Source organism: Pleuronectes platessa, chromosome 15 (genome assembly GCF_947347685.1).
Source record: "Pleuronectes platessa chromosome 15, fPlePla1.1, whole genome shotgun sequence".
Taxonomy (NCBI): Eukaryota; Metazoa; Chordata; class Actinopteri; order Pleuronectiformes; family Pleuronectidae; genus Pleuronectes; species Pleuronectes platessa.
Genome location: NC_070640.1, coordinates 3109839 through 3181317, shown reverse-complemented (window position 1 = coordinate 3181317; position 71479 = coordinate 3109839). Strand labels below are relative to the sequence as shown.

General features: G+C 41.7%; 4 protein-coding genes across 5 annotated transcripts in view; 3 read left to right on the top strand and 1 right to left on the bottom strand.

The window, feature by feature from the left end:
- The window catches only part of vps37d (VPS37D subunit of ESCRT-I), a 24268-nt gene extending 10323 nt beyond the window's left edge, over positions 1-13945 (bottom strand). Inside the window, exons 1-2 of the mRNA XM_053442226.1 lie at positions 13777-13945; positions 8026-8197 (exon numbers count right to left, since the gene is read on the bottom strand). Coding sequence (XP_053298201.1) covers positions 8026-8197; positions 13777-13899 — 295 coding nt within the window. The 5' untranslated portion in view covers positions 13900-13945. The remainder of the gene's footprint in view (positions 1-8025; positions 8198-13776) is intronic.
- A 10497-nt stretch (positions 13946-24442) lies between these two features.
- Positions 24443-41826, top strand: rabep1 (rabaptin, RAB GTPase binding effector protein 1). Of its 2 annotated transcripts, XM_053441510.1 has the most exons (18): positions 24443-24587; positions 27252-27380; positions 27480-27683; positions 27821-27981; positions 29428-29547; positions 30695-30830; positions 31092-31270; positions 31463-31573; positions 32622-33083; positions 33540-33644; positions 33934-34050; positions 34570-34668; positions 36095-36235; positions 37764-37953; positions 39564-39619; positions 39938-40036; positions 40558-40674; positions 40915-41826. In XM_053441510.1, the coding sequence occupies exons 1-18, from the start codon at positions 24542-24544 to the stop codon at positions 41014-41016; spliced, it is 2574 nt and encodes an 857-aa protein (XP_053297485.1). In that variant the 5' UTR covers positions 24443-24541; the 3' UTR covers positions 41017-41826. The 2 variants fall into 2 exon arrangements, with proteins under 2 accessions (XP_053297485.1, XP_053297486.1); XM_053441511.1 differs by lacking the exon at positions 36095-36235.
- A 3010-nt stretch (positions 41827-44836) lies between these two features.
- mpzl1l (myelin protein zero-like 1 like) lies at positions 44837-58744 on the top strand. Its single transcript, XM_053441016.1, has 6 exons — positions 44837-44995; positions 47336-47517; positions 49881-50091; positions 51581-51710; positions 53233-53338; positions 54251-58744. The coding sequence occupies exons 1-6, from the start codon at positions 44923-44925 to the stop codon at positions 54344-54346; spliced, it is 798 nt and encodes a 265-aa protein (XP_053296991.1). The 5' UTR covers positions 44837-44922; the 3' UTR covers positions 54347-58744.
- A 2261-nt stretch (positions 58745-61005) lies between these two features.
- On the top strand, positions 61006-68378 carry lrrc32 (leucine rich repeat containing 32). The gene is made up of 3 exons (XM_053441333.1): positions 61006-61241; positions 62661-62754; positions 65045-68378. The coding sequence occupies exons 1-3, from the start codon at positions 61198-61200 to the stop codon at positions 66914-66916; spliced, it is 2010 nt and encodes a 669-aa protein (XP_053297308.1). The 5' UTR covers positions 61006-61197; the 3' UTR covers positions 66917-68378.
- Positions 68379-71479: the final 3101 nt, after the last annotated feature.

Here is a 71479-nt window from a genome sequence, read left to right as displayed (position 1 = left end):
GGTGGCTGGTGGCAGAATACTTCATAACACCCCCCCCCCCCCTTCCATGCTCGCAGAAGGTACATGGTTCAAACCAAGAAGTCAAAGTACACGTCCAATTATTTCCTCTTAAAGTCGGTTTCCGATGTTTGAGGAAACGCTTATCAAACCAATGCATGTTCGAGTATTCATGTAGTTAACTGATGCCATAAAAAAAAGGGCCTATTTTATTTACGGTCTATGTTTTTTCCAGCTCTCTCACTGTTCACAGCTTCCTGTTGTGGCTCAATACGACACTGAGATCGGTGAAATAAGTCGATGCTCGGCCCGGACGTCTAAACAACGAGTTAACCTGCAGCTAACTTCCTCCCGGGTCATCGGGTGCTAGACATCAATGAGCCCGATGGATTGAGCGCCAGCTGGAAGCATACCCCCCCCCGCTATGAAGCTGCTATCTCCACCGCGCCGGATAGTTGTGAGAATTCAAGTGAATAAATGCACTTTAACATGCTGGGCAAGCAATCTGCTGCTGATTAAACACAAATAGGTCATGGTATTACAGATGGGGCCTTGCAGGGCACGGATGTAGCCGAGGCTTGAAAATTAGCCAGCGACTCAGCAGTGAGTTACACCCCTGCAGCACCCCCCCCCCCCCCCCCCGCCTCTTGTTTGCCGTCTCTGCCACAATTCTAGAGCACGGTGAAACCCTGAGAGGCTCGGTGCTGAATCCAACTCAAGTGGGATAACGGCTTCGCGGCTCCTCCTGAAGCGCCGCGAGCCGAGGGCAACACTCTGCTGGTTTTAACTTCGTGCCACGCTGCCATGCTCCTGTACCGAGAGGGGGGGGGGGGGGAATAACACAACTGACATCAAACTGACAACAGAAGCTGTTTCTTCCACCATCTGCTCCTTCCATTCACTCAGTGCAGAGCTGCGGTGAGTCCCGTCGATCAAACGCTATGATCAGCATCCATGACATCTTATTTTCCTTCGACTTTCCTGCTGATGCTCTTTCCTCAGCTTGTTCTGTCATGGACAAGGCTGCTCATGGGATTAACGCTGGCTCTGAGACACACGACTAAAGCCAGGACCAGTGAGTGGAAGACCTCCTCGGAAAAAAAGCTGTTTATTAAATCTATTTCAAGGATTTTCTTTCCCCCTGTCCTCTTCCCATTTGGAAAGAACCGGTCCCCAATGTGTCTTAATCCGTGTCACTCCTAACTCTATCGGTGGTCAGGGGAGGGCACGCCATCCCATAATTCTCTGCAGTGGAGTTGCTTGTACAAACCAGAAGGAGTATGAAGGGTGTAGTGACAAACCAGAGCTTCCTAGGGATGCAACAATCTGATCCAGGGTATCAGACATGACTGAGCCACATTAATGAGACTTCCTGGGGACGGGTGCCAGCAGCTGGACTTGAATTTTTTTTTAAAACAGGCATTGACCTTGGTTTGATCTCCAATGACAAACTGGGTTTAGTGTTATGATCTGCAGAGGGACAGTGTGAAGTGTCACTGCATCTTCAGAACAAACACCAGAGGAACAGGAACAGTCAGAATCCAGTGAACTGATCCTCTCCCATCATTGATACTGGCATTTCCCTGTGGGATTAATACATTAATAAAACTGCATCTCCATCTTCTCAGCTTCAGACCAAACTCCAACACTCTCCCTCTCTCTCTCTCCCCCCCCCCACAGGCTCAAAACAAACCTCTTCAGAAAACAGCTTCACACTCCCGGGGCTTGCAATTAATTCAATCTCGTTTCTTAAAAAAAACAAAACGTGACTAAGAGCATTAGCCACGCTCTCGGCTCTGTGAAGACGAGCAGCGGTGATTCAATGACGATGCTAACGCGCTGATGTTGAGCGTGCAATGTACACCGTGCACCCTTTTTGTTTAGAGTGTACGATTATTTCAAAGCACAGAGAATGTGCTAATTGGAACTGAAGAAAGTACAAGTGAGGCTTGTGGGGATGTTGTTAAGTTGTTTGATAAACAACCAAATAAACAAATTTTAACGTCCAAGTGGAGTTATTGGGGAAATTCAGAGGATCGTGAAAGTTGGTAGGATTTGTTGCCCTGGGAATATCTACACCTGTAGTAGATTTCAATTGAACTAAGTGATGGACCAGTACTACCATCCAAATATAGTTACTCCACCATGGCTATAATAAAACAACCCTCGACAGCTGTTTGAAACATACTTTACTTTTTATTCTGGGCAGGTTGCACCTCTAATTTTAGTTTTTATTGGGCTCTTGTTGCTCTTGAGTTACATAATATTGACTGTACATGGTTCATTGATGCAAAGCCAGGTTGCACAGTCAGTTGTGTTCAAGTACTAGAGCTTTGGTCCAAGACTAGAACATCTAAATGTGTCTTTTGTCTTTTGTCTATAGTTTTAATGATAAAAAGAACAAATTGAAGATTGGAATGCTGTGGTTTGGTGTCATATCCTAGAGGTGTGGGGGTATGTTTGATTCGATGTAGCTTCACCACCCCCCCCCACCCCCCCAAGGGTCAATTTAGCTTGAGGGCCCAAACGCTCCCGTGCACAACTGAGCTGAAACGTGTCTGTAACATTCACATCGTCTCTGCTGCAGTCGATGGAAACTCTCACCCTGTGGTTTGTCTGTCGGCTTCACCCAACTGAGAGAAACACACTCAGCCTCTTTCACACCACTTCTTTTACACTGGATCCTTAAAATATGTATCAGACACTGTGCCCCCTCTTTTTCTAACACCTCATAAATGTTTAAATCTCAAGTTTGTATCACGCGCTCAAACTTGAGGGAACGTTCAGACCTTTCACACCCATCGAGTGTCATGTTGACATGGAGCTAAAGGGCGGGATCCTTTTCACTCAAGTCTCAATATGGAAAGTCCCAAATAAACTGAAGGCACTTTGTTCTCTCGCTACAGAGGAGATGGACAGAAAGGATCCCAGAGGAAGTGAACATAAAGGCCTTCGCTCTCCTACGATGACGGCAAACAAAACCCCACAAATCCCTGTTTGATGGCCGCACCCAACATCACATATAAAAGCATGGAAGTAAAACACAGTGAATACGTCCTGAAGCCGCTGACCCCTGTTCCTGCTGAACTCGTGGGCGTCAGGAGAAATCAACTGCTCGGTCCGAAAAACGAAGGTTGGACTCGATCTCTTCTGTTTCAGAATTTGAATTTCTGCTCTTTCACGCTCATTTGGAAATGAATCGTGGATTACCACGCGGATTACAGGAGATTAAAGAGGAGCCGGAGCAGACAAAAGGTGCGGCGGCCTTGTCGCGGGGAGCAGACGGCAGCAGTCAAACAGATGAAAACAACAGTTGCTCAATAACATCAAACAACGCAGCACGACAGATCTGTGATGGTTTAACTAAACTGAAGCCAGGAGCCAAACGAGAGGCGGCTCTGCTTCGTGATAAACGGTGGAACAGCAGATTCCACATTGAAAAAGGCTCTGAACTCAAACATCTGCAGCATTAGTAACAGGGAACAGGTTGGCTGCAGAGACACATTTTGTGTTAAGCTGATATACTTGCACAGAGCATATTTACCTTAATGCACAGGGTCGGTTCTGAACGCATTCCGTGTTTAAAGCTGTAAACTCATTTGATCAGCTGTGGCTCAAAAGAGCTTTGTTAGTAGTTTGTCTTAAGGTCGAAAACAAAGTGAAGTTTGAAGACGTGTCACTGTCTTCGCTCATTGATGCCGAGCTTTAGTGTTTTTTTGCAGACGATGCACGATAAGAATTATGCAGTAAAGGTGAATTCATTACTTATTTAAAGCACTTAATTAATGCATCATGGTGAAAGTCCAAGGCTAAGAAGCTGGGTTGTCACCTGACGTCAACCATCTTTATATAAAGTCCATGTTCATGTCCTTGTTTTGTACTAATCACTGGATTGTAACATAATATTAATTTAAACATATACTCTGATATAACAGCACCTTGTTCGAGGCCAGGAAACACTTCACCGTGGACAGGACTGGTTTTTAATGAAACGTGTAATGTGAAGTATGAAATGCTGCTGCTGGCCTTGGAAGCTACACGGCATTAAATGATGGTTAGAGCAGATAAAACCATGTTTAATGCATTAATCACACTCCTGCCTTCATACTTGTGGATTGAGGGAAAACAAACCTTCATTTATCCTCCTGATAAACCGACCATCTCTCGCTCGTCCTGCAGCCTCATGCGTGCCTGCTTCTAAATCCTGAATTTAGAAGGTAGACTGTGTGTAGCTGCTGCTGCTGCTGAGCTGTTACTGGACAACCGTCAACTGTTCAGTCGATGCACTTCGGCCCCATCTCGCCTACGTCTGCTTCTGCAGAGTAACAGCCTGCGTTTCAACACCCACTGAGGAATCTACAGTGGCCACACGGGCACAGAGATACAGTTAACTCCCCACTCATCATGTGAGCAGTGATGTGAACGCTCGAACGTGCACATAACTCAAAACTACAGCTGTCACTCCACAATAACAGTCTTTTTTTTTAATGTCGAATCATATAAACATTAAGTGTGAAATCTACAGAGGCTCGTGCTCTTTGAATTCCTCGTCAGCTGATAAACGCTGTGTATTGATGTTTTAAATAGAACCAGAGCCGTGCTGAAAATATCTCAGTGATCTGGTGATGTCAACGTTTGGTCCATTCTCCGTTAAAGTGAGACAAGTATGAACAAAGGCCACGAGATTGAATACAAAAATAATAAACACTGCGCATTTAAATGATTTTGAGTGTCTCAAATACATCAGCAAAACGATATATGTGTTGGTATATTTTGAGTTTAATAATATAAATAAGGACAAAATAATAAAGTGAAGTACAATTAAAAAGCGTAACGTCGACACAGAAGCATGAATTGGACTTTATTCCTCCGAGCTCTGGGAAGTCTCTCGTTCCACATTAGCTCTTTTCCTGTTTTTGAAACCCAAATTAAAGTTGCACCTTTTTCAGGGCTGAATAATTTCCATTTCTTTGTTTTACAAATAGTTTTCCTTTCATGTTAAAACTTAGGGACTTAAGAATTGGGTATGAAATATGTATTTCTTGTCATCATCATCTACGTGGGCCGCGTCTTCTTATACTAGACATCGAGAGGTTAGAAGACAGTGTGTGTCTGGTGATGGCGTTTAGTCACTTCTGCTAACTTCTTAGTATAACATGTAAAACTTAGTCTTTCAGTTTGAAAGGAGAAAATGAATGAACTGTTTCATTTTGTAAATTTCCACTGTGATATCATTATGAAATCACTACCAGCAAAATGAACATCCTTGTCATTCTACATTATATTACAAGAGGTGAAGAAGGCAAGTAAACCTGACAGCACCTCGTGTGGCAGGATCAGGCACTGACGCACCTTTCTCACCTGTTCACACTGAACTGACGAGTCCAGAGGTCCACGACAAACAAGACGTGACCGCGCCACAAGCACTACATCTGTGCTACACACTGTGTGTAGGCAGTTTGGTGCGTGATGTGTTGAATGTGTATGTTGTGGAAAGCTCTTACAATAGAACACTAAAGGAATGTTTAAAGTTAAACGTTGTGTAGACGATGGCTTGACATATGATCCAGCCCGAGTCACAACAGTCCTGTGTAAACTGTGACATGAATAATCACCGTCCACATGGAGCTGCCACAGTTTGTGTGTCTGTGGACGCTCAGGAGGATTAACTGCCTCTGGATATTCCTCAATGAATTAGAGATTACATCCATGAGACGGATGGACTGGGAAGGAAAAGCCCCGGCGCACTGATCTGAGTCTTGTTTGACTTCGCTGAGGAGTTATTATCTCTGTCTGGAGAGAAGTGAAGATGTGGAAGACGACTGAACCGTGAGTGGATTCGGCTTCATTTTGTCGGTCTCTGCCGGGAAGCACACACTCGCAGCTGTCTGCGCAAATCAGCCCCGATGTCTTGTCAACACAAACAGTGCAGATGAATTAGTGAGCAGACTTTCTCTGTCTGTTCTCTTTGGGCTCTTAGTCCCCATTCAAGTGGAAGTCTGTGCAGCTCCTGACAATCCGTGCATGAGCTGAACAGGCAGCGTTTATATAAAAAAATCTCAATAATGATGCTTCCTGTACAAGTGGTGCAAGATTTTTTTTTTTATCATTCTTGCTCAATTGTTTTGCATAAACCTTAAAAATAAAGATGGGTCATGTTTTAAGAACTTAACTCTATTTTATCTTCGGGGAAACATCAGTGTTGCTCACTTTTTGAATGAAAGAAAGAGAAGTTAACATTAATTAAAATACATTTTGAAAAGTGTTTTACAACAAATATGTTTTACATTAAGTCTTGTTAATTTTTAATACATCCTTTGTATTGTCAACATCTTTTTAAAGTAATAATAATAAGAAGAAACTACATTTTTTATTAATGAACTATGAGGCCAACAGCTGATATTCCGCATAAATTTATAAAGTTATTCTGTGAAATCAAAGTTTTCATATCGGTGCATGAATGGCATAAGATAAGACTGTAAAAGACCATTTTTTATCAGCCTAAACATAAAACAGCCAGACTCCAGTTTGCAGATTGTGATAAAAAGAGCACGGATAATGATCTCAGGTTTGGGAAATCAGCATTTGTATTCTAGCGTGAAAAAACATTGGTTCTGAGCATCACTATCCTAAAGAGTAAAAGTCAGAGCTAATAGTGCAGCAGCAGGAGGAGGAAGCAGAGAGAAACAGACGCCAACCAAAGCTGTGAGAAACTGTCCAGAGTTGACATTAAGAACCGCTCAAGAGTTCCAGCTCCTCCTGGGAACCACAGCGCTCGGCTCCAGCTTTCCGTGGTCACAGATCCGTCCAGCAAACAGCAGGACGTATTAAACAATTCAGCCGTCGGCCTCGATACACTGCACAGTTTGTCTCTGCTGAGATTAAACCTCCCGAGAAAGAGAAAAAAAAAAAACTCCTTGTCCCCCCCCTCTTTTCCCCCACCCCCCTCACCCCTTTCTTCCTTGTCGCACCAAACGAGAATCAGATGTTTTGCAGAGGAAGAGCGGACCCCCACCCATCCTGCTCTGCTGGGGGGGGGGGGGGGGGGGAACCAGCCTCTTGTGTAAAGCGCGCACATTGACAGGAAGTTTAACATTCCTCCCAACTTCCATCACTGGCCAGGCAGCTGAGGCGGAGAGATCTGGCAACCGGCTTCTTCACGAGGGGGGGGGGGGGGGGGGGGACGCGGCGCACGGCCACTGCTCCATTAAAAAGCTTTCACTGGCAGTTCAGGAATAAGCTGCAGTTGACATTACCTCTGGAAATTAATGCAGAGAGATTTACTTTATCACCTGCCCCCTGGCTTGGCTCTACTGTAAAGAGCGCACGGAATTTACCCGTGAGGCTTAAAAATGTAGAGGCTGAGGACTTAGGAGACATCCTCCGGTGCTGCCCTGGAGCTGCCCTGTCAAAAGCTTGACTCGCCTAAACAAAGACAAGGCCCCCTTCACCCCCGGCAAATTCCTTGACAACTGCTGCAAGCTTCCTGCTGGCATTTGATACGCTCCATTTCGTTCCCATGACCAGACTCCAGTCACGCTGAGGCTCTCGCTGAGCCGTTGAAGGCTCGTCTCTCGCTGACACTCCGACGCTCTGATGTGAATCTTCCCCCGACTGTGAACTAGTGACAGAGTGTGTGTCTGTGATTTCAGTGGCTCAGACTGTGCAGCAGACAAGGCTGCAAGTCTCACTGCAATTACAAGGGAGGACGATGAGGAGCCACTGTGGGACGTCACGTTGGTTCAACGAGAAGAAGAAGTTAGGAAGCAAACTTTCTGTGGTTTCTACTTCAGTTTGTTTTCATTGCAGTTGGACGTAAAAGCTCGTTAAAGCTTGTGTGGTCTTCAGAGTAAAGTAAATTTAAGGTCAGATCGATGTCTTACCAACCCAGTCCTGGAATTCGAACCAGTGACCTTGTCAAAACCACAACAGAAATCACCCACTGTGGTCTTACCTATATGAAACCAGAACCAGCCCCCCCCCCCCCCGCCCCCTTCTCTCCCCTCTTTGTCTTTTGGGTGCACTCACCGAGCTGACTCTGTTTTTCCCAGCACGTGGTTGCCAGGCTGGACAGTTCCCGGTATTTCTCGGCCAGCTGGAGTTTGCCGTTGTTGAGCCGGGGTCGCCGGGCGAGGCTCTCCTCCGCCAGGCTGCGGTTGGAGGTCAGCAGCGTCTCCCTGTCCACCTGAAGATCCTGGAACTGAACAGAGACCGTCCGATTAAAACGATGAACATCAACGGATTCGTACATTTATCATCATGCAAAATCACAGTGACCACATGGAGCTCAATTGTGAACAGGAAAAAAGGGGGAATTCCTGTAAATATATGGATTTACCAGCAAGAAAAATAATCTTTAGAGAATTAATCAGCAGCAAATCTGAAAATGACGAGGACTAGGGTCATTTAAAGGGGGGGATATTATAATATTAATCGTAACATTACAAGAATAAATGATGACTTTTCTTCTTAAATTACTTTATATATATATTTTTGTAATATTACTTTTTTTTCAATCACAACTTGTTTCTTGTATCAAATATATCCAACATTTGCTTATTCATCTTCTCAAATATGAGGATTTGATGTTATTCTCACAGGAGCTTTAATATTACTGTGGCGTATTTGACATTATGGCCTGAAATTTATCTCCCAATAATAGAGTGAATGATAAACTTGATAGATCAATAATGAAAATGAAGGTAGTTTGAAGTTAAGTTCACTGGATTTCTATTTTTGGGGTGTAAATATGTTTTAGCGAACATTTCTTCTACATCATAAGCATGTGTAGCCCTAAAAAAATGCTTTATTTCCTATTTATTAAATGCAATTATTAGTCGGTAATGTCAACATGCTTGCAGCTCCCCTTGTGCAGACCAGCCACACTCAGAAACACTACAACACTCGATTGTACAGCCGACACCATGTTCTGCCGTCCTGGTGCATTTAACTGAATCTGCTCATGGTGTTAAAAATGCAGAGAGAGCATTTATGCGAGAGACCCTGTGAACACTTAGTTTCCTTTCAGCTGCAGGAAAGTCGTGATGGTGCCTTGCGATATAAATTGTTGAAAGACACAGTCCCAGTGGTTGTCGTGGCCTATTAAACAGAACAGCTACACCCACTGCAGACACACAAGTTCATACAGTCGGTGTCACGATGGAGTCACGGCCGGATGACAGCAGATTTATGTTCGCTTTTGTGAAGCCGGTCTTAATTTTCCAGCTGCGGATGAATACCTGCATACGACCTTAACTATTCTCTGTGTAGTCTCTTCAGTCTTGGACCCTGCAGGCATTAGAGATGACATATTCAAACATGTGTTAACACAGTAGAGCTTTTGTTAGCCAACGGAGGCGGCCTGACTTTCTTAAGTCAACGAAACAATTGCAAATATTTGCAGGAGTGTACATGTGAGAGGGGGCTGCATCCTGCCACCTGTGTTGTCTCACTGCCTAGGTGTTATCATTTCCTGTGTCATTTCCTCGAGCAGCGGTCGCACTTAAAAAGGAGACTAACGATGCTTGTTTAGTGTTTCTTCCATCTGGTGCATTATGTGGTTTTTCTTTTTTTTTGTGAATGTTAAAAGGTCTGCAGACATAAAAAGCCCAAAGTCTGTGGTAGAAGGAAATCCTCAAACACTTTGTCTGTAGGCAATATATCACTCCTTCAAAGTCCAACTGGGAAAGGCCAATAACGCCAATATTTTAGGGGTCCAACTATTTGGAAACTGGCAGTTTGTATCTTAATCAATTGCTTTGCCTGTTATACTTCCTGAAGCCCAGTGTGGTGCATTCAAAACAAACACATATTCAGTTTAGTCTCAGAAAATCTGAACCTTTGAGAACCAGTGAATGTTTGACATTTTGGCTTAAAACGTGAATTTTTCATTTTTATGACTATTCAATGAATCTTTAAAACCTTCAGTCACAGCAAGAAAAATACAATGAAAGGCTCTTGTAGAAAAATGGGTTCAGTATAATAACTTTAAATATTAAAATTGACTAAAAGATTTGCGGTTTATGATACAAGGACATAAAGTCTGACACCGTTATGGATTCAATATGTTAAATGCAGGCTTGTGTTCAGGGGGGGGGGGGGGGAGGGGGACGACTGTCACCAGACCATAAGCTATAAATTATTGAAAAACTGCCACTCCCTCTCTAAGTGTTGCCAAACAATAGAGTCACGGCACATAACTGTAAAGAGACGGTTCAGCGTCTCAAACACCGACACAGGGACACTCTGTGAGGAGCTGTTTGAAGACTCCATCAGTCCCCACATTCCTGCTGCTCTGCTCAGCCCGGATACATTTCTTGCTCAACTGCTTTCATTCAGCAGCGAGCCGCTCTGGGGCCTGGAGGCCGTCTCACTGGGTCCGGAGCTGTTTGCTGCATCTGTCTCGCATTTTACGGGTCGTCAAAAAGGACGTCTGAGTCCCGAGTGCAGAGGAATTTGCAGAATGTGGCCGGCGGTCGAATGAAGTGAGAAAAACTACAGATGGGATGTTCATTCAAAAAGAATAAAAATAGCACAGCTTGTTTCAGGCTCAAAGCCCAAACATGCGTCGCATTTCCTCCAACAGGATTCAGAACGGACACTCGGTTTCCGGCTGTGGCTTTCCTGCTCATCAAACAGCCCCTGCTCTTTGTGTCGTGATGCAGCGCCAGGAGAACAGAGCCGATAGTGTTTCCTTCATCCCTGACAAATGACACTCGGGGAGCACTCAGGAGAGTCCGGTGCTCTGCCGGAGAAGAGGAGGAGCAGCGGCCCTGTTGTTTTCTGCGGCTCGACGTGTCTGTCCACATGAAACTCAGTAAATAGCTGCTTCCCTTTCATCTCAAGTGAGGCTCGGACCTAATGAGACCTCTGGAAACCAAAGGCCGTAAGTCACGGATGAAATTGATGGGGTGTGAAGTCTTTTCCGTGAAAGAGAAACCTTCATGTAACACCAGTCCTGCTCTGCGATAAAGGGAATACGCATGTTCTCCAAAAAATGTGGAATGGAAAGAATTAACTCAACTCTCTCTCCTCACACCATTTGGGATGAGTTTGGACCTTCATCCACACGTCTTGTGTTTTAAAACTCACAAGCATTTTAGAATGCACACTCACACACCTTAAAACACAACATGTGCCATTAATGTATAAACAGGAAGCGGATTGTCTTCTCTGCAGTTGGTTGCTTGGTTAGAGAAGACACTGTGCACCAGTGGAGGATGTTTCCAACACACTATGGTTGTGAAACTGGAAGACAACAATATGTCAGGATGAAAACGACGTCAACTTGGAAAGACAACAATATTTCAGAGCTTTTTGCCGATTAGGGCCGACACTGGTGTAGATGGGAAATAGAAAAAAAACACATTTCACACATCACATCCCGCCTACTGCATGAATTTCCAGGACGCCACCCCTCGCCTGAATATTCCGGACATCGAACGTTTCTGACCCGGACAATCTGCTGTCGTGCTCCTTATACGTGAAAGGCAAACTCCGCATAATCTCCTGTTCCAAATGTGAAGGAGCAGCGTTTCCTTCTCAGCTCTGTGGGCATGACAAAGACACTTTCAGGTCTGCAACATCAACAACGAGCTCGACTGAGGAAGTGTCTCATATCCAGGTTAAAGTTCTCCCCCAATTCGATCGTGTGTGTTATGACTGCAACCCTCAAACCCAAAACCTCAACCACAGCCAAGAAGCTACAGTGCATGTGAGGTCACTAGTCTCCCCCTCTTTAGGACTTATGATAATATTTATCCACCAATCTCCGCGGTTAAGGGTCACAACAAAACTGTGACTCTGGGAGGAGGCTCCGGTGGCACCGACAACACAAACCTGATGTTTGAGATTGTTGCAGGAGGCCGACATGTCGCCTCTTGTTTGGACAGTTAATAAAGAGAAGGAGAGGAAACACTGCCAAGGCGGCGGCAGCAGCGTTCACGAATCATTATGATTGATTAAACTCAGCAGTTTACATAACAGTCGTCTTTTAGATGAAATTAATGAAGCGTCCCGCTCGCAGAGCCCATGCGGAGACGAGAGAAATCATCATTTTGTGCAGCCACGCCAACAGACGGTTCTCATTTTGATTTATCTGCAGGAGAGCACGCTAATGAGAGTTTTATATTATTCTTTACTGACAGATAAACGAGACGATGGGTTGAACACTCACTATATCAACCGCAAGCCTCTGAGTCACTGAGCTCGACTCCCAGGGGAGAGTGGTATGACCCCTTAGTCAGATTCCACCACTGTGGCTCCATCCTCCCAGTTCATTATCAAGAGCCAGGTTTCAAATGTCACATACTTTGCCAAAGAACAAAAAGAGTCATGGTTTTCTCTTGTTTCTGAGCAAAATCAAATGACACGTGGGTTTTGCTGTCTCAATGAATCAAGGACAAAGAGTGCGGGCGAAGACATTATCGCACAGGACCAGTTCGGCTGTTCTCCGAGTGCCTGCCAGGTATTTCAAGAACTTTCACTTATTTAATATGCGAGTTAACGCAGCGAGAACGTGTACGATGACGAATAGCCCCCCCACTGGTCATGTTTCACTACACCCAGCGCTGTTGTCACCCCACCCACAGCTATGAAAAAGCAATGAAATTCAATAGCCTGCTGAATCCTGATTGAGTGAGTCAATGCAGTTTGAGCACCCCCAAGGCACACCTCATGAAAATGGGGCCCATTTAAAAGTTAGGAAATGTGTGTGTGTACTTATATTTGTGAGGAGCAGAGACCTTATGGATATTTCTGGAAAGTGAGGACATTTTGGCCGGTCTTCACTTTTACTAAGGCTTGTTTGAGGGTTAAGACTTGGTTTTAGGGTTAGGTCACACTTCGACCATTAGCTCTGATGGTTAAGGTTAGGGGCTGGCAAATGAGAGAGAGAGAGAGAGAATTGGTTGACGCAAGGAAGGTCATCATGTAGCCCTCCCAGACGTGCACCACAGACATTCAGACAAATGCGTGTGGAACTCCTTTGAAGTCCCTGCAATTTTTGAATGTCTACGCTCTTACGCAAATCTGCACGCACAAAAGTATCCGAGTGCGGATGTTTTCTAAAGGTCTGACACGTCTCTACAATTCGGCATTAATCCAGCCCCACAAAAAATATTTTTAGTGCAGGAAAATTTAAATCTGTCTTGAAATTAAACAGGCTCGCAAGAGCCTTTCAGAAAAATCCTTTGGGGGAAGGATGCATGGGAGGACTAGTTGTAAAAGTTGCATTTCTATACTAAAGCTTGTTGCTTTGTATAATGAAGTAAAGCCGAATTTGATATTATGTCATGAAATGTTGAAAGTTGTGTCAAATCCTCTTCCAGGTAGAATACGCGTCCACGGACGGATGAAAACCCTTTAATTGCCAGATTTCTAAGCGGAGTTCGGCTTAAGACAACGGCGCTTTTCGGGGTGTTCACGCCACGCTGCGGTTCTTCCTGGACACTTGTGGATTAAAACAAACACACGCACAGAAAACGCGTGAATCTCTTTGTGTTGCGTTTGCGTTCATAAAACTAACACATGTGAATATCAGGAGCGAGAGGGGGACGACTGTAAATCCGAACACTCGCCACGCAGACAATCGATGAGCCTCGAGAAAGCGGATTTACTCGAAACCCCCCACACATTCTCCCGCAATGAACCGAAACACCTGAAACACGTGAATTTCCCGGGAGACACAAGCGGAGAAAGGGACGTTAACCGCGGGAGGAGCAGAGCGACCGCACCGGGGACGCGGCGCACATCGCTCCCAGCACTTTGGGGGGGACCCACCGTTTCATTGAGGCGGATGATCTGGTCCATTTTGCCGTCGCTGTGTAGCAGCTCCCGCAGCTCCGCGGGGCTCAGCGCCCGGTAGCCGTCCGGACACGAGTTGTTCTCCCTGGAGCCGGACATGTTCCCCTCGCACTGCGGCTGTGGACGTTCGGAGGATCCGCACCGCGCTCACATCGCTCCCGTCGGAATGTGATGCGATCTGCCCGCATGCAGCGTAAAGCAGGGGGAAGCACTTCAGCGTTACACTTCCTGTGCGTACCGTCAAAATAAAACATTTCCCTGATCACACTAATATAATATAATATATACCAAATATAAAACTAATAATGCAGTTATTGATAATAATAATAATAATAATAATAATAATAATAATAATAATAATAATAATAATAATAATAATAATAATAATAATAATAACTAGACTATGTTCCGAAGGATGAAGGTGAAGTTGTGGGTGTGTCTTGGAATCCAGCTCTTCTCAATGAATAAGTAAGAATAAAGTATGAATTAAATCAGTTTATATAAATACAATCCATTTACCAACATTACACCAATGCAGAGTTGTTTACTTAATTACAAAATGCATTCCCCACTGAAAGTGTAGTGTGAATGCTGAAGTACTTGGCTGAATCAAGCTAAAAATACCAGACATTATTACAATTTATTCTTAAAAATATTGTGTGCTTAAAACCCTACAAACTTTATTTAAATTTCATGTACTATGTAAAAACACAAACTCATAATGGCACAAAGGGAATCTCCTAGATTCTGCTCATGCTCTTTAAACCAGTCAAGCTGCTGTGAGTATCTACAGCTGGCACAAACTCAAGCCTTCAAACAGGATATTACCATGAACATGGCCGGATTAACTTGCTGCTGTGCCCTGGGGCACACGTGAGTGAATGGGCCCCTTTGTTAACCATCATTCCCCAGTTTTTTACTATAAATTGCTTGACGGGAATCTATATGTTCAAATATATTTAAATCAAATAAACACATTAACTTAAATAAGATCAACTGTTATATTAAATTAATTTATATATATTTATAGACAATATCTAATCATTGACTGTGGCCATTTGTAGCTTTTGCCTTTTGTTAGTTAATGCCTTGAGCTGTAACCTGACTTCCGGTTTTAGCCTTTCAAAGTTAAAGTCCTCACTCAATTCTATTTTCTATTAAACCAACTCAAAAAGTGTCATGTAGACATTACAGACACAGTGGATTCAAGTGCACCCTCTCTACCAAGGCTTCACTACAGAATCCATCAATCACTCACTCAAACTTTATTTGTATAACCTAACACAAGAGCGAAGAAGAATTTCCAGAAAAACCCTTTGACCGGAGGCTCTTCAGTTCGCTGGGACTGAATCTGTAACTGAGCTGTTCTTCCTCATTTTGCTGAATTCACTTTTTTTTTGCTATTTCAGTCTTTCACCCACTTTGTGTCCTGCGTCATTTCTGTGGCGAGCCCCTCTTTTCTCTACCCCCCCCCCCCCCCCCCCCCCTCCATCACACAGCTCAGGAGCAAGTGAAGCAATTGGTGACTGACAGTGTGTTATTATGTGGTCTGTGTGAAGGATTACTTCATGTATGTAGGTCACTAAACTATTGGAATTGTTTTTTTTTGTCATAAACGAATCCACATTAATTGTAAGTGCTTCCCCCCCCCCATGTCTAATAATCAGACTCAGCATGGTACGGCTTTAGGCATAGACACAATGTATAGGTTGGACATGAGGGACTTCTCTGAGCTGTGCAGCCACCAGGGGGCCCTCAAGCCGACCAGCGTGAAAAAGAAGGTAATTAAAAAAGTAAAATTGTTCTTGGGGCCATGAATTATTTAAATTTGATATTTAGTTTTTTGCAGATCAATCTATTTTATGCAGAGGTATAAAAGGCTCAAGGATTTACTCAAGAATATTTTATTGTAGTTTAATTTGATGGATCTTCTCAGGGTGACAATTTGCATTAAAAACATGCAGTAGTATTATAGAATTAACTACAATTAATCCAACTATCCACATTTTACATATTCTGTTAACATTGTATATAAGTATTAATTGTATGTAGTAATATTGTTATGTCTTTATACTTGAAGTTTTTTAATACGTTTTTAAAACCTCATTTTGTGAAAACTTTCACAATTGAATGATATTTCTTCTTATTTAAACTGACAAATATTATTAATTAATTTATATGATTCGATCTATATCATTGTTCTAGTTTTTTCTGCTTATGTTCCATTGTTTTAGTCAACAAAAGTTAATGTAAACTTTTTTATTATTATTGTTATTACTTTTTTATTGTTATCTCTATCTTCTTGCTTATGAAAGGACTTTTTGTGACAGCAGTTTTGGACTTCTCAGCGGTCAGGACATGAAGCCAGTTCCTGACTGGACGACCAGCGGCAGCAGCAGCTCCACCACGTTCTGCTGACTGTTGCTGCAGCTGCTGCCAAACAGCGGTTGTGTGTAAACTCTGGGTTCAGTGGACGAGGCGCTCGCTCTTGTTTGTGGATTCGAGGAAATGTGTGTTGGACAAATCAGCCTTGAACAGAAGAAGAGCAAATAAAAACATTCTTACGCATTTTTCTTTTTCTCTCTTAAACTCTCCTTGAGTCTGGAGAAGTTTATTTTTTATTTTTTTTTGTTGATTTCATAATTGTCCTATAAGCTTCCTAACATCATACACTCTATATAACTGCAGGACTTAATTACAGAAATTCAGCTGAATCACTTTGTTCACCTCCTTTACTTTACTTACTTCTTCGATTTCGCAGAACCTAAAAAACACAACCACTGACAACTTTTAATGAAGAAAGTAAGAAAGAGGAACCTGTGGTGGCTGCGGGCGATGTCAGTAAAGTTTGACTGGTCCCAGACACAATAATGAGGCTAGAAGAATTACTGTGTGAGGTCTGAGGATCCGGTGGAGGCTGGTGGTTGGAGCTGGCCTCCTGTGGAGAGTAGATGATCGGTGAACGACCCTCCGGTGAGTTCGATGCTGTGATGTGTGGGCAACCGAAACCTGTTCAAACGAGATCGGTCAAACTAGAGACGTAAACCACACGACTTCCTGCCGCCAAGTATTGTCCCTCAACAACAGGCTATTCTAAATACTCACATGTAGAATCTATTCAGAGAGATTATCTTGATACATAAAAGTAAAGTTTGCTGAAGATTCCTCTGATAAAGAACCAAACCTCTAAACTGCATTTTTCCTTTGTGCTTTTCTCAGAACACTGGTTCACGTGAAATCCCCTAACTCTACTTTCTGGTTCATAAATAATATGAAAAAACACAAATGATCAAAAGCATTTCTGTGGAGAGGCAAAGTGGTCCAGAGTCAAAAGTGTCACTGAGGTTCATCTCTTCATCTCTCTATCCCAGGTCGTCGTAGTCCTCCTCATCCTCGTCCTCGCCTCCGATGTCGTCGTAGTCCTCGGTGGAAGCGTCGTCATTGTCTGCATCTGGAACCTGGTACAGAGGATGAGGAGGAGGGGGGAGATCCTCCTTATCTGGAAACTGGTACAGAGGAGGAGGAGGGAGGAGATCCTCCTTATCTGGAAGCTGGTACAGCGGAGGAGGAGGGAGGAGATCCTCCTCATTCTCCACCTTCACGTAGTCCAACTGCTCGTCCATGGCCTGCTCGAACTCCGTCAGCGCCTCCTCGTAGTCCCCGTCGGCCAGTGGCTCAGCCAGGTTCTCATAGCTCTGGCATTCTGGAACAACAAGAGTCACACGGAGTTCAGAGTCTGTCGTGTTTGAGAGAATAACAAAGTGTTGAATAAACTGTTATATAGCATAAAGAACACAAATAGCTATTTACAGGAATAGATTTTCAATTCTTAGCCAATTTAATGTGTTAAGTATTTGAATTCTAACGTTTATTGTGTTTATTTAAGAAGTAATTAATTGATCAAATAAAATGGTCACAGGGGGTTAATACAAAATAAAATACTAAAATAGTTTAAAAATAAGATATACTTCAATCAGTAAAAAAATGCTTATCTTATGTATAACGCAAATCTAAAGATAGTCAAAGGACAATTAGGTATTTTCCTTTTAGTGTTTTACTTTAGCATATTTTCCAAGTAACATTTGACTGTACTACTTCACTCCACTGAGTCAAGGACGTGTTTGGTCTCAGACCTGAGTCCATTTCACAGACAGGTATGTTTTTCACTTCCCTTTATATCGTCTAATTTTACTCTCATCTGTGGTCATGTTGGTTTGCTTTGGAAGCCGAACCCATGTGACACCACAATGTACTCGTGCTTATCTTCCCTTCAGATCTTGAGGTTATGATCAAACTTTAGATTTTGCGTCCAGTTGTTGTGATGATGTGGTCACAATGAGCAGAGAATGAGTTATACAGAAGAATGAAGAAGAAGAGTGTGGGTGGATTTTATGCATCATATATGATCCATTCGAGATCCAGCAGAGTCAGACCTTGTGTGAGGAACTGTGTCCGAGGAGGAAGAGGAGGTGTGACGCAGCTCAGGCCTCTCTCCTGGTAGTTGTTGCTCCTGAGGAATCGAGGACATCAAAGTTTTAGTGATTAGTGAAATCTGACGTGAAGAAACTGTCCAACGTCTTTGTTGCTGTTATAAATACTAATGTTATAATCACAATTTTAAGATTATACTAATACATATAAATCTAAAGTTATTTTGAGTAAGAGAGACACGTTTCAATATGAATTCATTACTGAGAATTAATCACTAAGATCTAAGTATGTTGTTATTCCTCTATTATTGTAACGATGAAGATATTTTTCTAAAAATACAGAGAGCAAAACTTCAGTAACAATAAAAACTGAGAAACTGAAACGGTAATACTATGTGAACAGGATCCTCAAATGTGTTTTTTGAAACTCCGAAGCCGCAGTGAAACTAGAACCAGGTTCTGCTTCAGGGAAAAGAAAACCTCATTTAAAATCCCACTGACATTTGTAGTTAACTATAAAAAACTAAAAATCCAGTCTCGGTTCCCTCCACTTCATACTTGGATAAGTACATTTAAGACTCTTTCCGAAAAAACTATTTTATCTTGGTGTTTATTCAGTTATTTTTCTTTAAGTGACCTTTAACTTAACCTCAAAGCCTGGACCTCTAAAGGCTGAACGTCCCCGTCAGGCAGATGTGAGACTGTGAGCTGAGAGGCTGTGGTTAGTTTTAACTTGTCTAGAAAAAAGTTCATTCCAGCCACAGCAGATTTCACAGACTCTCATAGAGATCAGTTCCCTAAACACGTCCTGATTTCCTTAATTCAAATCTACCTAGTATTTATTTAGATATTAACTAAATCACACCTCATCACGCTACATCACGGGAAGTGAAGTTGTGGTGATAACAAAGGTACAACTAGCAAGAATTGAACACTGCAGCTGTTGTTAGACTCAATTGGAAGTTTTTGTTCATAGGAACTGTAGTTTTTAACAAATAATAACTGTTCCACTTTGTTATAAAACTCTGAAGACATGTTGAAATTAAAACTGAGTAACATGCTTCATTTATTCCTCACAACCCTGAGATGTAACTTGTTGATTTGTGAGTTTTAAAAGCTGCTGGTGTAGGTGGATATTTCTGCCTTTGATAGACTGAGGCTAACGGTTTCCCCCTGCCTCAAGTCTTAATGCTAAGCTAAGCTAGCATTTCCAAGCTGTGGCTTCATTATAAATAGAGGCATCAGTTATTTTATAAATATTTTAGTGAGAAAACAAGTTATTATTTCCCAAAACATTGGACTCTACAGTCCACTGACAGTGTGCTTCTAATAACCCAAAGGAAATCCATGCATTTAATATTAGAATTGGTAAAAAAAAAATATAATGCATTACTCGACATTGGAGAGAAATCCTCTCTGCAGCTTTGAGACTCGATGTTTGCCTGCTGAAGAAATAAAAGAACGAGAGAGAACATCCAGTCAAATAAAAGTTACATAAGAGAAAACCCCAGAAAACCCCTCAATTAAAATGTAAAACTTCTTTAAGTCAAATCTTCAAACAACATAAAAACACCAGAGGGTCTTTTCTTCAGTGAGTTCATTAACAGCTGGGGCCTGGATCCTGTTCTAACAAACTGGGACAAACACAAATACAATAGGATTTTAAAGACCATATAATGAGGATGAAATAGGAAACACTGTAAAACCCAATAATAAACATTCACATTCACACACACACACTCCTTATTCCTGTTATATACATACAGTGTATTATTGAGTGTTTGGCATATAAGCCTCTTTTATCTCCACATGTGTTTTTACTTATAATTATTAGTTTGTTCACTTTATTTGTTCTTTATTTATTAGTCCGCAGCCCCGTCTCTCCACAGGGATCATTAAAGTTTCATCTGAGCTCATCAAATCCAGAGGGAAACCCCCTAATAATAGCAATTTATACAATTATTATCAGTTTTCCTTTGCTTTATATTAACGCCGTCCCAGTACGTAGAGGGTACTTCCATAGTGACAGTGACAATGCTTAAGTTTCCCTTCCTGTTCTCAGTTGTGGGGCAGATCTGCAATGTGTTGGTTTTCATAACAAATTAAACTGCTACTGAAAATGAAACCGCTCATTTCACTTTACTGTAAATTTGTTTGCTTTCAGATGAAATTGTGTTTGAATTGGCTGACCCAGCACGTCAGGTGACATTCGATCGACAGGGTGTAACTAAAATACATTGACTGAAGTACTTTTGTTTCATGATACTTTATGCTTGTACTCTACTTCAGCTCAGAGGGAAATATTGTACTTCCTGCTTCATCTTATGACAGTTCTATACCTTTTTTAAGATTAAAATTGTCAATAATAATGCAGTCTTATAAGTAACAGCTTGAAAAATATATTTCACTGTTGTAGATTAATGTAAAATCTAAAATAATATTAAAAATTTGTTCCACATTCTACAACAGTAAAACTGGTACTGATCTACTGATATATTTAACATGATCTATTTTCATACATCATATATAAAATTTGATACATTGTTGTACTTATAGGTACCTCTACTTTTCATTTTTCTTTTAATACAGTACTTTTTCATATAAGTGACATTTTAATGGAGCAGCGCAAGTTTTTATCATAAGTATGGATTGAGCACAAAGGCTGATTTGGCTTTTCATGTTTAAAAACACATAGATTATCATAAAATTATCTTTATAGTGTCAAATTATGGATATGTAACACCTCGGTGGTTTTGGTCTTATGTTATAATTTGTATTCATCATTTCAGGATAGTGTTAATAGCAGATATGTGTCGGTATAGATGCAGCTTCAGTTTTGCGTTAGAAAGATACTTTAAAAACCAAAGAGACAATACTACAACTGTACTTCTACCAGCCTATAGCATGTACTGTACAGTTCATGTCAGGTCAAGTTGAATTCAAGCTCAAGCGTTACTTTCGTTTAGTTTTTTTTCCGTCATCATTTTGTACAATTGAAGTTTATAACAAAGTTTCTCAGGCTCAAGCAGTTTTCACTGTTTTCACTGGAACTTCTTTTCTCTTCTCTCCTTTCTCACCAGAGACTCGTTTCCAGGAAAAAACTCAGAGTCAAAGTCTTTTGGATTTTCCAGAGTAATCAGATAATGCGATGTGAAGTAGAATCAATTTTATTTATGTCGTCCAAAATTATAAATCACAAAACTTTGCGTCAGGGGGTTTAAAGTCTGGAAGGCATTGATTCCTTCACGCTCAGTTTGTATAATGTAAACTCCCCTCAGAAAAAAACCCAAGTTTAATGGGTGGAAGAGGCCGAGAGGAGGGGGGGGGGGGGGGGGGGGGGGTGATGGTTCATCTTCATAAGGTGGATCTCTCACAACTTCAGCATATAAACATCAACTGTGTGTAGCAGCGCTCTAGTGTGTGTGTATGAACTGTTGAATGTGACTTGTATGTGCACAACGCTGAGAGGGATACAGGCCATTTACATTTCTGGAACAAACACACAACCATCGACTGATTTATTTGTTTTCTATTCGTTTCCATCGTTTGTTTCACTTCTCAGATGAGTGATTTCAGGCAGAAGAACTCGTGTGATTATGTCCTATGTAGATTTGTATTTGTTTAACCCTTACCTATTTACCCTGACCCCATTTATTTTTTAAGTATTGAAGCTATTGATTAGAAAATAGTTTGTTAAGCAAAATCTCCATTCAAACTTTCCGTCACCTAAACACACAACAGTCACATAATCAAAATTGTTAATAACATCAAAACTGAAAGTACTTCTTAGTTAATTAAAGTATATTTGCAGACGAATAACCATTAGAGTTGACTGGTCAAGGGTCAAAGGTCAAGGTAACAAATATCCTCAGTAAAGATATTTACAAAAATTATAGCGATGTCACTGTGATGTCACTATGAAGTCACTCACTTACATCAACTAGTGTATTAATGTTTAAACTTTTTCAGCTTGATTTCTCCAGTTTATTCAGATTAACAAATCATTTGTAATCAGACGGTATAAATTGTGTCATGATGAGGAAAATGACATCATTACAATATCAAAAAGTTAGCATTGCCTGACTGGGGCGGAGACATTTCCTTTAAATATTGATGCTTTAAAATACGAGCGTTACTCTAATGTTACAATCAGCATATAAAGTACAATACCTCCCTTTGAATACTCATATTATACTTTGGTAGACTACTTGAGTAAATGTACTTAGTTACTTTATGATGCTCCTCGGTTTACTCCTCCTTCTTCATCCTGTGATGTGACCATAAAAAGCCCTGAAACCCTGAATCTAGAGAAGATTAATCACCTTGTGTGGTTCTGACTTGTGTCACATGTGATATCAAAGAGCCGAGTCAGTGTTTTAGAAATGCTGAGGTTGTGATTCCAAATTTCACCTCACTGAAAAAAAATGTCTGTGCATTTAATTTGATGTTATTTCACTTTTATGAACCAATAAGGAGTAGCACTCTTAGTTTTGCTGCATTTTCTACTCTACAATACCAATATCTATCTTTCATGGTCCGTCTATGATGAACTCAAGGCTGCTTCAATGACATAACTGCTGTTCTACACTGTGTAAGTTGGTGTAAATAGATGACACAGCCTCTATTAAGCTGACAGATGGACGTGTAGAGCAGAGGTGAGACGTACCGCTTTTGGATATCCACTTGTTGATGAGAAAGAAGATGCTGGCGATCAACACACTCCCAAAAACACTCCCACAGATCACCCACAGCCACATGTATTGACGTAAAACACCCATGGATGCTCTTTTTTCTCAATGCCGCTGAAGATTAAAGAGAAAATACCTCATTAAAGCTGCAACACACAGACTTCACGCTTCTGGACAGGAAAACATCTGTGCTGCAGCTTTTCAGCGCCGTGCATCGGAAAGAGGACAATTCACCACTTCCCTCTTTTCTGCGTTGACTAAGTCCTCAGGTTATTTTGGTATTTCTACACAGCATTCTTAGAATCAAACTTGATTCCAGAAAAGCTCTGGGGTGATTCTTTTTTTTTTTAGCAAGTCCTTCAAGAGCCTGTCATGATGCTGACAGAAGAAGGCAACATTACAAATGTATTGTTTATTTCCTTATCTCTGTGAACAGAAAGGCATAAATACTCTTTAGTGCATGTTTATCTGTAAGAAACACATCCACGCTGTGTAACAGCTTCCTGCCAAGAGTCACAAATTCTGCTGATTCAGAATCAAGTCTGACTGAAATTACATGTTTTTTTTCCCCATGATGCACAGAGACGTGTAAACACTCAGCTGAATAAAACACAATACGTGTGTGTATCTTACCTTTTTACAGCTGACAGCTTAGGGGCTGATGAGGGCTGACAGTCTCAGTGAGTGAAAGGGGAAAGTGGCTGTGAGATGAGAGGAGGCATCCTGTACTGTTTGTGAAATTTGCATGACAGTTTCTACTTTTCTTAGATTAACAACGAAACTTGAAGGCTGACTGTGCTGTCCCCACCCTCTGCCTTCCTCTGGTGACTACATCATACGTGTGTGAGTGTGTGTGTGCGTGTGTGTGTATGTGGGTGGGTGTATCATCATATTTCTGACAGTGTTAAAACCCACTCTTTAGTCATGTTTGGATTATTTATTTTTCTTTTTAAATAATCTCTTTATGAATTTCATATGTTGTATTATTTAGTGACCCCTTAAATGTGTCCAAATAAATCTTAAACTTAAACGTGGAAGGAGGATCTTGATTAATTCTACTTCTCTAAAGAATTCATGTAGATTGCTTTTATTTTGGAAGGAGCTACAGGAATGATCAAAGCCACCTATAATTAGTAAGTACAGGAAATAGGTGGATTAGCTTCATAATATCACCGTTAGAAAAGGTTAATTGTATTAATAGCCGAGACAGTCCAATAAAAGTGAAGTAACAAGTCCGACTTTGTGGGTGTTTTATTTTTATAAAAAGGACCCGGGCACCTACAGTGTGAAGGCCCCCTAATACTTTTCGTTTGATTATTTTCTGTGTGTTAATTCTCAGTTTGAGGTCATATACAGTTACATTTAGTCATTTTATATGTCTTTGTATGTGTTTGATTTACTTTTCATGAATAAATGTTAACAACAACAAAGGCTTAGGGTCCAGGGGCCTCTGATCTCTTGGGGATTTTAACATCTCTTATTTTGAAAGCCCCACCGGAACCAGCGGCGTGCCCTCCTCGCTAGCTTGCCGCAGCAGTTGTGATGTTAGCCTGTTTACTTGGACGCTCCTAGCTTGTTGCCCCTCTGCCCCGGTAACAGCCTCCAGTTCCCCGCGAGGAAACCATGGCCGAGCCGGCCCCGGGGTCCGCTCCGTCGCCACAACATGACGGTAACTGTCTCGTGTGTGTGCGGGTTCGAGGAGGGGGTGCCCGGGGCCGCCAGCACCGGAGCTAGCGGCCTCTGCATCCCTGACAACATTAGCTCGTTAGCATCCGGGCGACGTGTCACTGGCTGACAGCGCCTCGGATTCTGCTTTTAACTCCATGTGTGTTTGTTGTCAAAGCTGCTTAAATCCGAACCGTGCCGTGCTAACCGTACCCGAGCTAACACCGCTGTCTGTTCGCCAGCAGGGCTACGTTAGCACGGTAGCTCGTCGCTGAGGCTAGTCCTGGTTAATTTGATGTAAAGCTGTGGCCCAGCCTGGTCAGCGGTTAACACGGGTCATATGGGTCTTATTAGCCCGGTACTCTGAGCTGTGAGTGGCCGGCGCACACGCACTCACTCGGGGGCTGGAGCACCGGCACAGGAGGCTGATCCTGCAGCAGGTTTACCCCTCTGCTGCTCAACCAGGGGTCCGGGGACCACGGAGGGTCCTGCAGGGAACTCATCCACATTTAATAACACAGGATTCTATTGACCCCCCCAAGGAAGTGCATGAGCCAGTGTATTATAATGAAATCAAGTTTATTGAGAGAAACTAATACTTAACTTCAGTGGCAGTAAGTAGACATGAAACGATAAAGGAGAAAGTAATAAGGGATTCTGCAAATACTATTGAAATATTGCACATGATATTTTGCACGTTATATTGAAATCATTTGAAAATATTGCACATGATAATAAGTTAATGATTATCAACCAGTAATGTCACACAGAATGCATGTTAATGGTGCTATTGCTCACGAGTCAAAATATTGCACATGAAAATAATATAAAAACAAAATATTGCACAAGGCAGCTGATATGTGCAAGAGTGGAGTTGTGTTGTACCTTTACTTGTGGTAATCATACAATGTGTAAGAATGTATAATTAGCTTTAAATCGTTGTGCAACTGTTTTGACAATTGTATAATCGCTTCATTTCAAAGAATTTACAAAACATTAGCTGGTTGCAGCTTGATAAATAAAGAAAAATTCTCAGCCTATATTGTTAATTATCACATTAAATGTCCCATAATTATTTCTGTTAAGTTTTCTGCTCCTGAGTGAAGGTTGTGGTTTTAACACTATTATTGAATTTGATAGATTCTAGAACAAAACCATCAGTTGTAGCTGGATTTTGTTTATATGCTTCATTTGAATCTCTACTTATTGACACTTTTGCAGCAGTAAACATTTTTCCATGTGCATCTTTGAGGTTATAGCAAAACATTCTTTCCTGCTGACTGGCTTTTCAATGTTGTAAATTTCGACCTGCTCAGTCTGTCGGTCTTTATTTCTCAGTGTCTGTGTTTGAGCGAGGCCTGTGCTTCTCATGAATGATTCCTGACAGAGTTTTATCATCACTCGACAAACCTACCACGTCTGACCTTTGACTTGTTTTGTTATCTCTCACCTGAAGAGCTCAGACATAGACATAGAAACACAGAATCAGAGAGGAATGTATGGATTGTTGAGCATTTGTAGCTAGTTGTAATATCACTGTGTAAATCTGGTTGTGAGGATGTGTGACGATTAATCCATTAGTTAATTGCCCATAAAAATATGTCAACATCTTTGCCTCATTTATGCAGCAAAAAGGTGTTCCTAGTTCCAGCTTCTCACTTTTATAGATTTGCATATTTTCTTTTTCTTATTGTCTTATTTATATTAAATATTTTTAAGGTTCAGAGGAAACATCAAGTTGATGACGGTATCTTGGTGTTAGGAAATAGTTTTTCAACATTTTCTAATAGTTTACAGACTAAACGATTAATGGAGAAATATTCTGCAGTTGAATCAATAATGAAAAAACTGTTTTCAGTTTCTGCCGCAAGTTATCGTTACAGTTTGTTTAGTTTCAACATGTTAGCATATGTTCATCGTTAATTATCTTACACCAGCTTATCTAACATGGTAACATTTTTGTGAACTGCTGGAGAGAAGCTTGAGATTTAGCTTGATCCGTTTTTTGCATCGTCTGTTAATTTGTGTTGAAGCTCCTCTGGTTTATTATATTTACATTATGATTCACGTGATCTTTTTTTTAATCTTAAATCAACAGTCTGAAGAAGGAGGTAGACACCGTGACAGATCATTGGGAGTAAAAGTATTTCCTTTGTTTTTCGTTGATCACTAAATCCCGGTTGTTGAAATTCACTTGGAACACATGAGACTTAAGTGTTCAGCGTTCAGCCGTCACATGACGGTGGCGTGGCGCTGCCCTGCTGAACTGACCCGGCTGTGTGTGCCTGTAAATGTTTCCATGCCTCAGTCTGGGTCTGAGGAAACAGTCGTCCCATGTCTTGACCGGCTGCTTTTAAATAACAACAGGGAAAAAGCAGGAAGTTAGATGCACCAGATTGTTGGAAAAACCTATGACTTGGAAAAATGTAATCCACTGAGAGTTGTGTTAATCCAAAAAATAGAAATACTCACATTTTGTTTGGAATTTGCTCTCAGGACGATTATTCCTTCTTTGTAGTGTATTAATATCTTCCTGGGCAACGTGTGTTAATCGCAATTACTCTGCAAAGTCTAGCAGTTTCCCGACCGGAGGATTTGTTAAGACTCTTAACTCCATTATATGTAACTACCGGTTGATTGACTGTCCTGTGTCTTCTCCGTCTCCCAGAGGTGCTGCAGCAGCGAGTGGCAGCTCTGGAGCAGGAGAGGGTCGAGTTCATCAAACTCAAACAGCAGCTGGAGGCCGAGTTCAACCAGAAACGAGCCAAGTTTAAAGATATTTTTTTGCTGAAGGAAGGTACGGATCCATAATCACACAAGCTTGATGGTATCGTTAACAGAAGAGCATCTCTCTGTACTCTTGTAAATTTCCCTCTCCTTCTCGATTTGTCTCCAGAGGAGTGGAAGAGGCAGACAGCGGCGCTGGAGGGGGCCCACGCTGAGCTGAGCGCCGTCCAGATCCAGCTGACTCAGGCCCAGTCTGAGATCGAGAACATCCAAGCTGTGGCCACCGTGTCGGAAAACACCAAACAGGAAGCCATCGACCAGGTCCGCAGCCAGTGGCAGGAGGAGGTGGCCTCGCTGCAGGCCATCATGAAAGGTAAAAAACCAGTGGCTCTTCAATGTCTTTAATCAACACATATAATCTGCTTGTTTTTTATCAGTGTGGTTGTTGGTTTAAAACCAGCCTGAAAGATTTGTTCTTATTGGATTATGTGCTTCATTGTTTCATCATAGAAACCGTGTGTGAATACGAGGTCCAGTTCCACCAGCGCTTGGATCAGGAGCGAGCCCAGTGGAACCAGTACCGCGAGGCGATGGAGCGGGAAATGGGAGACCTGAGACGCCGCCTCACCGTGGGCCAGGAGGAGGAAAACCTGGAGGAGGAAATGAAAAAAGTAGGTTTCTTTATTCAATATATATCCTTGAGTCTTGTACATGAAGCTGAACCTTATTCTCCACTTCTGTACTAAAGACATTTCCTTTGGTTCGACGGATCTTTTTTTTTGTTGGCAAGCGTATGAGTTTGTGTTGATATGGAATCTTAAGTTTCTAGTTTGTGACCGCACATTTTCAGTAAAAACACAAAACAAAAAACATGGAGATGAGCCAGGGAACAGCTCAGACGCTGCCAGACACCGGAGCCAGCTGGACGGCTCACGAGGTGTTGACCAAGGTTGAGTTTTCAGGCAGCCGGTCGTTCATACTCATGTTACACTAATTCACTATAAACACCTATAAATTGGATTTAGATTTTCCACACCAAACTGGAGCTGACCTGGTGATGTAATGACTCCAGACTGAGGCGCAGGAGTCTTTACATCACCAGGTCAGCTCCAGGTTTTACTGTGAGTAGCAGAGTGGGTGAGATGTCACATAGTTCAGACTAAAAATAGATAATGTGCGTCTGTTGTGATTGCAAAACCGATCAGATCCGTCACCTTCGATTGGCTTGCTATACATAGCTGAGCGTAGAGAGCTGTGAAGCCATCACAGCCCAGGTTAACAGTTCATTTTGACAAAGAAATAAATCAATAATTATATAAATGATGATTTCAGTCATTATTATAAAAATACCAAACTTATTCCCGGGTTTCAGCTTCTCAAATGTGAAGATTTTATGTTTTTATTTTGTATTTGACAGTAAACTGAAAATCTTTGGATTTGACTGATCGAAGTAAACATCTTAAAATACTTTGGGGCTGTGAGAAATCATCACAGGCACTTGTCACTATTTTATAATTATGATTATAGACTAGATAATCAATAATCAAGAATCAGGATTCACTACATTATTGCTATATCAACAAAGCTGGAGTTTGTCTTGGCAAGCTCAACTGAACTAAATCAAAAAATAATATACACAATGAAGTTGTGCCAGAGTATGAAATACATTAGTAATTTCCAAGCCTTTGAATAATTTATCCTAAAACCAATACCGAAATATACAAAACCCGATGAAGAAATAAATAAATAAATTATCATTAAAACCCCAGAATGTTTTTACTGGAAGGAAAAGAAGAGGTTTCGATATCTAGATACTCAAAGAAACCAAGAAATATATTAACTATACTATGAAAGTAGTATTTTTCATTTCACTGCGTCTAAAAATGTAACTTAACAGGAACCCAGGTCTCTGAGGTCAGTTCCTGTTTTTATACCTTGAATCAGTCTGAATTATTTTTAAGTAAAGACTGAATTACAAAGCGTCTCAGTTTCTATGATGATGTTTTATCGTGTGTTTTTGCTGCGGTTAGAGGAAGTGAGGCACATGGAAGAAGTGTAAGCTGTGCAGTTATCAACATGTCTGGATTTTTAATGTGCGAGTTCAAAACCCCTTGAAGGCCCAGGAGGACGCGGAGAAGCTGCGCTCGGTGGTGATGCCCATGGAGAAGGAGATCGCCGCCCTGAAAGCCCGACTGACGACAGCCGGGGAGCGGGTGAAAGAACTGGAGGCCTCGAAGGTCAGTCGGCGACAAACCAATGATTCACAAACCAATAATTCATGGAAAATTAATGCACGTAAGAAGTTAACTGAGCGTGATGTTAACCACGAGTGGCAGCGGCATGGAATTTAACAAATTAATTATAATACAAGTAGAAAACTCTTCCATTCTTTTAGTTTTATGTCCCTTTCCTCGGTCACAACAGCAGATTATCCAAATACAGTATATTCACTTTTACTTCAGCATTGATTGGGCGATAAATTATAATTTAAATAAAAACACGTGACATGCTTTTTAAATATCATGTTTTATGAAATAATAGAGATCTCATTGACTTAAATTCATGTTCTGCTTGACAACTTGTCTGTAAAATTCACAAATGAACCTTTTCATAGGATGATTTATTGACTTGTGTTGGTAGAGACTGTTTTATTTATGTCTGACAGTATTGACACAGTAGTTATTAAGTAATTTTACTGTGGTACCATTGTAAAGAAGTTATACTGCAGCTACAGTGTGTTTAATTGTCGGTAGTTCTCAGCAGTCGTGGGCATGAAAAATGGCTGCTAAACGGTGACAGTTGCTTTTCCTCGCAGATCGTCTCAGTTTTGGTTTCAGTTCAACTTGTTTAATCGTCGTGTGGGACGGAGACAATGCAGCGCAGTGTCTCAGCTGTACTCCGCTGAATGAGTCCTCTGTGATGATGCAGACGGACCGAGGCGACGTCTCTGTCGTTTTAAATGGATGTTTGGATATTTTATTGCCACTCTTTAAAGCTTTGTCACCATTGGAATCTACTGTAACTGAGCGGAATCGGGGGGGGGCGACCACAGCCTTTCCACAAATTTCCCATCGAGCGTGTTTCCTGCCGCAGCAGATGGCTGTTGTCAGCAAAAAAAAACAAAACGCTCTGTGCCACTCAACCACAGACTGACAGAGTTAGGGTCTAGCTTGTAAACAGTCAGAGGAGGTAGCAGCAGAAGAGTCGGGCATTTCTCTCAGGCTCACGACAATGTTTTAGTTTCAAAGTAACTGAAATATCATGTGTTTGTTCATCATACAAGCAACCACCTCATCAATAAAACCGTTGCATTGACAAATTGAAAAGATCGGAGAGAAGATGAACCACATTGTCATGTTTCGGATTTTACCTTTTTATTTACAGGTCAAAGAGCTCAATCACGTCCTGGAGGCTGAGAAGTCGTGTCGTACGGACCTGGAGATGTATGTGGCCGTGTTGAACACACAGAAATCTGTCCTGCAGGAAGACGCAGAGAAACTACGGAAAGAGCTGCATGAGGGTATATTGTGATATTTCTTTTTATAAGAATCTTGCAGACACGTTGGTTTATACTTGTTGCTCTTTAGTCTCTTGGGTCTCTTTTTTTCACAACAAAAGCCACATTGAAATGGGACTTCCTACATTTCCGCTTGTGAAAGTTGGCACTAACACACAATAGACACATAAACATGCAGTGTCATGTTATTGTTACTGGCCCCCTAATCTTTCCATACCGCATTACACCACGGCCCTAAACTTCTCTGTCTCTTTGGCGTCTCAGTCTGTCACAAGCTGGAGTTGGAGCGGCAGCAGCACAATCAGCTGAAGCACACGTGGCAGAGAGCCAACGACCAGTTCCTGGAGTCCCAGCGCCTCCTCATGAGGGACATGCAGAGGATAGAGAACGTGCTGTCATCGGAACAACTCCGCCAGGTGGAGGAGATGAAGAAGAAGGACCAGGTACACGCAGCGCCACAGCGTCAAATATGCCTGTGTAGATGTGACCGCAAAGACAAATTTCTATCTTGACAAATAAAGTAGTTTCTATTTCTAACACTATTGTGATTGATAAGAGTGAGGATAATGTCGTCCAGCTCAACGCCACAACATGAAACAATAACTATGACTTTAAACCTTTTGTCTCCATCCAAGGAGGAGGACGACAAGGAGCGGCTGAGCCAAGTGAACGAGATGCAGGAGGAGGACGGGGGAGACAACACCGAGCCTTTGGAGGACTCCTTCCTCGGGCTGAGCGTGGAGGAGGTATGAGCGTTACTCGATACGTCCCTTAGAGAGAACAGAGCTGGGCCATTATCATCGTGTTATGTTCCCTTTGAGTAAAGTGATCCTCGGACACACAACATGGCCCAGTCGCTTCTGTCCTTTAACTCAGGGGCAGTGATGATTTGAGAAATGTTGTTCTTCCTTAACTGTGATTAATAAAATCCTCAGTAGGACATTCTCCTTGACTCATGGATGATCTGATTAGATTTTGGAGGTCAAAGGTCAAGGTCGATGTGACCTCAAACCCCTTTTTTACTTTGTGAACTTGATATCTTAAGAAGGCATCGAGGTAATCCTTTCAAATTTGGCACAAATGTTCCATTAGACTCACAGATTAGCTGATTAGATTGGGAGGATCACAAGTCAAACATCGAGGTCACGGTTGCCTCACAAACCTTTTTTTGGCATCTTGAACATGATATCTCAAGCTTGACTTTATGTGACAGTGACCTCATGTCAGGTTTACTGGGAGGGACTGAAACTGCACTGGTTTACAGAGGCAAAATGTTCACTTAAAGTTCAGTCTTGACTTAGCGAGGCAAATATTTGTTCTTCTTTGCAAACATTACCAAGGATGTTGCTTCTCTCCTGTTACTTGTAGAATGTGTGTTTACTAAGACTATATAAAGGATGTCTTAGTTTATGGCTGTGAGTTGTCAGTGCACACGGTGCAGTTCCACAGCTTTAGTCAGGTCATGACGCCTGGATGATAAAAACAATCAGGCCGTTGAAAGAAATCTGAATCAGTGTGATTTCTGTCATGTCAGAGATCTTGACCAGCTCTCTTCAGTTTGAGCAGTTCCGTGATTCAGTTTCCGTCAGAGCTGCTGTCTGCAGAGCAGTTCTAAACTGCACTGGGCTGGTTTGAATATTAGAGGAGTATTTTACATGTGGTGTTGACTCCAACTGTACTGCAGGAGAAAGACGTTTTTCTCTCTTAGTTCCACTGGTATCAGAGTCACACAAAGGTTTGAAAACTCCACAGGTTACGTTTTCCTCATAGCCTAATCTGCTCTTTCTCTTTCAGCCCCACGCCAACCACAGCGCTCACGGCTCGATGCACTCTTTAGATACCGACGTGGTGTTGGGGGGCACCATGGACCCCTACAAGGAAAACCTGCGGCGAGTTCAGTCGACGGACAGCCTCGGCTCCTCGCTGTCTGCCCAGCAGGGCCTCGGGGGCCAGAACTACAAGGCCAAGTCGGCCAGCCACTTGGAGGAATCGGACTTTGGGCCCCTGGTGGGGGCCGACTGCGGCGTTACAGACAGTAGTTTTGGGGAAACCTCGTCCATCAGCTCGATGAAGCTGACGGCGAGCCACTTCCTGCTGACAAAAGACCAGGAGAAGGCCATCAAAGCCATGACGCCCGAGCAGGAGGAGACGGCGTCGCTGCTGTCGAGCATCTCCCACACGGCCAACAACGCCTACCTGCCGCCTGGAGGCTACCGGCTGGTCAGCGACAGCGAGTGGAATCTGCTGCAGCAAGAGGTGCGTCCTCCTCCAGAGGCTGTTTCACTGAGGTTTTCTCAGCTTGAGCAACAGTTGAAATGTGGTTCAAACTATTTAGTGGCTGCATAGTGGTTATGGCAGGACATCAGATTATACACTTGGTAAGGTTGAAGATTTCTCTGTGTTTTTAAGATGAAAAGTTTCTGGGAAGATGTTACTCCAGGGGTTTCTTCCCATAACTTCCCATAAATTTGTCAGATTATTTTAATATTATTCACCAGAGTAAAAATCCCCTTCTTTGATGAATTTCCTGTTTCAGAATTGATTTAATCCATGATCTTCAAAAAGCAAGTCAGATATCAAACTGCTGTTAATGATCATGCCAGTTTTAAAGATGTCTGTCTCAAGACTGGTAAACTAAGAGATAGAGTGTCGTATTAGGTGTTAAACATCAAGTTTATCAAACAGTTTCGTTAAGTGTTTGTCTGTCGCCAGGTGAAAAACGCTGGCAGGAAGCTCGGCCGACGTTGTGACATGTGCTCCAACTACGAGAAGCAGCTCCAGGCCATCCAGGGACAAGAGGCCGAGACACGAGACCAGGTTTGTGTTCATATGTTCGTTTGTAGAGCAGAACCAGAAACCATTTGGATTTGTTTTCATGAAACAAATATGTTAATCAGGCTTGAAAGTGGTGCCTCTTGATATTCTGGGTTTCGTGAGACAAATATCACAACTTCAGCTCCGAAATCATCTGGTCTTTCAAGTTTTGTGGGGGCCGGAGGAATGTGTCATCGCCTGAAAACATAATGAGTTGCAATTTAACGAAGCTACTTGTGTTTGAAGTGATCAGCAGTTTGACAAGAGGATTCTCCCGTTCTCTCTGCTCCAGGTGAAGAAACTGCAGGTGATGCTGCGTCAGGCCAACGATCAGCTGGAGAGGACGATGACGGAGAAACAGGCTTTGGAGGATTCGGTCAAAGCAGGCAACGAGGAAACGGCTGCTAAGGTCTGAAAACTAAACAATGAAGTTGTTTATTCCTCTTTTCGGGTGTTTGATTTAGTTCAGCTGATCGAGGTTATTTGTCATTTTGTTTGTTTATCCTCCTGCTCACTGGGTTCCATCCTCCATGAACCGTGCACACAGCAACACACATAACATTGTGGGCTACGTCATCTTTGCACATAATAGATCTGAACGCCCTTCCCCCCCCCCCCACAACCAGTTGTGAATCTGCAGGAGCTCAGATTGCATCGCTTTGGGGGATACACACAGGAAGTGCATCTTTTCCATGGGTTCAGATATCACTCCCAGCCGACACAGACACTGAACTATCTGACCTACAGTACCTTCACCAACGTTTTGCTCCACTGTATTTTCCTACTGATCGTGCGCTAACATTCATTCACTACGATTACCACAGTGTTCCCACCAACATATGTTCCTGTCCTGTAAATATCTCTGTAAATGTCTGAGGAGCCCTGAAGGCGTGTGGCTCTTGTCTCAGTGATGTGTTTTGTGCTGCAGGTTTCCGCCCTGATGCAGAGAGTCCAGGAGTCGGAGGCGCTGCTCGGAACACTACAACAAGCCTTCAGTGACGCTAAGAGGAACACGCAGGAGCAGATGGTGAGCAGCACACTCCCTCCATTAGCCTCTGCGTAGCCTTCCTCTCGACAGCTGTGTTTGGATCCCTCGTTCCCTCTAAGGTCACAGGGTTTAATATTGGACGGGACTGAGTTTGCACTGGCAAGAAATCCGCCCTTCAAATGAGCATGTCATTGTTTTTGGATTGACAACAAGCACCATCTCTGTAATCTGACCTGCAGCCACAGTGACCTGCGGCTCCGGGATGCTGGCTTTCCATGTTTTGGGTTTACTTTTCTGTTCCTTCTTACCGCGAGTATTTGTTGATACGACGGAGCTCTTGGCTACGGGAGTTGTTGCCACTCATAAAAAATTAAGTTATGTCTAAAGGTTGCTCTTCCACCGCAGGGCCGGGTCTAGACAGGCATGTATGAGGGGGCAGCCACAAATCTTGAGGGGGCATTGTGCCTAACCCTAACCCTATTTAGTTTGAGGGGGCACAACATTTATTTGAGGGGGCCAGGCCCCCTCTTGCCCCTGCCTAGACCCGGCCCTGTTCCACCGCGAGGGAAATTCATAGATTTGTTCTTCTTTGCAACTAATGCCATGTGCACTAAGGAAAATAAGGGTAAAAACTCCTATTTCACAATGTTTCAGAGTTGAACTTTATTGCATTATACTTCTCGGGAGTAGTTTATGTATAATACAACACAGTTCAACATCACCATAGATAATTAGCCTGTTAGAAATCTAGCCGGAGGAGACGTGTGAGAGAATCCCCTGAGTCGTGTCGAATGCAGATGTGGCTCCGATGTGGGGCTTATGAAAAATCTGGGATAATAATCATGAAGTTTGAACAAGGTATTCTCAACACACATTAGTAGATTATTTATTATTTCACATCTAGTCAATTTTTGGGGAATTTAAAAAGGAACTGTCACATAATGTCACTGTTCTTCATGACCCCAAAAATTCCCTGACATGATGAAGCTCTCGGTTTCAGTTAAATGTGCAAACATTGGTCTTCCATCCTAACAGAGAAAAAACAACAACACTGTACATAACGTGCAGTTCTAAGTCAAGTACACAACTCGATCTCGCAGGATATCATCCAGAGAGAGATGGACAAACAGGAAGATGACCAGTGAGACAAACATTCTCAGTAATGAATGTGCAGCTGGAAGCAGGAACAGCCCCAATGTGACTCCAAGGTCTTTCAAACGTCCGCCAGAGCAATGAGACATTACATTTGCTTCATGTGGTTTGAAGGAGCATGAGTCTTAATACTGTCATGAAGTGAGTCACTGCTCTGAGCAAAGTATAAGTTCTGGGGGGGGGGAGAAACTTGATGTGGAATCACTCTGTGTTTTAGAAGTGGAGCTGGTTACTTGTGACAGGAGCTGGAAAAAAGGGAAACAAACTGACACACGATGAGAACGAGTGATTTGTTTGGTTTGTTCTCTTCCAGGCGGTGCTGGTGAAGTCGAGGGAGCAGGTGGCCGACGAACTGAGTCGACTACAGAGAGACAACGAGAGTCTGCAGGGAAAACACCGGCTGCACGTGGAGCTCCAGAGGCAGGAAGACTTCCAGATGCCCAATACTGTGCAAGTAGGTGAAACCCAAAACGTGCTGTGTATCCTGCATCAAAACTCAATTATATGATATAATGTGTTAATGACAGTGCCCGGCCTTTATACCTCACTCCTTGGAGTAAATGATTAGTTGAGATTTAATTGTTTAGTGATGTGAGGCAATAATAATAATACACTAAGATAAGAAATTCAAGGTTAAGAAAAGATACAATAAAAGTATGATAAGAGCTTTAAAATCAGGATTTACTACCTTAAGTGGAATTCCTTTCCAAATGCTAATCGCTAAAAGTGCGCAGTGCATTCAGCTCTGCACACATAACTGGAGAAATACACTTATTACACATAATAAATACTGTTACAAGTAAAAGTGCTGCGACTTCACAATTTTAAAAGCTCTTCCCCGGGGATTTCTACGATCTTTGAATGCACAGAACATTACGATGACTTGTCATATTTACAGAAACATTGCTGTGGTTGGACAAATTGTTTTTAATGCAGTGCAGGATAAAAAGGGATTTGTTGATTTTGGCTTTAATTTGTACAAATGTACTACTGACGCTCCCTGAAGGTACTGACCGTGAGTAAATGTATTTTTACTGACACTCTACAACAGCTAAAAAAAAAAACACAGATGATCTCAGTTCACAATGATTTGAATCTTAATAGTCTGTTTCTGTGGATACTCGGAGTCAGCTCTGCATTATGCATCACATTATCCATTTATAAACCATTCATGCCAGAGAGAGAGGGAGGGGGAGAGAGAGGGAGGGAGAGAGAGGAATCTGACACCATTTGATGGAGAAAATAATCCCTGCAGTGTAGCACACAGGAGCTAATTGCCTGTGGTAATTCCTTCATGAATCCACCGGCTCATTTTCGCCGGTCAATGGCACCAGGGCTCATTTTGATCCTCACGACGAGAAGAGGATGCAATGTTTTTTTTGCAACTTACAAACCTCCGCTCTGTTCAGGAGGTTCCACACACATCTCGGCCCACACACTGTTACTCAGAGCCTCTTTCTCTGTGGTCCAGTGGATAAGAAAAAGAGTGGAGCTTCAGTGGAGGTGGAGAATATCACTGATGCTCCTGTGACAAGCTGTAGGATCAATCTCCTGCCGCTTTGAAAGGTTGAAATGTAACAGACGAGGCGTTAGATGATTGAGTGGATGAAGATTTTAAGTCTTGCTTAATGATTTGACCAGCAAATCCCTGGAAACACTATTTTTTATTTGAGACTTCCTCTTCCTCTTTTTACAGTGTCTCTCCAACACATGTTCAGAGTTTGGGCCATGTTTGCTATAGTGTGTTTTTATTGTGAGGATTAGCTTCAACTCATTTTTTGTCAGTATCATCTGATGCAGACGTATTTCTTGGTGTTATAGTAAACACTGTAACTGATCCTTTTCTCCATCTACATATAGAAAGTATGTTAATAGCAAACGATAACATTTAAAAAAAAGGTCATAATTCTGCATACGAGCTGTTTCCAGATTGTGCTCTATGATGGAGAGGATCCCCCTCATTGATCTGATTCCTCCTCCAGGAGCTACAAGGGCAGGTGCTGCAGTTGCGCGACGACACGGTGGCGCTGCGGACGTCGGCCGATCACATGGAGGAGAAGCTGAAAGCGGAGATCCTGTTTCTGAAGGATCAGCTCCAGGCAGAGCAGTGTCTGAAGGAGAACCTGGAGGACACGCTGCAGCTGGAGATCGAGGGCTGTAAGGAGGAGATAGGTGAGACTCGGGAGGTTCAGTTTATGTTTGTAACACGGTAAATATCTAACCCATGCATCCGACACGCTGACTTTTTGTTTTATGGACATTTCATACAGTTTCCTCTGTTTCTGTTTTTGTTTCTTCTCCGTTGATTTCTGTCGTTCAGACATCTTGGAAGGTATGAAAAACAAGTTTCACTGGAGCTGCTTCTGTGTCTGTGTTAATGGAAGAGCTGCGAGACTAATAACTGTAGAGAGTATAGTGCTCCCCCCCCCCACATGTGTTTGAAGTGGCTATAATGTGCATTAATAGATAATGTCCCCTAACGTATGTAGTCCCATGCCATAGATTAATCATTACATGTTTCGCTGTAGATTTCGATCTAAATATCAAGCATGCAACACTGATGCTGCAGCCTGGGGTGGGACTCAGGGGCATTTCATTGGATCTAATTCTAGTTATTAAGTTTTAATCCTTTCAAATCCCTGGTGTTTATCTTTTGCTTGTTCGTTGTGGAGAATCTTAGTTAAAATAATATATTCAATCAGTGCAGTAATTTCCCACAGATACCTGAACCACTGACTTGATCTGTCTGTGGTTGTTGCACTGTGGTTGTTGCACTGCTGCAGATCATAATCTGCATCAGAGCAAAGACTGAGGTCGAGCACTCATCTATGTCAAGTCTAAAGAAATGCACAGAAGTTCCTTTTTTTAACTTGATAAACGGGAAATAAAAAGTTTCCCTGCTACAGCGCGAGTTCTCTTCCACAAATCCGGCGCTTAGTTGTTAGTTTTTGCTAAATAATTTTATTACAAGTGTTTCCAATCGGTGGATCGTTGTTTACATCAGCGTTTTTTTTCTGTGCAGATTCTTGAAAGTTCACAAACAAGAATTAAAACAGATCATAGACAGAATGAAAAATTCAAGAATGGATTTGTTGTCTGTAGAGTGAAATGAATCACAGAACTATATTCATTCAAAATGGATCCAGACGTTAAATCCCGTCCCTATAGGCATATTAGTAAAGTGCTCCGTGTGTGATGTGATGCTTTTAATAATTCTGACTCATTTAAACTGTTGCTGAGTATTGAAATATAATATAATCGATTGTTAGGGTTAAAGGAAATCCCCCAAAATAGTAAAGACCACAAACACGAGTTCTCTAAGCCCGGAGTGTAATAACATAAGTATAATTATTTGTGAAGAATTTTAAATTTATTCTTGAATTAGTAATTGTAACATCAACTAATCAACGATAACACACTGTTGTGAATAGCTTGGATTAATCTGCTGAACAAACACGTCCATGTTTGAGTGTTTCATGGTCGTCAGTCAAAGCTGAGAGTCTTCAGTTTTTAGGGTTTTTCATGTAAACCACCTCTCACTGTCTGTTTCACACAAGCCAAACACACACACACACACACACACACACACACACACACACACACACACACACACACTGACACACCATCCCTCAGCCGAGCAGCTCCACTTGCAGCTTTGTTCCATAATTCATAAATGGCGTAATAATCTTCAAGGTGACAGGTTATTATTCCAGAGGGAACATGTGGGCACTGAGATTCAGATGAGTTCTGTGAGATCCTCTAATGACGTCTCCCTCCTGCAGCTTCCTTCTCCAGTTTGAAGACGGAGCTGGAGCGAATAAAAGCTGAGAAGCAACAGGTAAGTTTCTCTTTGATTTACTGAAGAAGAAAAGCTCTGTGAAGAAAAAATGATTCACTTCACAGTGGCTTTATAACATGTTTGAAACTAACACGAAACACAACTATTAAAGTATATATAAATCAGATGTTGTGTTTATAGTTTATTCTGCTGCCTCCAAGTGGCCGAAAAAACATTGAATGTATTTCGCCTTTTATTTTGAAAATCTGTCACTGCAAAGATAGAAATGATCAGATTGAGCGTGTGTAGGTTTTTAAAAAGGTTTTTACGCTTGATTGCACAACCCTCCCTTCAGTTGTAATCTGTTTCTTTGTGTAGTTGGAGAGAAGTTTAGCGGAGAAGACCGAGACACTGGAGAACCTCCAGGGCCTGAGGATCAGCCTGGAGCACAGACTTAAAGAGCTGATCACCAAAAAGGTCAGTTCGACACGGTGCTGCACCAAACTACCAGAAACAGCCCGTCTCTTAAAACCCGGCCAATCATATCAGAGCCTTGCAGATGTTATATCGAATCTAGCTCGAGTGTGATGCAGCTCTTTGGACAGTTCGGTCTTTCCACCTCCCTTTGAGAGAATTCTTTAATGTCCTGGTGTATAATGTTTACTCATTGTAAAATAAAAGCAGGGGGTTTGTAATTTAACATCGAGCAGGATGTTCTTTCTATGCACGAGAGAGAGCCTGTACATGTTGTAAATATTTATCATTATGTTTCTAAAAATCCAGAAACAGTTGTAGTCTGACACGAGACCAGTCATACAGCCAGCGATTCACAGTCTACACCCTTTTTAAATTATTCAGCGCAAATGTGTTTCAGTTAAATATTTATCACGGTTCTTTTCTCCTGCGTTTCACTGGCTCCACTCAGTTGTTCTGAGTCTGATTAGTGTGTGTTTGTGTGTGTGATGTGTGATGTGTGATTGTGTGATGTATGATTGCAGAGTGCACTCGAGATTCAGGCCCTCGATGAGAAAGACAAAGCTCAGCGGCTGCAGACGGAGCTGGACGTCAGTGAGCAGGTTCAGAAGGACTTTGTCAAACTCTCTCAGAACCTTCAGGTAAGATAGAATTCATCAGGGTCAGTTAAATATACGTCATCTGCATTTCATCTGTTCAGGGTTCAGGGGCTCTTCCAGTCTGTTGTACCACTTTAAACACTTTACAGTACAGGACACGTGTACAAAGCACACACTCGGAGCCGGGCATCGAACCCCAGACGCCCTGCATTTGTGTGTCTGTCTCTATCTCTTAACAAACATAATCTGAATGTGTGTTTTGTTGTGTGTCTGCGTCCTCAGGTGCAGATGGAGCGAATACGACAGGCGGAGTCCTTGGACCGAATCCGAGTGATCCTCAACGACACCAACTTGACTGACATCAACCAGCTTCCAGACACATGATGCCACTGAATGAAAACTGCCCTCAGCTTCATTCCCCCTCCTTTTTCTTCATCACTGGCCCGATAACATTATTGATCTGACGCCTCCTTCCTCCCCCCCCGCCCCCATAACCCCCCCCGTCGCGTGGACGAGTTTGGAAGGACGAGGACGGACACAGCATGTGGAGCTCGGGGCCTTTTTGTGTAACTTATAAAATCATGGAATCACAAGGATAGAATTATGAAGAAGAACACTACTAAAAAAAAATGTAAATAACTAAATGTGTGACTGTGGATGGGGGGGGGGCGTCAATCTCCCTGTGGGTCTGTCTGTGTCTCGTTTCTACTGTAGATATGACTGTCTATATTAGGCTCAACCAAAAAGGTTTGTCGTCTTCTAAAGCACTTTTCATCTGCGACTTCTTTTTCCAGGTAAATAGAAAAATCAATTGGATGCGTTAACTCTCCTCCTCCTGTTCTCGAAGCGCTTTGATAATCGCTTCCTCGTTTCTCTCGCTTGTTCTTTTTTTCTCGACGTCTTTTTGTTTTTTTTTATTTTCCTGAAGCATTTTCCACCTTGTTCTGGTCATTTCACCCTGTGCAACAACAACAAAAAAAGAAACACAATGAAGGATGGAAAATACTTGCACGTAACTTAAATAGGATTGAACAAAAAAAAAGGAACATAACACAAAGTGAGCAATACCATGAATTGTCTCTATCATCCTCCTCTGTGTCTTGTTTCGCTCCATGAAGCTGCTGAAGTACATAACGATTTAACCCAGTTGGTTAAAAGAAGAGATCAGAAGAATCAGGTGTCAACAGTCAACTGTCTAATGAAAGAAACCGATTTTAATCTTAAACACACTTTACTCCTTTAAATTATTCACAGATTTTTTTTTTTTTTTTACTGAGTTTGTCTTATAATGAAATTCTAAACCTCAAATGAGAGAAATATTTAATATCAGGCTGTAACGACGCTGAGCTGAGGCGTTAGAGACTCTGAGGTTTCATATGTACAAGATCTCTATCGATGTCTTTGGACATGAACTTTGTCTTTCACATATGAAGAAGGCAGCAGGAGATTGTGCTGCTCAGACAACAGGCAAATGTCAGGAACATTAGGGCGGGGGGGGGGGGGGGGGGGTGACTGGGGACGTGTTATTGTTTACAGAACATTGACAGTGGCTTCGGCAATTATCCAAAAAACGAACTTGAATTGTCCTCGTCTTTCCAAATTCACGTCTTCTACGTGTTCGACTCTCCTTTTTCTTCCTGAGATATTTGTATTCCTCCAGTTTAGACACATCAGCACATGTTGCGGATGTTTTCCTGTTGTCTTGTCACATGGACGTTCTGTCGTCTCAACCTGAAAAACTGAACAAGGAGAACAGACCGGAGTTCAGATCTTATCCACTATCTCAACTTTCACCATCGTAGCCAACCGCTGCGTAAAATGGTGGAAGTGGGCGACTTGCTGCTTTTTCGGAAAAGTTACAAAAAACTTGTACTCAACTGACAAAGATTAACAGGAAAGATTGAGAAATCTGTTTGATGACCAGGACTTTGTTTAGAAACCTGATTTAAAACTGACACCTGTGCAGCTCCTCCTTTCATAAGCCATCTTCAATTCAAGCAGTTTGACTAATTGTAGCATCTGAAGCTCGGAAAGGCCAGAATAACACAGGTGGTTTTCATTAAGCAGCTGCACATTCCCTCCAAAAACCTTTTTGAAATAGAATAAATACATGTGTGAATATTGATTCGAGTCGGGAGGATGTGGCTTCGTGTTAAGATGATTCATCACCAGCTGCCACATTTCTGTCTCCCCCTTTTTTTTTTTGTTAAAAAGAGCTCAGAAAAAAAACATGTTGAGTTTTAATCGATTAATAAAATCTGACTACTGAGAGGAAGAACAACTCTGGAGATGTTTTCCCTCCAACTGTTGTGAAACTCTGTTCTTTCCGCGTGAGCATTCGGAGGGAACATTTTTTCCAAACTTCAATGTAAGTGAGCCATTCCCCAGGAGCCGGCAGTCACCGTGAGCTTTGAATAAAGATGGTGACTCAGTGCCCGGCTCTCATTCTGACGCACCAGGCGGCAAAACACGCATTTATGGAAAGAAAAAGACAAATAATGAGGCTGAATGAATTTTGCTAACAGCTGCGTTGTTTGGTTCAAGGACATGATCTCTGTATTTTTTTGATTTGTTTGTTTGTTTACTTGCATGTATAACATTTCCCCTCTGTTGCATATGTCAATACTGTAGATATCTGGAGTTGATATTTATGATAGATTCCTGCAATGTGTTATGAGATGTGTGGATGAGTGGGCGAGCGAGCCTGACTTGCACTGAGAGAACCCTGTATGTTTTGGCTTGTGTGGTTGTGGGTTGACGGGACGAGTTCGGCCTCGTCGTGAAAACTGGTGAACTGAACCTACAGAGTATAAATTTTAACCGTGTGAAGTCTGCACAGTCATTTTTTTCCGATGGCCTTATTGCATTGGCTTGGTGTGTTTTAATTTTATTTGTGACATTTGATGTCTCTTTTAAGTTAATGTCCGTGACAAAACGTTTTTTTCTTTCGTGGCCCATATGGCATTAATGTGACGGTTCCTAATCCGGAGAGTCTTACCAGACGTTAACTAATTCACTGTGGTCATGATTAAAAGTAGATTATTATCGATTAATTTCTGATCTTTCATCGCTGGACATGTGCAGACTGTAATCCTCGATTCCCTGAAAAATGATTAGAGATGTGAAAGCGTTTGAGTTTGTGGTCAGAGACGTACAGTGTGAGGTCTGAACGCTCACACTGTCCCATCGCTACTTGGTTTATAGCATAAATACAAATTCAAAACAAATAAAGCACATTTGAAGCCCAGGTTTGTTTGTGTTTTGACGAGGACGACGTGTGGGAAATGTGCTTTTTTTGGACATTTTTGTAACCGATGTTTACTGAGAATACAACTGTTTCACTATAGTCTTTATAGTGTATACATACAAGTACACAACCTCAGAATATATCTAAAGCTGTAATATACAGTCACTTCTTGCATCATACCCATTGACAATAAATGAATTAAAGAAGTCTTGTTTCCAGTAAATTCAAATATTACAAATTCAGCAGAAAAAAATATTGTTTTTAATTCTTATCTTAAATTATAATTTGTGTTCACCGACTCGAATGCACGATTTGAGCTTTGCTACAACTTGTTTCACGTACTTTAGGATCATCATTTAAAGGTGCCGTGTGTAGAATTTAATGACATCTAGTGGTGAAGTTGCATATTGCAGGTGTATACCTCTCACCTCACCTTCCCCTTCCAAACGAGAGAGAACCTGTGGTATCTTCCGTTGTCATGAAAACTCAAAAGGATTAGTTTGTCCAGTTTGGGCTACTGTAGAAAAACATGGTAGCCTCTGTAAAGAGGACCTGCTCCTGATGTAAATATAAAGTATTAAAATAAATGAAGGTCCCATTCTAGTGTAAAGAAAGAAAGAATTCGTAAAATTTAGATAAATTAAAACATAACCGCTAGGATTATTAGGGCCTGAGCGGCGGATTCTAAAAATAAGGTGGGAATGACGCCTTTTCAAGTCGAATTTGAAAGTCAGGGATTATTATTATTCATTTTTATGTTTTTCTTGTGGTCACCATTATCTTTAATGGGCATAGTGTTGAATAGATAATGAGGGAATTTTTTCTATATTCTCAAATGTAGTCTGTTCTACCACTATTAATAAGTTTTGTGTAACTTTAGCAGAATAACATGCTTAACAGTCATTTTATTCACTGCGCCGTTGATCCTGCAGGGGGCAGCAGCCGCAGCTTCCCTCGGAGCCGTGACGCCGCCGGAGAAGAAGAAAAAGGACTCGGAGGGAGGAAAAAGCAGCGGAGCAGTTTCTCCTGTTTACAACAACACAATGGAGCCAAAATGGACACATTCCGTCTGCCACCGTGTTTTACTGACTGGATTTACGCTGTGTGTTGTGCTAGGTGAGTGTCGCAGCCCACGGCGGGTTCGAACTCGTCTCGGAAATGCCTAACCTCGGGCTCGTTGTTTCAGGTGGAGTCTCAGCGGAGCTAGCTAGCGCTGTTATCTAGCATCCGATGTTGGGAGACACCTAACAACACCCGAACATCTGCCCCGGGGATCTGCTCATTAATCTCCCTTTGTTGGGCCCCTCGGATTAGAACCAAGCCCCGTCGCCCCTTTCCTCCGGGGGCCTTTGTCTCCCCCTCTCCGTTCACACCTCACAACACGTTACGTGCAATGTGAGCAGAAGTTGTTAAATTGGCTAAAATCACAACAGGGTTTGGTGCAGATTTGTTGGCTGCCGCCCTTGTTCGCGTCCGTCCCCCGGAGTCCGTGGTGGGACCCGCCGCGTTGGCTGTGCAGCCCAACCCGCTGATTCACGTTACATTTGAGCAGGAACACGAACCCTTAGGTGTGTGGGACCGACGCCGATTTGAAGACGGTGTCCCACTAGTGTAGTAAATGTTTAAAAATGTCCGCTACGCCCCAGCTGCTTTTCCACAACAAGCGAATGGGCGTTAAAGTGCACGGTTTCCCAATGAGGGTTTGGTTTTTGGCGAGAGTCCGGGGGACTAGCTTTTTTTCTGGGTGTCTAGCGGGACAACGAGTCCTTATCGCTGGGGTTACATTAACACACAGGAGGGTCGAGTGAACCCGGTGCCAACGCATCAGCTCCGGGGCTGCAGCAGCTCAGCGTCCAGAAAACAAACCATCTCACTTCCTCGTTCCCCCCCGAGGAAGATCGACAACTCACCGTCATGCACATTCATGCACGTCATCGTTAAACATAGCATGCGCGTGGTTATTGTGCAGATTTGATGCTTAGACATTTAGATTGTTAATGCTCATGTCTGTCATTGCACAATAGTGTTTTAACCCCTGAATCCCAGTAAGACTTCTGTATTGGTTTGTCTTGTAATAGGAGAGGGACTTTAAAACCAGCACCAGCACAGTTTTCTTTATAAACACAGCTTCCTGCTGAATAATACAATTTTTGGAATAATGCTTAGTAATATCCTGAAGTTTAGGGAAGTGGCGGTTCTCTGTTTGGAATCACAGACTCTCCTCTGACAGCTGTTCCTTCAGTTTCATACTGTGACATTAATTTCACGGCTGGCTTCTGTCACAATCATGTCTCTGTGCTCGAGTTTAAATCTCTGATGGACGATGGTTTGACATGAGAACAGAGCTGCAGCATTCATCACGAGGTTAAGACTGTTTTTTAAGGGATGTGAGAAAGGAACTGTTTAATTAAGTGGTTCAACATCCAAAATATATCCACGTCCATCAGTCTGCGATCATCTGGGTCATCTGCTTTGATTATATAAATGATTGAGTGACAGGTGTACAGTGTGAGGTTTGACAGCTCACACCATGATCAACTACAGCTTGGTTTTTAATATAATTACAAGTTCATAACAAATAGAGCAAACGGAAGCACCCAGATTTACTGAAACTTTAAATGTGTCACTGTAAATATACAAATATTTAAAAACACAAATACTTGTAGTTGATCCTGTCCCAACCAAATAGATTTACTAATCTGTCTTTTAAGTGTAAAGAACCTAAAGTCACTTAACAATAGTATTGACCTCTGTTACACCAGCTTCTGTAACTTATCACAACCTCTCGTTCATCATTTATTGAATAGTTCTCCAGATGGTTATTTTCCATAATCTGAAAGCACCTTCCTCTTATCGGATTGGATCTTATAAATCAAAACCTTTTGGATTCAAACCAGATTAAATAATATCTTAGAAAGCGCTGAGCAGACATGTCTGAAATAATCATGACCCTGACTCATGGACACACCTTTTCTGTCTGGTCGAGATAATTTTGTTTTTTTATTGATAAAAATGCACAGAAATATTACAATATAAAGCAATATTAAATCAGTTTTGAGCCTAAATCTGCTGTTCTTATCTAAACACATGAAACAAGCTGCTGGTCGTACAGTTGAAAGAGGCTCAGAGTTGGTGAGAGTTTGTTTTTCATCTGCAACAAAACTAACTAGTTCAGGTTTCACTTAAGTTCTGGTTTCATTTCAGCTCTATTGCAAACTGTTGTGCAGGGTTTTGGTTTCTGATGAGATTCAAACTTTAATCCGTCTCTCAAACTGGATTTACTGTCTCGTATTACATGGTTTAAGAGCAGTCACTTAACAGTGCAACCCCCCTCAACACAGCTCCCATATGTAGAAGCTGCACTCAGGGTTAATGGAGAAGTGATTTTTGTTGTTCTGTTTTTTTACCCTTGCCACATTCGAACTTTTAACCTTGGAAATTTGTTTTTTTTTCCAGTCACAAAACCCACGTCTGCAATCGACATATACGCCGACTCCGAGGTGATGATGCAGAACGGCACCACGGGGGTTCTGCGATGCACCTTCAAGTCCAGTCAAGTGGTCAGCAGCTCCACCTCGGTGACCTGGAACTTTCAGTCGAGTCAGCCCGATAATAAGTTCTCCAAAGCACCGTATGTGGTAAGTCCTCACCGGCTGTATCCGCTCTGGATAGAGCTCCCACAGCTCCAGGATGTTTTCCTGTGATTGTTTTATCTGCACTGACACACAGAGAAAAGCCTTTGTGTTCTTCTGGCTTTATTCTCCTTGCGATGAGATACATTCATTGATTCAATAATCTGCATGTTTATATTTGTGTGTTTATGCTGCTTCTGCTTTCGCTCTGTATATTTCTGAATTTGTCACATTTAGTTTCTTGTCAGCTTGAGCGTAGTCATTTATTTTTTATCTCATCTGTGTTTTTAGTTCTCCTATCTCATTCTTGCAGCAGACTGAGAACACGACGCTCTGTGTAAACACAGGCTCTCAAGTGGAGAGCGGCAGAGTTTCCACACAATGTTGTTATCCGTGTCGCCCACTCACAACAGGCCACTTGATTTGTTTCTGGCAAAATGAATTATCAAGCTGGTTCAAACAATTATGATCAACTGGCAAGTGCCAAATCAGCGAAAATGAATAATAACACTTTGTGCTTTTCTTGGTCTCCATTTATCTGAGCTGATTCAGTGCCTCTACATTCACAATATTAATAGATAGAGGTTCCGAATTGAAAGGGTCAAACATTTCAAGATTTCTTTCACTGTTACAACATGCAAATATTCTGTTAAAGTTTCTGGTTCAGGGAAAAGAGCGGATCGTTCACAGCACCTGCTCCTTTTTGTTTAAATCAGTCGACCTGTCTCTGTGATCTCCTTTTAGATAGAGTGACATAGATGTTGGGTTTTTAATTAAATTGCAGAATAGTCAAGTCAGAGCTCACACACAAACAACTATCGACACATGGAGCGCGTCCACAATTAGCGGGTAACATTTTTGTTCTAGTCGTCCAACCGGATTTTCACACCCCACCAAACCTTTCCATATGGCCTCCACAGTTTGCATATGTTAAAAAAAACGCCAGCTTGTTATTTCAACAGCTGTCTCACTTCTGTCCAGATGTTGGCCGCGACACCCGATGTTGTTGTTTGCCAAGCGAACAGCTGACGACCGAAAAAGAGCTTTAACTGTTTTAATGCTGCTCTCGTGTCTCACTGGGAAAATAACATAACCCAGGAAATCATGCCTGTGTTGTTGCAAAAGTAGCATTTCAACATCTGCGTTTTATACCAGTCATCTTCCTGGTTAAGGGTCGGTCACATGGTTCACTGCTGTGGACAATAACTTTGGTTTCTCGAGACCACTGAGACTTTTAGGTAGGACACCCCTGTCTTCATTTCTGTGGTTTCAGTTGTCTTCAGCAAATTGTCCTTTCTAAATCTATATAAAGAAATGGCGTATTGTGGACATAGTGTCAGTCAAGCTCAACGAAAACCAACAGGTGCTGAACATAGTGACTTGTGTAAGATTACGGGAACTTATGTGGGGGAGTTTCGCTCTTAGCAATCTACCTGTGAGGTGAAAGTGATAAGTAATCTTCAGACTGAGGGACAGATGGTAAATACAGAAGTCACTTCCTCTCACTGCCAACTTTCATATGGACCCGAGCCCCGTTGGTGTTGAGGACACTTCAATCGAATGTTTTTATTTTTAGCCTTGGTGTCCTCTGCTCACTCACTGGGTGTCAGTAGGTGTGAGTCTGTGTTAAACGCTGTGTAGAACAGCGCTGAGCAAGACCAGGTAGAAGAAGAAGAGAGAAAATCAGCTTTGTTAATATGGTTTTAATCAGTGGTTAATTAATATTGTGGGAAGATACAACACACTTATATCTTTCTATCTGAATTTCCGTGACTCCCCTTTGAACATGGATGATGTCGGTGTGTGTGTGTGTGTTGAGATTTAGGAAGGAGGAGAAACACCTGTGCACAGATGTTCCCCATGTTCTGATTATCAATAACCAGTTAGATGATATCAGCGTTGCTCATATTGATCTGTTTACATTCAGCGTTGTATCATGCAGCAAAGTTTTGACTCGTCACAGCAGGAAAAGCACAAAGTGTAAATAATGAAATGATGAATATTGACGATCTAACACAGTCGCTGCTTCAGATTGAGGATCCTGGTCGTGTGTGTGTCTCAGTTCAAGTGAAATTGAGCCACTGCTAATGTGATTAGTTGTGTAGCTAACGAGTCAGAATGTGTGACATGTTGATCACGTCTGCAAGGAGGTTGCTTTTTGTGTGTTTGTCAGCAAAGCTACACAACTACTACTGAGAGGATTCCCACAAAACCTGATTTCTTTAAACATTGCGACATTTTGCTTTTGTTGACATTTTCTCTGATTTCTTAGAGATTAGTTTATGGACGTTGATGAAAATCATTTTAAGCCTCTGCACGTGTTTCCTGGTTCACGCAGTCTAACATGAGTATCCTCCTCTTTTTTCCAGATTTTCTACTTTTCGCACGGGACGTCGTTCCCGGGAGCGATCGAGTTCAAAGAGCGAGTGAAGTTCATCGGAGACATCAACAAAAGGGACGTTTCCATACAGCTGAGTCCGGCTCAGTTCAGTGACAACGGCACCTTCTTCTGTGACGTGAAGAACCCGCCGGACATCACGGGAACCCCGGCTCGAACGGAGCTCAGGGTCGTTCTGAAAGGTAAATGATCAGATTTAGTTTCATCGATTCTTTGAAATGTTTCTTTTATTACAGATAATTACATTTTCTGTGATGAAAGCCGACTGGAGGGTTTGTGCTAAAAGCCCCGACAGATACTGAGATGGGTTTTGAATGTGCCTGCTTCTCTGTGCTGTGTAAAGAGGATTGTGGCCTTGACAAGACTCATCCACCCACTGACTCACACACACACACACAGCAAACACACGTGCTGATTGGACCGTTGGACAAAACGCTTTGTAGAGACTTCTGAAGCCTCGTTGTGCTGAATCTGTTCAGAGGCAAAGAGGCGACTGTTTTCCTGTCAATTTGGCTTTTACCCACAATTTATTAATAATAATCAAATGTCATTGACTGAAATAGGCTCCATTTGAGACCCTGTGGACGAGTGGCACGATTCAGATTAATGAAAACCTGGATTAAACCACAGTTCATCAAAATGTTAAAAGTGAAAGAAAGTAGTGTTGAGAAAAAGCATCAGATCTCAATTAGTCTGTGATTTTATGTTGGGACCTTGAACTGTCTTAAAAACATTGAATTCAATTCCCCCCAAACATGTATTTAAAGAGAAATAAGAAGCATTCACATGTAAAACCTAAATAATACTGTCTTCATCTTTAGCCGAGCCTGAATCAGGGTTTCTGCCTTGGCTTTAACAGTCCATAAAAAAGGTTTAGGTATGTCTTAATCACGCTATTATAATAATTACGCTGCCTCCCCCAGTGCTTTATCAGAAATATTTGGGCAGCATGCCGGTTCTTTCTCAGATATCGACATGAGCCAGGACAACCCTTCATACCTGTCGTTAAATTTAATTTATTGTGATCTTTAAGTTGATCCTTAAAGATCTGTTGTTAGCTTTATAGTTTCCACGTGTGTCTCAGGGGTTTCTGGTCATTAACAGTTAATCCTCGCCACTCTGTCGATGACAAGTTGAACGTGTTGGCCCCTCACTCCGCCGGCAGTGTCCTCGCACTGTGAGATGTGATCTATACAAACATATAAAAGGTGTGCCAACTCCGGGCTGCTGCACAGGAACATTCCTGTCGTGTGCTTTCATTTACACGCAGCCCACGACTGCGTGTGATGGCTTGTTATCTCACCCCTGGTTGCAGCTTCCATCTGCAGGTGGGACTTTGTTTTCCATTAACCATTTGAGATCATCTGAAAAGCCGCACAGCACCAACATGAAAACACATTATGTCTTTTATGGATAGATGTTTGACTTCAACTTTTGTTTTCTCCTCTCACAAAGAACGCTCTCGGTATTTTTAGAGAAACCCACAGACCTTTTGTTTACTTGCGGGCTCCCAGGTATCCGTGATACTCCCAGCTGAAGGTTATAATTAGGAGGAGGAGGAGGAGGAAGAGGAGGAGGAGGAGGAAGAGGCCTCATACTTGAAGTTATTGCTTGTCTATACAGTATTTGTATTAATCCGAGATCCTCTCTCTGTTTTCTTTGTGTGTCCAGAGTCTTTCACTCAGAGCAACACCCCCATGATAATTGGAATAGTGTGTGGAGTTCTAGGTCTGCTCGTCCTCATCGCTGTGGCTGCCTGCATCACCATGAGGGTCCTTCACAACCGCCACGACTACGAAGGGTGAGTGTCGTCTTGCCTGTTTTTATTTCATTGCTCTGGAGCTCGTTAACACAACAAGAAACTCTCTGCACAGGTTTCTGGTGTCTTTACTTTTAACGTTATGCCCTCAGAGACTTAATCCTCAAACCGTAACGCTCCTCTAACTCTTTGTGCATGGGTGCAGGGTTCACTCTCCTGTGTTTGGACTAAACGTGGTGCATTCTGGGACGTTTGGATGAGCTGATGTTTTTTTTTTAACTAATTCTTAACATTCTTTGTTAAAGAACAAAAAAAACGTGCTTTAGTTTCCGCTGCCTCCCTGTTCGTCCTCGGTGATCACACATTGACCCATTAACACGATAAACGCTATCGAGGGAGAAGCCGGCTCCTGATTGGCTGTTGAGTGGTTTGAGCCTGTGGGGGTGGTGACACAGCCGCCACTAGGGGTCACTGTTTGCTCTGGTGCCAGTCACTTTCCTCCATTGCAGTGTGTTAACTCGACTAACCCGTCTCACCAGCATGTCGTCTAATCACCGCTCACCCTCTTTCACCTCTAACAAACTTAATCTTCATGTGTCTGTGTCAAACTAACCCTCACCGGTGTTTTCTTTGTCAGGATTGAAACCTGCTTTGTCAACAGATAAGTGTTTTTTTTTTCTAAAAAGTTTTCACTCAACCTCGAAATGTCAGAACAGGAATTGCCTCAAGTAGCTGAGGTTGTGTTGGACCCTTTCTGCTGCTGTACATAGAATTGCAATGTGTCTTTTATTAGAGGTGCACTGATGAGCTGGTTCTAATACGTCTGATAAATTCATGGGCTGGATCATTTGAGTGGACGGTAGAGCTGCTCTCACATCATATATTAATAAGCCTTATTTGTCTCACACTTTTCTTAATATAGTTACAAAGTGCTTTACAAGAGGATAAAACCTCTTTGAAAAATTATAGACATGAACAGACTTAACCGGTTTAGTTGATTCTTTTAAGCTTTTATCTGTTAACCTTGACTCATTCACAATTCAGGCATCTCGCAGGAATAACCACAGCTTTGAATTATCTCCATTCAAACACAAATTAACTGTGAGATCGCTTTTTACCCCCCCCCTGCAAAATATACTGAGATATACCTTCTGTGATGTTTAATTTCATTGACTGAATTCCGGCCTGTAGTTAGTTTTGTTGAAGTCACGACCCACTCTGTGAATGTTTGAGTAAAGTATTCAGCACCAAACATGTTTTCAGACTTTTAAGTTGACTTTTGGGAGCTGTCATGTCGTCCATTGAGAATTTACATCAGCTACATTTAATAATTTGATTTGTGCATCAGCATCAGTCACCTGAACTCATCTGTGCTCCTCTAGTGTCTGTCACTGCTTTCATTATCTCTGTCAAACTCCTGGGAGCTGCACTGCACTCCCTGTTTGCATCCTGTGTCTCATGTGCTCATCTCTCATTGTCTTTTCATTTCTTTTATTTTTTGTCTTGTGTCCCATTACTCGTGTTGACTGTGCACCAATGACGGCAAATCGTAAACCTAAACTAGATGTACGTCCTTGGAAAGCATGAGCTCTCAGGCGCCGCAGCCACGAAAGAAGGTGGAGTCGGGCCTGGAGGGCTCCAAGAGTACCATTCCCCTGGGTCCACTACAGGTAGGAGCAGGGGACCGAGAAATCCACCGGCTGCCTCCTTCTTACTGGGGATGTGTTGTAGATGTGAAGCTCTGATTTATCCAAACACACCTGAAACTTACTCCTTCTATGATATCCACTGATACAAAGACAGTATTTGGTTTAGATAAATCATAAAAACCTTTTAAATATGTCATTGAGTTTATATATGGCACATTTCTGAAGAGGTATTACAAGGTGCTTCATCGGAACAAAAGAAGCTGCATGAAATGGTGAAAAAACAATGAGACAAAAACTGTTGAATTATAAAAGTACCAGGAATAAGAACAGGAGGGAAACAAAACATAGATTATATCAATATTCAAAACTTTGCCTTAAAACAGCACCAGCTCTCCTCGACACAGATTCTTCTTCTTCTCTGGATTCAGTTTATCTCAGTGTCTTCCACCTCTTCATCCCAGACTTAGATCAGGACGTCACACACACACACACACCAGAAAAAAATATGTACACATGGAGTAATAGCAGCTTTACAAAGCAGAGGTACAACCAATTATTAAAATAGTCACGTATACATTTTCTGAAGATCCAATAAATAATAAACAAACTTAAGGTACAGTTTAACATCACTTTACAGAACCACCTGTGAACATGAGAAGGGTTTTTTGTCGCTGCATTTTAGAGTCAAACTGTGTCTCAGGAATTAATAAAGCTTTCATAAAATAAAAGTTCTGCCGTAATAACAAATACATTCTTAATTATGGACCTCAGATATATATAATTAACCAGAGTAAAAGCTAAATGTCTTTCATATGCAGTTTAAAGGTTCTTCAGTCTGTTCTGATCTACTTGTTCTGTTTCATCTACATTTACTTGTGACTGTCACTGACTTTCTTTCTCCCCCCCCCCCCCTCTGCTCCTGCTGTGTTCCAGGGCCCGGTGATATACGCCCAGCTGGATCACTCGAACAGCAAAAACTCATTCCATAAGGTGGAGCCGGTCGTCTATGCTGACATTCGTAAAAACTGAAGAGGAACAGGGGACCAAAATAAGACAAAAATGAAAAAAAACAGATGAAAATCACAGTAAAGTATCAGACCTCTCTTATCAGCTGCTCTCGGGAAGGGTGGGATTCAACAGGGACATAACCGGTGCAGTTTCTTTTTATTTGTATCTCTCATCCTCTGAAAGCATGATGCTGTTACGTGATACCATAATGTCTCCACGTGCTTTATCGTGAAGACGTGAACAGCATGAGGCGTCCTCGTGGACACCACACCGCTACACCACCCCCATCACATCAGCCTGGAGGTTGCTCTCCGACACAGGGATCAACGTGAAAATCTAAATATCATTCCACACGTGTCGAGGTGCGTTGTTAAAGTCAGAAGGTTTCCACGAACTGTTGCACCAGCCGAACACGAGTTTGAGTCTTTGAGTGTCAGAGCTGCAGTCACATGACCGAATAAGTTCATACAAAAGAGAATATCAACGTTTTTTGTAAATATTATCCTTTTTTATAACGTTTCATTTATTGAACTAGAATATCAACCGATGTGAAATTCCTCCCCTTAGCTTCAGAAGCTCCAGAAGCTCACACGGCCTGTTTCCCAGAAATAACTTATTGTAGGTGTTTTTGCATAACTGTCCATCAGTCAGTCTCTGGGCTGCTGGAAATTTACTTCCCTGCAAAACGCCTTCAGCTGAAGGACGTTTTAATTTATTGTCTACGGCTCAAAACCTTCATCTGACTCTGACGCTGTTCAAGTTTAAGACAAATGTTGTTTTTTCGGGGACACCACAAAGTTCCAAAGAGGATCAAGTGTTTGCTTGTTCAAATTTAAGTTAAAAAAAGAATCCTTTAAATTATTTTGGCAGAAACTGACCTGATTTTATTTCAGGGCTGCGTTTAAGTGAAATGGGAGAAAAGAACACCACTATAAACAGTGAATCCTGTCACATGTGAAGTAGCTTCAGGACGCAGCGCTCATCTGACCAGCCTCACTTCATCATTCACCAGTTGGCTGAGGCCTGTACGACACGCGGCTGTGGTCATAAACTGCAAACACATCATAAACATTAAAGACGGAACTCATTCGATTTGAGAAAACAAATCTTTTGAGGAATATAGTCCAGTTTTTATTTAAAACAAAAAGTCTGTTTGAGACTAAATTCAGTTTTATTTAGAGCCAGGTGGATATGATTTTGTAAATTAGGAAGGAAAAAAATGTTTGATATAAAAACATAAATACTGGCAACGATTATCAAACCCTCATGACCGAGAGGATATTTTCCAGTTTAATTATAAACTGTATTCTCTCCTGTATTGTTTATTCTGTAAGAAAGGAACCTTTCATATCAGCAAATGTCTTTGAAAGACTCATTAAGTTATTTGAATCAGCCGACATGTAAAACACATTATATGAAACAACCTCTTCAGTAACGATCACATGAGGGAGAAAGGAAAATGTCCCCGATCTCTTCTCGTCTCCGAACTGGTGCAACAGTGAACTGGAACCATGGCTCACTTCATCTCCACGGTTCCATAGTGAGTTTGTTTTGTTGGGTCAAAGTTAGACTTCCATTGCCCTCCAGTAACCTTGCATGCAGCTCTAATAACATCTACCAGCTAAGTTTGGTACTCGTCAAGTGTAGGTGTGAAGCAGCCGAAGCCGCCCGACGCTGTGTTGCTGTGAATGCTTCGCTTCTCCTGTAAAACTTCCGGCATGTTGTTAAGGTACCTTTTTTATTAATAGAACAAAAAACACTGCCTCCTTTTTGATTTTCACTTCAGTTGAACACGTTTCTGCTTTAAACGACTTTCTGTCTGCTCAGTATTTGTCTTAATTGGTAAAAAAAAACATGAATTATCTGCATGGCTATAGGTGTAATTCTTGAATAAAAAAATAATTGCTGCTTGTGGCGAATTATCTTTTTAAATCTTGAGCGATTTCCAGAAGATGCACGATGAAAAGAAATGTTCAACTGAGGTGAAACGTCTCCTATGAAAACATGGGAGCTCTTATTTGTTGGACAAAATAAATAAACGCTAAATACACTGTTTGCATGCAACTTACTAACAGAACAATCATTATTATGGGAATATGCGTATTTCTTTCTTCATCTACATGTCATGTTAAGCTCTTTTTTATTTTATTTGTCAAACTAATGGGCCAAATATCTGACAGTTATATTAGGTAAGTTCTCCTGAGAAGCTTTTATACTTTAAAATGCATTCCAAATTAGATTTTCTTTTTTTTTTGTCTTGACGCGTTTAAAAGCCAAAATGTCATGTTGTTATTTCTCTTTTCGTTAAAACAGTTTCGGTTACATATGAACAAGATGTTTTTTGTGTCGCGACCTGTCCAGTTGCCTTCAGCTTCAGCTTGTGATCTCCGAATGCAGTAACACGTCCTTGCTGACCAGTTCTTGTATATATTTCTTGCTCGTGTAAGATATAGTGCCGTTTACTGTAACTCATTCCAGTGTGGTATGGCTGTGGATGTCTTTCCAGGGAAGGAAAGTTGTTTGCTGTAGAGGTCTAGAGAGTTGGTGGCATGTTTGATGTATTTTCCCTTTTTTCTTCTAAGTCTTAATTATGTGTCAGTGGATGCTCCGTTGATTCGGCACCTGCAGGGAGGGTTGAACCTGTCGGCTCAAAATGATTTGAATCAGAACTTTCTTCAGTCGACTGTTTGTAGAGAAAAACACACCAAACTCACGTGTTGCATTAAAACCAAAAGATCCATTGCTTGAATAATAAGAGAAGATACATGATAGAACAGCTCTGAAGTGGCAGAGTGAGTCTTTCTGCCTTGATCTAGGACTGTAGCCATGTTTGCTGTGAAGCTAAAATACAATCAGTGGATAGAACGGAGCTTTGTTCTCCTCGAGGAATGAAAATTAATAAATACAATGCAAAAAAAAAAAGAACTGTACAAATAATACTATAATGTGATATGTAGATAAAAAGGAAGAGAGAAACTTGACATTTTGTAGTTCACCATGTGCTAACGCTAACGGGCTGCAAATATCACACCTGTAACCACGCCCACTAGTGATGTCATGGCGTTCTGGCCCCACCCTGAAGTACGCTGCAGGGAGAGAAGTTCGGAGGTTTGTGAAAATCAGGGTTTTCAGCTGCTGCAGAGATTCTCTGTAACTCGCAGCAGTTGTAAAATTTTGTTTCCCTACGTATCATGCTAGCATTTAGCGTGCTAGCATGATACGTTAGCCATAATAGCTGAGACTCACGGAAGTGCTGTGAATTGTCTAAAGTAAGAAAAGAAGAATAAAAAAATTATGATTTGTGATGATCAAAAACAAGTAGTAAGTCACTTTTGACCCACGTTGTGTATCAAAGGGTTTGTAAACACTTCAGATGCCTTAATATTTGCTCACAGTTAAGTCGAGAGGAGTTAGTGAGAAGTTAAAAGTTTTTTTTTTTTTTACTGTAGGTGGCGCTAAAAGTCAGGAATGATGCGTACGAATATGAATGTTAGGACCAAACATCAAGTAAGAGCCACATTGTGCTTTTCAATGTGGGAAATATTTTTTTGTAAATATATATTTTCCATTTTCACACTTGTGTCTTAAAATGTAGTCGGCTGTTATATCTGTTCTCTAAGTTCTCTGCGTCGCCGTTAAACACTTCATATTTTAAACACTCCATATTTCCATACGTAAACTTTCTGACTGAAGAGAATCCTGATTCATTTGGTTCTGACCGGTTCTTTGCCGCTCGGCGCTGCGTCGCCTTCCAGACGTGTCCCTGCTCTAACGTCTCGTGTTAGTTCCTGTCTGTTACTTTACTAGCTAGCATGTATTTCAACGTATTCACCAAAAAACGAGACAGAAAACAAACCTGTATGATACCGACGAACCTTTCACTGCTGGTCACTTTGCTCCTGTTCCCCGACTCGTGACCGTGTCCCAGTGCTGTCGTTAGAAATTGTGATGTAAACTATAAATTATGAACAATTTCCAACCTGAGCGAGCTCACGCAGCGTTTCGGGGAATTGGAGTGAATACTCACGCTGCCACGTTCACTCCGCTCCCGACGAGTCTTAAAGTGCGTACTTAGTGTCTTTCGATGGTAAATAGTTGTGTGTTATTTGAGAGTTGTTTGGTATGTTTTGTTGTAAAACCTGCACTATGTCTTGCGTATCAAAGACAACAAATGCCCTGTGATTTTTGTTTTTGTTTTTCGTTCATCTCCGAGTGACCTTGGCCTCTGTTTAACGTCCTTAAAACTGGAATGTTGTACATTTAGTGCCTTTTACATTTCATCAGCTAACTTGAACATCTGCTCAAAATAGAAAAGATAAGATTCATTTATTTTACTTTTATTGTATGTATTTTTTTATACACATATCGCCTCTGTATCCACTGTTCAAATTTTATATAAAACCTATTCCTGGCCAATTATCTCTGTGTGTTTGTGCTGATTTGTATTATTCTCTCCATGATAAGAACTTTATTTCAGATGTGATTTGTTTCCTTTCCTAGTTATCATCACTTGACTGAAGTTCACATTTTCTCTGTCATATAATCTTTTATCCAGAGAACATAGAATTCACAAATCGTCTCCAATAAAAAGGATTCAATCAAATGTTTTGACCTTTAACATTTGACCCCACATTTATTAAAATGAAACTGTAAAGTCTCAAAGTGGTAAACTATGACAAACATGACACGGGGCCCAAACTACACATTTCAGTTTTTTCTGAGCGGTCACTTAAAGTTCGGAGACGCTGGTTTGATTTTTTTATATTTAAGTTTTCATCATCATTAAGAATAACTTAAAATCGATAAAATAATGTTAAGAAGCTGGAGCCATTATATAGTTTGTACTTCTCTATGAATTATTGTAGCTCTGATGATTGTCTGCTGTACTGTCTGTGTGTGACCAGCAGGAGGCAGAGTTGATCTGCAGACATCAGTCATGTGTATATCAACATCACATCAGTGAATTGCTATTGAATTTCTGATTTATTTAATATGTAAATGTTCCAATGATCTGTTTCCCTCCAGGAAATGAAAATATGAAAAATAATAAAATAATCCCCAGAGTCCACATGAGCTCATTGATGAAGATGAGCTGCAGAGAAACTGAAACAAAAACAGGGGAAATCCCGGTGAAGACAAAAACAATAAAAAGGGACAAATCCCTCAGGAAGGAAGAATCATGTGTGTGCGTGAGTGTGTGTGTGTGTGCGTGTGGGTGTGTGTGGTTGTGTGTGGTTGTGTGTGGGTGACTCCCTAATAAATCATAACAACATGAAAAGATGCTGAATGTGAAACCAAACCTGCTGAAGAACCCGACGCTGCAGACGGAGAACAGGTGAGACGGATTCTTCTTCGTTTATTTTATCATTTACAACATTTAATATCTTCAGTATGCGGTGGAAAGTAACTAAGTACATTTACTCGAGTACTGTACTAAAGTATAATTTTAGGTACATGTATGTGCCTCCTGCACTCGTCGGCTCAGACCATCCACAAATTAAATTTTCAGGAGAAGTTCCCAGTCGTCATGATGGGATGAAATCTTCCCTGTCGTCATGGAGATGAATCAGACTTTCATCCACAGAAGTTTTTTACTCTTTTATCTTTTAGTCAAAACAGTCAAAGTTTTCTTACTAACGCAGCTTTCAACCATGGAAAACAGGTTTTCTTCATTGGGATGTAGAGGAAATAACTTGGTAAAACAGTAAAAATGCTGCTTATGCATTAATAATTATAATTAATATAATTATTGAAAGGTTAAATATGATTTAAATTAACAGATCAAATGAACAGCAGCTGTAACTTTGATGCAACATAAATAAAATGAGTGTGATATAATATTCTCATGCACTGATCGAGCTGTTCATGGACTGATTGCAGTATTCTTTATTATTGTGAAGTTGTTTGAAAATACATTGGAAATATAATATAATCAGCATTAAAGACGCAAGAAAGTAAGAATTAGTTTAGAAATAGTTTAATACAACTTGTTAACAGGACTTTTAACGATTTTTTTTTTTTAAACTTGAGATTGTGATGCTACTAAAATCAAAGATTATTTTCTTTTTGCTTGAAATCGTTATTTCTTGTCCTGAATCAGTCACAGGTTCAGTTCCCTTGCTCAAGAACACTTGTGTGCTATTGCTCATTGTCATCCAGTCACTCAGACAGTTGCAGTCATTTCAAAACTAATTGTCTGTACATGTTAACGGGTTTTTACTCATTATAAGAACATGTTTGTTTACAGTCTGGTGAACCAGAGCATTTCACCACACACCCACATGTCTGCGCTCGACTCCACCTCAGTTACTGCTGCTGACGTGCTGCTCTCCCCCGGTGGAGATGATCAGCATCAAAACCAAATCTCTATTTCCAACAAATACACCCATAAAAGGCTCATTTAAAAAATATTTATATATCTGATTCACATGCATAAAAATAAAAAAACATGGAGCAAGTTTGAACTTTGAGTTTTGAGGTCAAATTAATTAAAATACCATGAATTCCTGACGGAGACGTGCGTGTGAGAGCATCCAAAGTATTTCTGAAGAGGTTTTCAGGATTAGAAAAAGGGAAATTTTGAATTTGTGCAGTGGGATATGGAGAGAATGGAAGCAGGAAGGATATGAGGGGGGGTTGGGTGGGGGACTGGACTTCCCAATCCCCTTATAAGGCATTTCCCAGAGAGCAGTGGGAGTGGGGAGGAGGCCGAGCGATGCAGGATATTCTCACAGGATGTGATGGCTGGACAGAGCGATGAGGAGGGAAGGGTGAGCTGAGGGGAGCTGCTGGACTGAGCTTCTCCTGCTATCGATCTCTGAGAGAGAGAGTGTGTGTGTCTGTGTGTGTGTGTGTGAGGATGTGAAGTCAGGATGATCAGGAGGTTGTGCAGAGTTTGTCATCAACTGAGAGTGAGGTAAATGTTCAGCTTTTATAATGAGTCCTGACATGTGTTGTTGTTGTTGTTGTTGTCATACACATGCTCACAAAGTGCAGTGGTGGACAAAATACTTAGTTTCTTTATTTGAAGTAAAAATCCTGCTTTCAAATTGCAGCTTGTGTAGAAGTAGAGAAGATTTAGTATTTAAACCTGAAACATGTGATGTAGAAACAGATTTCCGTTCTGATCTCTGCATGTTCACATTGAGTCCTTTTTTTATTTTATGAAAGTAAAGCATACTTGAATGAAAAGTTTATAAAAAAGGTTTCTGGTGTTTACATTCGCAAAATGTACTTAGAGTACCGAAAGTAAAAGTACAGTTTCTACAGGAAAGCGTCTTCCCTCACTGACATCATTTGTTGATATTTTTCAATGTTGGATTGTTATTATTGATTCATGTTCGTGTTGTTCAAGATGGAAAATACATCTCAGGCGTCACCATCAAGAGAAAAGGATGAAAACATTTTTATGGATGAATTTTTATGCATTTTTTGGTTCTCAGGGTTTTGAATCAACCTGAGAGGAGAGAAGAGACCTCACTTTATAAAGTTTTACATAAGTTTTAAAACATAAACTCTTAATCTGCACCAAACCTGCAAAAAAACAATATTCTCCTCTCAATCATTATCTTTCATTTTACTGCTGAAAAATTACGTTTATCATTTATTTTAAAGTTTTATATTAACTTATTGTGATGAGCTTTGTGTTTTAAAACAAGAAGAATCAATGTTATATCCTGATTCGGTTCTAACAGAGTAATAACAAGTAAAGTGGCAGATTTTGGCAGTGGCAGAAGTGCTCGTTAAACAAACGTTTGTTTTAAACTTCCTTTATATTTATTTGTTAATTGCTGATAAATCCAGATGCTTCTCGGCCGCAGTAAATATCTGATGTTGGAATTTACCCACAAACATCACATGAGCTCAGTGTGATTGATACTTGATGCTGATAAACATCACACAAGAAAACTTTTTTTTTACTTCCGACCCCGAAATAAAGAGCTTGTGACTTCTTCTAGAATTTCTAGTTTAAAAACCTGTTTCTGTTTTTTTTTTAAATTTTCCATTTCACTACCTGTTAATCGCTGGTGTACAGTACCTGTTCTGTTTTTCCACGTGCCTCTCGCCCCACATGGGTACTTACCACCACTGTGACATCACTCCCACGTTGCCAAAAAATGAGTCAAGACAGAAAAATATCAAATTAATTTGCCTTGTCATCCTTGGTGTCGTACCAGTTCCGCAGCAGTTTACACCTTATTCAAACCAATGAGAAAAAAGCCCCTTGTGTGCATCTCTGAGCAGAACGCGCTCTACTTCCCCCTGCCTTCCCTTGTCGTGTCACATCGCCTCTCAGCCTGCTTCCTGCCCTCATGTGTGTCTCCCTGTGCTGCAGCACCATGGTCGTCCTCCAGCTGCTCGTCCCGCTGCTGGTCAGCTGCGTGGTGGCGTCCGCTGGTCCACCCCGACACCTCCCCCCCTGCCAAGTTGTAAGTAGACAACTGCACACACACACACAAAGTAGTGGTTCCACGCTCACACACACAGGGATCTGGGGCTTGAATTCAGCTTTTTATCTTTATATCTTTATATCTTTGTGTCTTTGTATCTTTATCTTCTTACTTTCCTCATATCTCCAGTTAAATATCTGCTGAACACACACACACACACACGTGGGGTTTCCTCTGATCTCAGGTCAGTTTATTTGTATGCGTTGCCAATGGTCCCCGACTCGAGGCCCCTCATCCATCAGGAGCTCGAGGCTTTTTCAGATTAACTCCAGGCAAATAGTTTATTTGACGTATGTGCAGTTTGTGTGTGTGTGTGTGTGTCTGTGTGTCTGTGTGTGTTTGTGCGCGTGTGAGACATCTTTACCTTGGACTTCCAAGTTCCAGTTCAATGTTGACATGCAAACCAGCTGCTTGTTGTAATAATAAACTGGAAATATGACACGTGTGCTTTTCCAGCGAAGAGCTTTCATGAAGTAGACAAAGGTTAATTCAACGGTTTGTAGAAGTTGTCCTCTTGAAAGATTGGATCATAATTCAGATGATTGTCGTGACTGTGACATTTTAAATGGATTCAGGTTTTTAAATCGGGGAAAACATGATCTAACTTGCAGGTGTTTTACTCGTGTATAGAATCGTGCCCCTCCACTCGCTGAATATATAAAACCATCGTCTACCAGATCTATTGTCGGAGGAGACAGTGAAGTACTACATTGAAAAAGTACCTTTAACTTTAAACTTCTCTAATTCTATAAAACACTCGAACATGTCGTCATTTGTCTAATCTCAATGTTGTGTATGTAAATTGTTTCTATGGGTCAGTTGTGTTGTTGTGCCTTTGTTTTTTGTGTCTGTGCGTGTACTTGTGCTGTGTTATTATACACACGTCTTTTTGTGATTTGTATATCAAATATGGCAGATGAAAAGTAGCCTGTTTGATTAAATTGGGATTATTACAAATAAATAAACAAAAGTGAGATAAGATTTTACTAAAAGTTTGCGTAGTTTCCCGGAGATGAACTGAAATCCAACACGTGGACCTTTGATCTTTTCCAAAAATAGCAACTGAAACTGAAACTAAATTCCCTTTTCCTTATTGTGGCTTCACCTGCGTCTATAAATATCCAGATATCAGTGAATGGTTTCAGTTTGTAATCCTCCTCCGTGTTTCTGACTCATCTCAGAAAGTCAGATTTCTATGAGGGACATTATCAAATCAAGAAATGTAAATTTACAGGATAATACACACATCTATAGCTGCGTATGTTATTTTCCAAAGTCTGCACATTACCAAAGTAATAGGAGATGACAGGAAGCGAGGGGACAGAGGTGGTTTCTGACATGTAACAACAGCCAAGCCGCCCCCCCCCCCCCCCCCCCCCCCCCGCGGCTCTCAGGTTGAGGTGGTCGTGACGAACTCTTTAAATGGACATCTAATCATCTGAGTGTTGTCTAAAAACTTTGAAATTAGTGTTTTCCCTCTTCGTTTCCTCCTCTACAGAACATTTCTTACACTATAACTCGCAGCATGTGTGTGTGTCATGACCCACTTCACACGTTGCACACACAAAGGCTTAAGTTTCAGGTTTTCCAGAGTTTTCAGGAATGTGGTTTCTCTCGACAAGCGGCTGTGAAGATGTTTCTGTTTCTCACACGAGTCACAGAGGAAAGACGGTTCGATTCTTAGCAACATACCTGATCACACTCTGAAGATATCTCTCCCCTGTGGCAGCTGTTGAATAAACGAATGCGTTGGTTTGTGGCCGGCTCGTAAACAACCATCTCCAGGATTCCACTCAGCGATGTGCTCGGGCCTGGCAGCGAGAGCAGAGACAGTTTTACGAGCTGTTTTGCGCAGGGAGGTCTCGTGGCCATGTGGTTTCAATCTTAATCTACATTTAATAAGTTCAATTAAGGGAAAATGGGCAGAAGATGACCAAAAGATGTGGAGTTTGTGGGTTTCTTCTTAAAACAATCTTTGTAATAAAAGTTTTATCAGGGTTGGAGAACCTCAGGGGATTAGGAGCGATGCCCTCGATCATTCATGGCAGTTTGGATTCATTTCGAAGGGGAGACAACATTGTAAAGGGTTTTTGTTATTAGAACAACTAACCATCATAAACCTCGGGGGACTGCAGCGCTGCCAAGAACATGCCGAGGACGCACTGACTCATAAATCGACCCTAATTTAAACATTTGTTCTGTGTTGTGTCATAGTCAGACAATCCTGGCAGGACGCCGACTTAATCAACCTGTTTGTCTTTGTTCCCAGGTCCAGATGGACGTGCTGTGCAGCGACCGGAGCCTCAGAAGTGCACCGGTCGACCTTCCCCCCGGCGTCCACCTGCTGGACCTTTCCCGTAACCAGGTGCAGAACCTCAGCCGGGAAACTCTGGCGTACCACACCGGCTTCTATCACCTGAACCTGCACGCCAACAAGATCCACTTCATCCAGCCGGGCCTCTTCAAGGACATGACGGAGCTGAAGGTTCTGGATCTGTCCAAGAATCATCTGAATGTCTTTGCTCTTTCCAAAACCAGCATCGGGCGTCTCACGGCTGTGGAGTCGCTGGATCTTTCGGGGAACGGGTTGTACACGGACATGTCAGACTACTTCCTGGACGATTCTCCGTCCCTGGCGAACCTTTCTCTGAACAGCAACAGCATCACGAAAATAGCACAAAATACCTTCAGCGGATCTTTGTCCTTGGAGAAAATCAGCCTCCACAATAACGTGATCCTGGAGATCGAGGACGGAGCGTTTGACTCGTTGCGTCATCTGACCGATCTCGATTTGTCCAAGAATTCCATCACGTGCATCACGGACTTTAATCTCTACAATTTGAAAGCGCTCAATCTGAGCATGAACAGCGTGGAGCATTTCCACAGCGCGAGCTCCGATCATCTGTTCAACCTTTTAAAACTCGACCTGAGTGAAAACAAAATGCTTTACTTTCCATTCCTCCCCAGAACCAACATGCTTCAGTATCTCGACATTTCGCGCAACCACATCCAGAGCGTCAACGTCTCGGGGAGTCCTGAGAAAACGGCAAATGTCTTTTTAACGCAACTTCAATACCTGGACATGAGTTACAACCGACTCAAATCCATACCGGAGTCATTTTTCTGCTTTATGAGATCACTTGAGGTCCTGAATATCAGCAATAACTGCATCGGCTCGTTTTCTATAACTGCAGAAGGTCTTCTACCGACAGTGAAGATTATAAATCTCAGCTTTAATTCCCTGCAGAGTCTGACATTCGGGGAAAACACTCTGCAATCGCTGGAAACACTTTTCCTACAAGGGAATGACATCACCACCCTGAACTATCACGTATTCCAAAAACTTCCAAGTATCAAATACCTGCAGCTCCAACAGAACAATCTGAAAATCTGTGACTCAGAGCCAAATCCTTTAGAACCAGAGCTGACGAACCAGAACCAGCTGGATCCTCCCGACTGTGTTTCCTTGTCCTCTGTGCGCAGCTTGCACTTCCTGTACCTCTCGGAAAACAATCTGCAGTATCTGCCTGCAAATGCTTTTGCCAACACCCCTCTGAGGTTGCTGGACTTGTCCCTGAACCCGGGCCTGGACATGGACAAAGACTCCCTCTGTGGTCTGGAGCACTCGCTGGTTCACCTCCTCCTGAGGGAAAACAACATTTCCAGTCTCCACACAGATCTGTCCCTGCTGCAGGGTCTCAAACACGTAGACCTGTCCACCAACCAGTTGACGTCCCTGCCCGTGTGGAACAAAGAGTCCTCCATCGAGTCCTTAAACCTGCAGAACAACAACCTGGTCACGCTGGAGAGCAGCACCATGGTCGCTCTGGAGCACTCGCTGAAAACCCTCTACATGGGCTCCAACCCCCTGAACTGCTGCAGCAACCTCGACTTCCTCAACATGGTCCAGCGCTCGGCCGTGGTCGTCCCCGACATCGAGACAGTGACCTGTGTCCACGAGGACTTTTCAGAGCCGGTCAACATCGAGAAGCTGACCGAGGGGATGTGCCAGGCGTCGGGCAAAACCATGTACATCGTAGTCGGGGTGCTGGCGTTGATAGTCGTGATGATCGCGGTGGCACTTCTCGTTCAACAGAGCCAATCGAGGAAAAGAAAGCGCATCATAAGATTCAGAGCGTAAAACATGAAGGAACAAAACGGGACCTAGAAGAAAGACAACCAGACACAAGTTGGACAGATGAACCTTGTGTCTGTGGCGTCTCCCGATGGACAAGTTGAAGGCTTGACTTGGGTTAAACCATTTCAGGATTTGGGCAACGTTGAAAAAGGTGAATTGGGTAAAAACCACAATCATTCGCTGATGGGCTGAAACAACTTGTGCCTTGATATCCTGAGAAAACTGTCAAATGAAGAAACTATTAAATCCAGAACCTCTTGTGGAAAATATGTTCACTTTGACTTTCTGAAGAGAAGTTTGGACTTTTTGGATGAACTTCTAAATCTCAGAGTTTCTTAGAACCACGTCTTTGTTGTAAATGTGATGCTACAACTAGCTGCAAGTTAGCTTAGCTTAGCATATGAGATTAGTAACGGGGATACAGTTAACCTGGCTAACTTCCACCGCACCTCAAACTCATGACGTCCATTTTTAAATACAAGACAAGCTTTGGTTTTTAGAGGAGTTCTCTTGAAAACTATCTGAGGCTCGTTGAGAAAATATTTTCGATGTTTTTAGAAAAAGACGTATTAAATAATGAGCTTTAAAAGTCGAGTTAACTTCGAGGACTTTGTGACCTGAGAACCAAACCAGCTAAACTAACTGTTCCCCTGTTTCCAGTCCGTGTTGCTACTGTACTGAATGATGATATTTAGCTTAAAGCTAAAACTAAAGTAAACAACACTATGAAACAAAAATCCTCTTTATTGTTGGACGATGTCGATGAAGAAGTTTTATTTTTTATTTTCAAACCCGTCCAAGCCGTCCTTCAACCTTTCATGTAGTTTGCACTTTATATATTTTTTCTACTTGTGTGACGTGTATCTTGTTTTATTACAAACGACACTAAGAAATGAATATGACTAGAAGTCCAACCGGAGCATATGTTTAAATAATTTATTTTTTTAGTGCTTTCTGAACTGATCCCAGGTCTGTGATGCTCCTCAATGATTCTTTTGACATTTAAATATTAACTACAGGTTAAAGCTGCCAACAAACACTGAAATATCAAAAAACTGTGATACTCTGAAGTACAATATTATAGAGTCATGAGTAAAAGAATGAATATAAACAGTCACACTGGGATCCACAGATTCATATGTGCTTTGTTACTGTGCTAAAGACATTTTCTACATTTCAACATTGTGTGAGAAAGTATTTGGACAAAGTCTGTGTGTTGCCTGGTTTCCTTTCAATAGATATTCATTATTGTAATATTGTGGAAATATTGTACTTTCTTGGTTTGAGTGAAACCAGCTTTGTGTCTGTGAGATGAATCTGTAGCGACTCCACGAACACTCGCCTCACTCTGTCCGAAGGAAACAAAATCCTCATTAACTCACTAATTAACACATTGAACTGTTTGATGGAGGATTGTGAGGAAAGAATTCAATGAAATGATATTAAACTGAATGTACTTTTCTAATCGCCTCTTGATTGTTGACATTATTTTATCTGTATTCTCTTCCACTTTGTGATGAAGCAACATCGGGGATGTGTTACATCGCTAATATAGTACTTGACAAATCATTAAATCAAACTTATTAGACAATTTATTAGATTGATGAAATAGTTTATAAGACATTAAATAGAACAATACGGTTTAGAGATTCTTAGCTTTTTAGCTTACTGGACCATTTATCTGAAATCTAAATCAAAATCCCCAAATACTGCAATGACATAAAACATTTCACATCTAAGACCAGACATTAGCATAAAAAAGAAAATATTTTAAATTAAACTTCTCAGTCATTGACAGAAGATAGAAAGAAAAGATTAAGTTAGTTTGTTGATCAACAGAATATTGAGTTTGGAAGTTTGATTAACTTTTATTTAAGCCAAAAGAAACATTTGGCTTTGTCGTCTCTTATTGTGAAAACCACTGACTTTAACTTTTGATTAGCTCGACAAATAGTTGGAAAGATGAGTCACCTGAACTTTGTACATTTTTACCAAGAAATACAAGCTAAATGTTATATTTCATCACAGTTTGTGACGCTTGAACATTATTATTCTTTAAGCTCATTAGCTGCACAGAGGAAACCGCAGTTTCCTGTTGTAGTTCCACTTTAACACTTTATAACGGTGCGTTTGAGTGGAGCCTGTGAAGTGGGAAATTTCTGAACTTACCACCGTCAACTTTCACTTTTGCCACTTGATAAATAAAAAATATTCCAGGTTAATGACAATTAAACCTGAGCAACTTCCCCTCATTGCTCTCAGTGTGTAAATATGTCCTCCATCGTAAACAGAGCTGCTCACATACAAAGTTGACACGTGACTTCTGTTATTTAACCTTTAGAGCAGCTCTGAACAGGTACAGAATGTAATCACATGAGGAATTGGTTTCATTATTCATAGTTTCCACTGTAAGATACTAGAACATCCAGATATCAGACTTGTAGAGGTTTGATGATCTGAACCTTGAGACTCTGACTCTGACGTCTCTGCAGCCTCGGGCCTCGGCTGCTTCTCCTCCCGTGTTTACGTTTGGATTAAACCTTTAACGTTGAGAAAGTGCTTCTCAGCCTGAGGAGCTTTATCTTCTCTAACGTCTGAACCGAAGCTTTTTACTGTGACTCAGACCCCACACCCCTTCCTCCCCACTCAGACTCATTTTCCGTCCAGGGTGGTGCAGGAAGTTGACGACGGGCCGTCCTGTTCCACATCAGACGGGAAAAGCTTCTTTTATCACAGGAATCAGAATCTCAGGGCAGAATATTCACTCACAGGATCTTTTGTTTTAATGAAGCCCGGCGTTAGTTTTCTTTATTTCTTTTTTTTTTGCTCGGCATTGACGTCAACATGTCTCCGTGTGTTTGTGTTGCATATGAATCACTGTCAAGCTCTTTAAACACACTCAAGGGACTTTATTAAAAATAGCTTCGTCCTTGTTTTTCTGTTAGGACAGAGTCAAGGCTGCTACATAAACTTTATCTTATTGTAAAACAGGTTTTTCCAGTAATGGACTAAATCATTTAAATACATTAACCACGTGGCTCCAGCTCAATTCTTTGATAAAATAAACAACATCTACAGTTATTATAAGTGATAATTTGCTGATTTAACTTTTTATCTGTTGAGTTTGTTTTTGCAGGAAACTCTTTTTGTTGTTTAAACTGATCTGAGAACCCGATTTCCCCAGATTATAAATACAATCATACGTCTAGACGTTGTTTATGTGGGAGTTCATCACGTCGGCTCGTCTGCTGCTGAGGAACAAGTTACATAACCGAGGACCTGGAGGTGACGGCTTCGTGCTTTCATCAGAAGTTAAAGTTTATTAGCGAGAGAAATTAATAAAATGAGTTCCAGGAAGTTTGCAGTTCTTCTACCTAAATAAAAGTACTAACTTTACTTTCTAAAAGTATTTATTTACCAATAAAAACCCTGCACTGTACAATTGTACTAAAGTTTATGCTGCAAATTATCCAGTTTGTCTTATAGCCTTACATTTTATGTCATTAGATTCATTTTAACTAATCTCTAGTGGACTAAAGCTATTCATGTTTTCACGGTGGATTAATCTGATGAATATAATCTTTTGAAATATCATTTAAAACTCAATCATAACTAAACAAACGTAATCAACAACAGTTTTGCAGTCGATTAAGTTTATTTAGTTACTTCCCACTGAACTTCAGTAAAGTGTGTGCTCACTAATGTGCTCAGCAAACATCATGGCAAACTGCCGACAATATTTATGAAAACTTTTATGCAAACTTTGGCTCGATGAAAACCCCAAAGGCCGAGAGTCGAGAACTGAAATCCTTCTTCCTCCAGGGAGCGTGGACGTGTTTGGCAGAGTTCATGGAAATCTGTTTCACCGGGGAAGTGACGGCCGAGCGATCAGAAACCCTGACGAGCTCCTGTTCCACCCAGAAGCCGCCTCTCGCCTGAACCAGAACATTTCTCCTCAGAACATCTCCTGCTGCTTCTTCACATGTGAAACACAAACTCCAGAAAAAGGCCCAGATCCCATTTTCCTGACATCTCCTTCAGTTCATGTCCTAAAAACAACAAGTTAAAGTGATCTGCCAGTAGCAGATCCAAACAGATCCAAAGTACAGGTGTTTATTTACACTGAGCAGCCACTGAAACAATGATTGAGTCTGAACGGATCATTGACGACAAATTACCAGTGACTCAATTACTGAAACAGTCCAAATATCCCTGCACTGGTTCCAGGAAAGTGCTCCACTGGGAGATCAAATGAGACGACTCCACTCAAACTTTATTTTTCCAGCGTCCACCTTCGTCTCCGGGGGACACGAACACACACACACAGTAGTGGGAGCTTCTCCTCCTCGGGGGGGCGAGAGGTCAAAGGCCTCTGGAAGGGACTCACCAGCTTTCTCCTGGTTCTAAACGCACACGTATGAACCAAACTCTTCAAACCCGTCAAAGACAAAACACATTCTCCCACCGGCAGCTGCACCGCCCGGCCGAGAGGCATCATTTCCTCCTCTCTTCCTGTTCTCCGGCTGTAAAATTCCACCATGTTGTGCTTTTTCCTTGTTTATGAGA

Excerpts from the sequence above, each read along its gene's own strand:
- rabep1 (XM_053441510.1), top strand. The coding sequence starts at position 24,542 with ATGGCCGAGCCGGCCCCGGGGTCCGCTCCGTCGCCACAACATGACG. Across the intron at positions 36,236-37,763 it reads AGATGCCCAATACTGTGCAA|GAGCTACAAGGGCAGGTGCT; the intron begins GTAGGTGAAACC and ends TTCCTCCTCCAG. Across the intron at positions 37,954-39,563 it reads GGGCTGTAAGGAGGAGATAG|CTTCCTTCTCCAGTTTGAAG; the intron begins GTGAGACTCGGG and ends TCCCTCCTGCAG.
- lrrc32 (XM_053441333.1), top strand. The coding sequence starts at position 61,198 with ATGATCAGGAGGTTGTGCAGAGTTTGTCATCAACTGAGAGTGAG. Across the intron at positions 61,242-62,660 it reads TGTCATCAACTGAGAGTGAG|CACCATGGTCGTCCTCCAGC; the intron begins GTAAATGTTCAG and ends CCTGTGCTGCAG. Across the intron at positions 62,755-65,044 it reads ACCTCCCCCCCTGCCAAGTT|GTCCAGATGGACGTGCTGTG; the intron begins GTAAGTAGACAA and ends CTTTGTTCCCAG.
- mpzl1l (XM_053441016.1), top strand. The coding sequence starts at position 44,923 with ATGGAGCCAAAATGGACACATTCCGTCTGCCACCGTGTTTTACTGACT. Across the intron at positions 44,996-47,335 it reads TACGCTGTGTGTTGTGCTAG|TCACAAAACCCACGTCTGCA; the intron begins GTGAGTGTCGCA and ends TTTTTTTTCCAG. Across the intron at positions 53,339-54,250 it reads TTCCCCTGGGTCCACTACAG|GGCCCGGTGATATACGCCCA; the intron begins GTAGGAGCAGGG and ends GCTGTGTTCCAG.